The 68,223-nt window shown below is 40.7% G+C and overlaps 1 protein-coding gene and 2 long non-coding RNA genes across 7 annotated transcripts; 1 reads left to right on the forward strand and 2 right to left on the reverse strand.

Moving 5' to 3' along the window:
- Positions 1-15,061: 15,061 nt before the first annotated feature.
- Positions 15,062-17,268, reverse strand: LOC122086469. Its single transcript, XR_006142432.1, has 4 exons — positions 17,213-17,268; positions 15,916-16,067; positions 15,730-15,820; positions 15,062-15,130 (listed from the first exon to the last, which is right to left on the reverse strand). It is a non-coding gene; the product is annotated as an uncharacterized LOC122086469 (long non-coding RNA).
- A 16,307-nt stretch (positions 17,269-33,575) lies between these two features.
- Positions 33,576-36,942, reverse strand: LOC122087615. Its single transcript, XR_006142782.1, has 2 exons — positions 36,505-36,942; positions 33,576-33,904 (listed from the first exon to the last, which is right to left on the reverse strand). It is a non-coding gene; the product is annotated as an uncharacterized LOC122087615 (long non-coding RNA).
- Positions 36,943-41,070: 4,128 nt separating this feature from the next.
- LOC122087616 (transcription factor IIIB 60 kDa subunit-like) lies at positions 41,071-60,198 on the forward strand. Of its 5 annotated transcripts, none has more exons than XM_042656812.1 (7): positions 41,071-41,464; positions 43,036-43,128; positions 44,926-45,020; positions 45,248-45,329; positions 46,314-46,389; positions 59,500-59,585; positions 59,835-60,182. In XM_042656812.1, the coding sequence occupies exons 3-7, from the start codon at positions 44,953-44,955 to the stop codon at positions 59,925-59,927; spliced, it is 405 nt and encodes a 134-aa protein (XP_042512746.1). In that variant the 5' UTR covers positions 41,071-41,464; positions 43,036-43,128; positions 44,926-44,952; the 3' UTR covers positions 59,928-60,182. The 5 variants fall into 5 exon arrangements, with proteins under 5 accessions (XP_042512746.1, XP_042512745.1, XP_042512748.1 ...); XM_042656811.1 differs by having other exon boundaries at positions 43,078-43,128; XM_042656814.1 differs by lacking the exon at positions 43,036-43,128 and having other exon boundaries at positions 45,260-45,329; positions 59,835-60,198.
- The last annotated feature ends 8,025 nt before the right edge of the window (positions 60,199-68,223 follow it).

Genomic DNA, 68,223 nt, shown 5'->3' on the forward strand with positions numbered 1-68,223 from the left:
TAGCATAGCATGCTACATGTACATGGATATATAATAATATAATTTCAACAGAAGTCTTGTCATGTATAAATACTTGTAATCCCCATATACTCTTAATACCCAAATTGTTATACAAAGTATATTTAATGTGGGCCCGTAGGCATGATACTCACACAAGAAATAACAATTTAATTATCGAGAGCACAAAAGGGGAGTATACCAAAAGAATAAAAAAGGAGAACTATAAATAGAAAGTCTACTACTGTTGCCCCGCAACACAGTTCTCGCACGAGCATCCATCTCTGTGGTCCAATCCATATGAGACCCACCAATCCCCCACTGGAGGTTAATTGGTGGACCCTGGCATGGGTTCCTCTACGGAATATCCTGTAAAATCATCTAAAAAGAAGTGTGCACGAGGGGTGAGCTCACTAGCTTAATAAATAGAAAGACTCACACAAGCAATTGCTTTTCAAATGATACTACATGCATGTGATTCATTTTAATCCTATTCACTTAAGCAACATTACTAAGTCATAGATTATGTGCTACTCATAATCACAGTGTGAGTATGCCCTTGGTACGAGACACGTTCCCCATCTCGTGATACGCCCATAAGGTTATCGGAGAAGGCCAGTCGTGAGCACTCGAAAAAGTAATTTATGGTCGAACCACAACAAAAAATAAAAGCAGTATGATTGACCCTTTGAATATATCACCAAAGTTGCCGACTATCCTAATGATCAGTTGGGCGTACTTCTAACCACCACAACAGTCCATGATTGGTGCTACCCCTGATGATAACCCAACACCTAAACCCCTGTTGGGAAGGGTCGTAGCACGAGAGAATGTGAAATCCTAACCATATGCTCCTATATGAGATAATAAAACTGTATAGTACTTCCGCTTTCCATTCCATGGTGTACCAATGCATTCATTTTCAAGCCGACTACAGTAGCTATTCTAAGAATCCCACACATGTTTGGAAAATCATCATCATAATCCATCAATGAATAAATCCATGCTCAAGATTCATAGCAAGTAACAATTAATTAGAAATATAAAGATACAACATGTTCATTTCTAAATGCATCCAACAACAGTCAAGCGTATGCATGAGAATGACATTCAAACTATCGAGATAATGTATGAATGAATAAGATGCCATAAAGAGCCCCAAAATAAAATCAAAGTCCTCTCCCCACTTACCTATTCTTGTAGGAGAATATGCACTCGCGGTACGGGTAAGATCCAGAGTGAAGACGAATGTCTCGAAACCTAACACAGATAGGAATTTAGAATACGTCAATTTCGAAATTATAAAAAGAAGTGAGATATGGTCATGACGTGTATAATAGCATGAAGAAGGTCGTCGATGAGCTTGAATTTCAACAGAGCTCATTTGGGATACATATGGGTCATACAGGTGGGTAGGTGAACCCAACCGTGCAATCTGCCCAAGTAGACAGCACCCAGACATAGACTGGTGGGTCATACTAGTGGGTCTGGTGCCCACTGGTCCTACTAATTGGTAGGACTCGGGGCTAACCCAAAGTTGGTGGGTACTACCAACGGGTCTTGGTACCCGTCAGTAGGCCCAGAAGAGACCGGTGGGTTATACCGATGGGACAGGGTACCCATCAGTCTTACCCGCCTGTTGGTCCCAAAGCCCAGGTAAGACTGGGGTGTCACACTGGTGGGTCTGACTACCCACTGGTGCTACTGACCAGTGTTCTGCGGGTTTTGCTGAATTTCTTCTCTCCTTCATCCCAACTCATAGGAACCTAAAGGGGTTGTTCCAACTTCATTTTCCACACATTTTAGGCTTCATCTACTTGATTATTCCATGGAACTAAGTTAAATCAAAGTTTTTTTATACCTTGGTTCAAGAAACCCCAAAAACTTATGATTCCTCTTTTCAACTCAAAATATCACCCAATACTTTAAATCTTGGTTTTCCTTCCCCAAACTTTCAAAGAAATCACACAAGGTTCCTATTATTTCTTTGATTTGACCACACACAAAAGGGTTTCATCACATTCCAAGCGTTTATGGTGTTACTTACCTCAAAACGTAGATCTCAAGGCAGTAGACACTATTCCGGCGATGAAAAGGTAAGTTGCAGCTTCAGAAATCAAGGGGGAACGCTTCTTCCCACTTCCTTCCCTTTTCCTTCCTCTCTTCTCCCTCTTCTTTACTCCTCTCATCAAACCCTTGCTGAAATCATAAATGGGAGAGAGAGAGAGAGAGAGAGAGAGAGAGAGAGAGAGAGAGAGAGAGAGACATAAATGCTATTTATACTTGGGTTTGTAAATATCCACTTAGGCTTGTGTGGTTTTGCCCCTTTATGGGCCAAAACGTATTAACTTGTGATTCTGGCCGAAATAGTCGGTATTATCAAGTGCACTTGACTTCATTATGATGAGGAAACCGAAATACACGTGCTCACCCAAGTTGGGCTTGATGGGACCCATGTTTCCCTCACAAGTGGGTCACATCGGTGGGTCTCACACCTACCAGTGACTACCCATCAGTTGGCCGAAACAAGGCCAACCATGTTGTATTTTTGGTCGGAAATGGAATCTTAATGTGTATCTCACCCTCGGTACGTGTTGTGAACTAAATTCTCATCATCCAATAAGATATCATACTTTCTTATTCATACATGGCCTTGTGATACATGCAAGGGCACGACTTAGGCGTGCAAATCATATTGGGTACCGGCTCAACCTTGTTCGACCACCCCGCATTTGATGTCACCTTTGCTGCCATACACCATAGGGCACCCACATCAGCCCTTTTCGGTTCAAACCCTGCAAGACCAAACTGAACCAACCAGTCAATAAACCAAGTTTAGGGAGCAGGGCTCTATATCTCCCCCCCCCCCTCTTTAAAAATTTCATCCTCAAAATTGAAGTTACTTGGTAGTCCGAATAGATGAGGGTATTTAGCCTAGATTTCATCTTCTTTCTCCAAAGACGCTTCCTCAAGTGAGTGGTTGGCCCATCGTACCTTTACAAAAGCAATGGATTGGTTGTGAAAGGGTCTTTATCTTCTGATTTAGGATTTCAGCAGGCTATTCTTTATAAGTCATATTGGCCTCCAAGTACTCTGGTTCCACAGCTGGCATATGCGATGGATCATGAACATACCGCTTCAACATTGAAATGTGGAATACATTGTGAACATTGTTGAATGAAGGCAGAAGGGCCAGTGTATATGCTATTGAGCCAACCCGTTACAAGATCTCAAACAAGCCAACATATCTTGGAATCAACTTGTCCTTCCTATGGAACCTATGTAAACCCTCGGTAGGAGAGATTTTGAGAAATACCTTCTCCCCTACTTGGAACTCAACATCTTTTTTACGGTTTTCCGCATAGCTCTTTTGACGTGATTGGGCTGACTTAATTTTCTCACAGATGACATCAACATGGTTCGTTCTGATTGCCCATCAGTCTGTGGATGAAAAGCAGTGCTTATGTTCACTTGTGTCCCCATGACATGCTGGAGGCTCTTCCAAAATTTAGATGTGAACCTTGTGTCTCTGTTTGACACTATACTCATTGGTACTCCATGTAAAAGAACTACATTTTCTATGTAGAATTGTGCTAATTTGTCCATAGAGTAGGTAGTCTTGATTAGAATGAAATGGGCAGTTTTGGTAAGTCTGTCTACTATCACCCAAATGAAATCCATTCCCTTGGGTGTACGGGGTAGTCCGGTGACAAAATCCTTAGTAATCATGTCCCACTTCCACTCCTCTACTAGGAGTGGCTGAAGAGTGTCATACGGTTAGTGCCGCTCTGCTTTGACCTTCTGACACGTGAGACATTGTGCCACATATAGGGCCACAATAATCTTCATCCCTGACCACCAGTAGCTTTGCTTAAGATCTTTGTACATTTTGGTGCTTCTGGGGTAAAGCATGTATTCAGAGCTGTGTGCCTCCTTCACTATCTTGTCCTGTATCCCCATGTCATTGGGTACACACAACCTACCCCAAAACAATAGTGCTTCATCATTGCTATTGTGAAATCAGGATCTGCCATCCTTTGCTCTTGAATTCTAACTCTGATTTCCTGTAACTCAGAATCTAAGGATTGCTTCATAATCACCTCATGCCTGATAGATGGCTACATTTGCAGGGCCGCCAGAGATAAGGTCAGTTGCTTAATACTATATGGATGCTGATGAAGCTCTAAGGTAGCTCCATTTAAAATGACTTCATCCATTAACATGGCCTCTTGTTTAAACTGTGGGCTAGTGGCTAAAGAAGTAAGTGATACAGTCTGAGCTTTCAGGCTCAATGCATCCGCCACCACATTGGCCTTACTTGGATAGTACTGTATGTCATAGTCATAATCTTTCATGAGCACTAGCCATCTCCTCTGTCTCATGTTCAGATCCCTTTGGGTGAAGAAGTACTTGAGACTTTTGTGATCACTAAATATTTTGCACTACTCCCTATATAAGTAATGGCGCCATATCTTTAAGGCAAAGATAACTGCTACCAGCTCCAAATAATGAGTGGGGTAATTCTTCTCATACTCTTTCAATTGTCTAGATGCATACACCACTACCTTGCCATGTTGTATAATGACGCAACTTAGCCTAATTCTAGAAGCATCAATGTAGATTATCATACCACCTGTGTCTTCTAGAATTGTTAACACTGGGGCTGACACCAATCGGCTTTTCAACTCTTGGAAACTATCTTCGCAATCCTTAGACCATTCAAACTTCACCCCCTTTTTAGTCAAATTGGTCATTGGAACGACGATTCGAGAAAAATTCTTGATGAACCACCGATAATAGCCTATTAATCCCAAGAAACTTATAATCTCTGTAGCATTCTTGGGTGCTTCTCACTCCACTACTGCCTTTACTTTCCCTGGGTCAACCTCAATTCCATTTTCAGACACTGTGCCCTAGGAAGCCAATTTGCTTTAACCAAAATTCACACTTGTTGAATTTCACATATAACTGTTGTTCTCTCAACCTTAGAAGTACCATCCTCAAGTGCAATGCATGCTCCTCATCAGTCTTCGAGTATATCAAAATGTCATCAATGAAAACGATGACCCACTTGTCAAGGACATCATAAAATACTCAGTTTATCAGATCCATAAAAGTTGTCGATGCATTGATCATCGCAAAAGACAACATTAGGAATTTATAATGGCCATACCGAGTCCTAAAGGCTATCTTGGGTATATCGCTGCCTTTTATCTTAAGCTGATAGTAGCCAGATCTGAGGTCAATCTTTGAGAACACTTTGGCACCTTGCAGTTGATCAAAGAGGCCATCTATGTACAGCAACGGATACCGATTCTTGATGGTTAATTTGTTTAATTCCCGGTAATCAATGCACATATGCAAACTCCCATCCTTCTTTTTGACAAACAGAACTGAAGCACACCAAGGAGAAACACTCGGACGTATAAATATCTTCTCTAACAAATCTTGCAATTGAGTTCACAACTCCTTTAATTTAGGTGGTGCCATTCTGTATGGAGCTTTAGACACAGGGCTGCTCTGGGAACTAAATCAATAGAAAACTCTAACTCTCTGTTAGGAGGTGGCCGGGTTAGATCATCTGGAAAGATATTGGAAAACTCCCTAACTACCTTCAATTCTTCTAATGGTGTGACCTTTTGCTTCCACATCTTGTACTGAAGCTAGGTAGCCCTGACATCCGTCTTCTTGTAATTTTACCGCCTGTAAGGCAGAGATGAGAATATCTATGGGTCGTTTTGTCTTATTTGCTTGATACACCAACTCTTAACCTTCATCACTCACCAGTTTAATTTGTTTCTCGACACAAATCACATTTGCCTGGTGAGCGGATAACCAATCCATATCCAATATAACGTCAAAATTCTACATGTGGAATTTGATAAGCTGGGCATCTAGCTTCTTCCCACCTATTTCAAAGGGACATGGTTCATACACTTCATTTAATTGTGCTACTTTACCTGTAGGTGTGCTAACAATCAATTTACTCTCTAAAGTCCTAGGTATCATGTCAATATTTATAGCAAATGTTTTAGATATAAAAGTATGTGATGCACCAGAGTTAAATAACACATAAGCTACTACCCGAGATAGATAGGATACCTGCAACAACATCGGGGCGTGCTTCAACCTCTTCGGCTGACAATCTATACATTTTCCTTTGAGGCGGGCCACCTTGAGTCAATGCGGGCCTATAAATAAAAGGCTGACTTTGTACAACAGCTAGCTTATACGGGCAATGTTACACCCATGCCCTAATCCTGTCTAATTTGAAAATTTGTTGTGACAGGCCTTGGATCAAAGATCGAAAGTACTACAAGGTATTGGCTTGCGATTGAGCATTTTCAAAGCGGTAGGGATGACCCCACATGTTCTTGCATCATGTGCCTATCTAACTAGAGGGGATTCATTTCTTTCGATCCTAAACGGTAAGTGACCCAACTCCCCACACGTAAATTTTGGCACTCATCAAGAATTTTCGAATAGCCTTAAGCATGTCCGAGGGCAACCACCTATGTGAGACCAGCCATGGGGCAACAAGCTATCTTGACCACCGGAAACAAGCCACCGGAAGCAGCCTGGGCCTAGATCTGGTGCCTATTTTTGGTGGGTAGATAGGCTGCTATCGAGGTTTCGATGCTCATGGTTCTCGTCAGTTGCATTGTAAATAACTCCGGATGATCCCAAATCATCCTCCACACTTCCTCATGATGTGAGCAGTTTATGGACCTAAATGTGTAAGTCCTCGTGCCCCAAATTTCATTTTAACCCGATTGGTTCAAAAGAGGTCCAAACCAAATAGACCCTAAGGCCCACTTAAGTTATAAGTTGGGAAATGAGGATTCATTTCCTCATTTCCCTTGTGCCCAACGTAGGAGAGGAGAGAAAGAGAAGAGGAAGGAAGGAGAAGAGGAAGAAGAAGAAGGTTGAAGGCCTACCTTAGTACCGGCTGCCGCTTTGTTACTGGAACCGTTACCAGAGGCAAGTACAACCTCCTATACCACTACCACTCTCCCTCTTCATTTCAACCCAAATAGAGCTAGCGATGGATGGAATCTTGGTGTATATACCATGTTAAGGTTGTGGGATGCGTGTTCTACCCTTCTGGTGTTGTTGTCGAGCTCGAACCAAGCCCGTTGAGTTCCGCCAATATATAATGCCAAAAGACCAACTAGGGTTTCGATTATTCAATCGACGTATCTCCCAAATAGTGGAATTAGAATTTTCTTGGCTTAGAATGATGCTAGAAACATCCCCTACATCTCCACGGAACAAATCCTGGCAATCGGGCCCGAGCCAAAAAGCCCTAAAATAGTTGGACTGCCCTACACCACCACCGAAAACAGCCCACCGGATCCACTAGGTCTGTTTTTGATGGAATATTTTTGGTGGACATAGAGCCTTATGTGCTCTCTATCACCTCCACTGGAAACAGGGCTGATATTTTCGATGGAAATGCCCTATTTCCGATGGTTGTTTTCAGTGAGAGTACTGTCACTTAGGAACAGTGTCTGTACCCTTTGGGGGTGACTTGTGTGGCTCCCTCCTGATGTTTTCGATGCGTACTGTTGTATGATTCCCTTTGTGTCTAGGACAGTGACGCATATGTGTCGAAGCCAAAATTGAATTGATCAATCGGTGGCCATACTTGAACTCGAACACACCCAATCGTTAAACAAGTAAGGGATGGACTGTGTTTATTTTTGGAATGTTTATTATTATTAAATTGCTCCCATGTTTAGAATTACATGTTAAATTCTAATTGCTTAAATATGATGATGATATGTTACATTATCAGTTTACGATCATGATATGAATTGTAAAGAGATATATGGTGGGATCTGGTGTGGCCGAGGTGGTACCGATGTCATGATTGCTGTATGTATGTTGCATTCATGCATTGATTATGTGCATTAGAGTTAGTTGTAGTCAAAGGTCTCGCTAGTATCGTGTACCTCGAGACTGCATTAGAAAATGGATGCGTTTCGTGGCCGAGGATTGGTACCAGTGTCGCGTAGTCCATATTCAACTATAATATGTATGCTAGATTAGGTAAACAGTCTCAGGTTTCACTTTGTGGCCAAGGTCTCTCTAGTATCGTGTACTCGGGACTGTATTTGGAGATGGATTACACTTTATGGCCGAGGTCTTGCCGGTATCGTTTAATTCATACTAACTGTATCACTATGAAGGCATATAGCATATATGTGGATAGGTATCACTCCTTATGCTACTAACCCTTGCCAACAGAGGTTGAGATGTTGGATAACCCAATGTGATATGTTCGATGTGACTTTCCAGAATGTCACATCCACAGTACAATGTGATTGTATCCAGAGGCGAAAACCTGTCTGGCATGGCCGATGATGTACCAGTGCCATGTATACAAGGAGGGGGTTATCAAGGGCTTGCTGGGAAACCCATGGACACATCCGGGGACCAGTAGGCTTCTAATCACGGTCAGGGTTTGTATCCTTTCGTAGTCGATGGTGGTTCTGAGACGAAGGATACAACTTAATGCGTCGTAGTAGCATTTAGTAGACTTAGTTGTATTATTAGGAGAATAATAAATAAATGAAATGCATCACGAGCATCATAGACTATGTGTTTAATTTTCGCAATCATGCATCATAAATTATTACTGCTATTGTCTTGCTTGGTTGTGCTTAACCCCACCCCTCACTGAGCAAATTAGAAAGCTCACCCCACGTATACATCCCATTTTAGATGATGATGTAGGTACCGTGGTGCCAATGGCGGGTGACCCAGTATCTTCTGGGTCGGATTATGGTGTGAGTGACTGGTGGATGCCAGAAGCGGAGGAGCACGATCAAGACTGTGCTTGCGACCACTGTGCTTACACCGCATCATGAGATTGTACATCACATTTTGATACTTTTAGGTATAACTGTGGATTTTATATTATTTTTTAGATTATATCATACGTTATGGATGAATGTAACAGAATAACTCAATTATCACTATTATATTATCATTAGATGTTTTTTCCATTTTATTTATGATTCTGTTATTATACTCTGATTCCGCTGCCTATGTTGGTTTGTGATGTGAGATTGTGAAAATGTTAAGGTACTACTATCAGAGATCCTGGTAGATTGGTAAAATAGGCACGTGTCTTACTCACACCGTTAGTATTCCTAATGGTAAGTTGGGTCTATTGGGAGTGGGGTGTGACAGGCAATCCTTTGTAAAATGCTCAAGTGAATTACAAACATAGCACCTATTTTGGGAGGCTTGCACTGGTACTGGTGCTCTCTGTATCTGGCTTGGTGTAGTGGGAGGATGAGGCGATCTCGAAGCCGTAGGCACTATGCTAGTGTTCGGGCGAAAAGAGGTAGTACCCGATCTACTGACCAGTTGGGGCATATAACCCGATGATCTATATGGCTACTAATATGATGGACCATAGTTATATGGCCCACGAAAAACTCTTACTTGGGTTGCCCGAGTCGGCATAGGAGTTGGACCTCTTCCAAAGTCCTGGTGTGGTGGAAAACTCTCCCTTTTACTTATCTTCCATGGTTTTGGCCTTTTATATAATCTGGGAATAGTCAATCAAATCAATAGCTCCCAATATTATACCAATAGACACCTTCAACCCTTTTAAAAACTTCTTTGCCTTTTCCTATGTTGTTTTCATGTGTGGAGGATTGATATAGAATAGGTCCTCAAATTGCTACTGGTACTCAAGGACGAACTTGTTTCCCTGAGTCAAGGTTGAGAACTCTACTTCCTTCCTGTCTCTGAATCTGGTGGGGTAATAATTTGATAAGAACTATTCCTTGAATTGTTCCCATGTCGGTTCCGGGTGGGTTGTCATTAAAATAGGCTTGGAAGCCTTCCACCATGAATCAGCTTCATTCTTCAACTATAACTCAGCATAGATGAGTTTCTGAGCTTTTATACATTTTACCACCTCAAATATCTTTTCCATCTCTTGGATCCACCGATCTGGATCTAAAAGATCACTCTCCACCTTGGTGAAGATAGGTGGCAAGTGCCTCTTAAAGAATTCCACCACCTTTGCAGCAGTGGCTTCTGGTGGGTAGTATGGGGGATAAGCCAGATAGTACTGGTACAGCGGTGGCATCATGTATGGAGGAGTACCAAAAGGTAGGAATCTTGGAGTCGCCATAGGCGGTGTACCCCTTAGTTGGTCTTGTGGTGGTATTGCAGGTGGTGCACTCCCTTGGGTATCTATAGGTGGTGTTCGAGGAGATACACCCCCCGGTTGAACTCCAGCACCTGGAACAATAGGAGAATCTTGTGGGAAAGGTAACCCACGAGTGTGTTGACCTATTTGCATAGGGTTCAACTGTTGGTGCACAACATTCATAAAGTTTGCTGCTATTGAAGTAACTACTGCTAAAATGCCTGTTGTGACTATTGAATGAGAGCCGCAACATCATTTGGGGTAACAATGGAAGGAGAATCCAGGATTTCATTCATAGGTGAGTCCTCAACTATTTCTTCTCATCTAGGACTCACCCGAGGTCAAGGTCCTCGAGGATTTGGTGGTTGTCTAATAGGACAGAGACCACGTGGGGCTCCTCGTGCACTACTACCAGATCTAGTGCGTACCATGATGCTTTGTACTTAAATCGTATCAAAGTTCAGTATGATTAAGTGCCAAATTTATCTCATGTAAGTAAAAAATCAAATGCACATCATGCCTCTGATCATGTAGTTATATTGCATATGCATCCATAGCATTGATTTCCATTTGGTAACATAATCACCCCACATAAGCTTGCATGAAAATTTATTACACAACAGCTTATAATTTATGCAAAAATGGGGTCCACAAGGCTTGAGGGACAAATCCTCAAAATTTGGGACATTTTGGCCCAAAAACTCACACCGACGGGTTATAGCGACAGGTGGGCTAGATTCAGGACCCGTCGGTGGCGACCCATCGATCGCGCGCACAAATCTGTTATGAGGGCAAAAAGCCCTCATTTTCAAACACTCTTTTATCTCTTTTCTCCCTCTCTTCTCCAAATTGCTCAAGTCAATCCAAGAGAAGGTCTAGGAGCTTTTACAAGCATTCCTCTTGCCCACATTTGGATTCAAAGTTTCCCAACACTAACTTCGACCTCAAGTGAGTGGTTTTCTCTTCCTTCTCTCTCTTGAACTATGAGATTTCGAATATTCTTATTCATTATACTCTAAAATTTGTTTTTCTTTTGATTTCTTCCAACTAGAATTAATGTAGTATGTGGGTATCTCATCTATTTCATGAATCTCCTCTTTAATCATCACATATGTCATTTCTATGGATTGTTTAACCCTATTTTCCCAATTTTTTGTTGTTTTAGGGTTTTTCCCATTTTCTCTCCTCTTCCTTGCATAATGCATGTTCAATGAGTCTATCATCTCAAATTAGGTTGCATAATAGTAGTAAGAGTGTCACATTACACATATGTTTCACTTATCTCTCATTGGCATGAATCTTTATCATTCCTAGGTTAGGGTTCTTGAGAAATTTGGGGGTTTCCCCTTGTTTTGACCTAAAATATGTTTAGATATGTATACTTGTATGAAATTGAAGCCTCCTTTACATGTTATTTCCAAATTTACTCAAAGCTAAGACATTCATGGTTGATGCCCTTCTCTATGAAATTTTCCCTTTTTCTTCCTTTGGAAAAATCTGTCAAATGTCTCAGATTTATGCCAATTTGGCATTTGCATGGCTTTATGCCTTAAATAATTGTTTCCACTTCTTGGCTTTTATTTGCATTATGCATCAATGAATCATGACTCCATAATGTTCACTTGTCCATACCTTACATTTATCAACGCATTGCTCTATTGACCTATCATTCACACATGATCGCATAATGACTATGGCATTGCACCCTAGGGATGTTCTCCTTTTGTTTGTCACTCGATATATATTGCCCCTATAATGTGCTTAATATGAGAGGGTCATTCTCACTAATCTCCTACTTAAGGTCTTATTATTATTATTATTATTATTATTATTATTATTATTTTATTTTATTTTATTTTATTTTATTTTATTTTATTTTATTTTATTTTTTTATTTTTTTTACAATTTCCTACTTGAAATCTTATCAGTTTCTCATGTTTTTATTATGGATTTTGCAGAATGTCTTCTCGCAAGGGCAAGGAGGCTGCCTCATCCCCTAGGAGTGGAAATGCTCCTAGCCAAAAAAGGAGGGGTGCAGCTACAAGTTCTTCTACTCCTCGTGCCCGATCTAGGAGGAGTGTTCTTGTGGACCCAGAGGATTATGATGAGAGTCTATTTAGGAGCCTTGAGGATGCCCTCTCTTGGTCTACCTTCTCCAAGAGGCCAGTCCTTACGGAGAAGATTGTTGTGATAGTGGACTTCTCTCGGGTTCAAATGCTCGAGAAATTCACCGCCCTCGGCTGGTAGGCTATGCTTTCCATTAACTCACTCTGTTATCCGGACCTCATTAAGATGTTCTATTATAACTTAGAGGTTTCGTTCAATGACAGGATGTATACCATTACCTGTTAGGTGAAGGGATAAGACATTAGACTCCCCATTGAGCTATTGGCGGGATCTTAGGCATCTCTATGGAGGGCACTTGGTATTACTGAGACCCTCCAGAGACACGTCTACGAGACAATTTGTGGCCATGCAGTCCACCCCAAGTCTGAGACTGCCTCCATCCCAATGGTCTAAGTTTTCAGCCCCTAATTCAGTTTAACCTGCTGCCCCGAGCCGGTCATCGCAATCAGGTAAACTTCATGGGGGCTTACATGGCATACTGCACTTACATGGCTCTGGGGAATGCCTCACGCAAATGCCTCCCTTATATCATCATGAAAACCATAGAGTACCATAACGCACACCCGTCTGATGGCAACTACCCATAAGCCCGATCCCTTACCAAAATATTCGAGTATTTCCAAGTGGACCTACAGGGTGAGGAGGGAAGATCCCCATCGGATAGATTCTCTCGAGGTATTTTTCATAAGATGGAGTTGTATGATCTGATGGAGCCCGCAGTGGGGGATGTTGATCAGGAGGAGGTCAATGACGAGGAGGATGTTAACTATGTGCCCAAGGTAGAGGAGGAGGAGGAATTTGAGGAGGAGGTCCCTTTTGATGTAGCTCCACCATCTCCAAATGGGGCTTTTGATTTCCAGGGTATGTTAGACAGGTTGACGGCACTACAGTCCAGTTAGGAGAAGATTCTAAAGAGACATGAGGAGAGCGTGACTAGAGAGAAGACTCTTCAGGAGGCTCAGGCGAGTCTGTCTATGGAGATAGATGACCTAGGTGATGTAGTATACTCGGCTCCCAAGGACATAACGGTAAACCTAAAACACCTTCAGGGGGAGGTGGATTTGGTGAACCACCGGTTCGACTACTATGACCGCCACCTCAACATCAACTCCAGATCCCAGGTGGAAGAGGTGATCGATTTAGAAAATGATTGATGAGACAGCTAGCCTGGAGTGGTGTTCTTTTCTATGTGATTTTGGTTTTGAAAATTTCTTTTGCTCTACTTATTCTCGTCTCTACTGTTATATTGTGAATTCTCTCTCTTGTGTATAGAGACTCTCTTTTGTATGAAACTTTTTGGTTTATGAATGCATAATGCAAAAATTTTTAAATTTTATGTAAATTCAGCTTTTTATGAAATCTTTTAAGTTTTCTCCGACCCCTTGACCTATTATAGATTTCTACAAGGTTTAATCTTGTAAGCTATGTGTGATTAGAGCATCACGCTCTAATACCACCGTTGTCATTTTCCGTTCACATAGAACCGGATCGATGACCGGGTTCCCTCCGGATAACCCAAAACCCCAAGGATCATCTGATACAGTAACCACATCACAGCATGCCACATGTACATAGATATATAATAATGTAATTTTAGCAGAGGTCTTGTCATGTATAAATACTTGTAATCCCCATATACTCTAGATTTATTATACAAAGTATATTTACATGTGGGCTTGTAGGCATGATATTTACACAAGAAATAACAATTTAATTATCGAGAGCACAAAAAGGGAGTATACTGAAAGAATAAAAAAGGAGAAATGTAAATAAAAAGTCTGCTACTGTTGCCCATAACACAGTTCTCACACGAGCATCTGTCTCTATGGTCCAATCTATCTGGGACCCACCAATCCCCCATTGGAAGTTCATTGGTGGACCCCGGCCCGGGTTCCTCTATGGAAGATCCTGTAAAAGCATCTAAAAAGATGTGTGCACGAGGGGTGAGCTCACTAGTTCAATAAATGGAAAGAAAGACTCACACAAGCAATTACATTTCAAATGATACTATATGCATGCGATTTATTTTAATCCTATTCACCTAAGCAACATTACTAAGTCATAGGTTATGTGCTACTCACAACCACAGTGCGCATATGCCCTGGGGTATGAGACTCGTTTTCCATCCCGCGATACGCCCATAGGGTTGTTGAGAAAGCCAGCCATGAGCACTTAGAAAAGTAAATCGTGGCCAAACCACAACAGAAATGAAAATCATGGACGAACCACAGTAGAAAATAAAAGCAGTACGATTGGCCCTCTGAATATATCACCAAAGTTATCGACTGTCCTAATGATCAACTGGGCATACTTCCAACCACCATAGCAGTCCATGATCAATGCTTCCCCCTAATGATAACTTAACACATAAACCTTTTTTGGGAATGGTCGTAGCACGAGCGAATGTGAAATCCTAACCATATGCTCCTATATGAGATAGAACGACTACAAAGTACTTCTACATCCTATTCCACGGTGTACCAATGCATTCATTTCCAAGCTGACTATGACTTCTATTCTAGGAATCCCACACATGTTCAAAAAATCCTCATCATAATCCATCAATGAATAAATCTATGCTCAAGATTCACAGCAGGTAACAATTAATTAGAAATCTAAAGATACAATATTTTCATTTCTAAATGCATCCAATAGCAGTCAAGCATATGCATGAGAATGGCATTCAAAATGTCGAGATAATGTATGAATGAATAAGATGCCATTAAAACTCCCAAAATAAAATCAAAGCCATCTCCCCACTACCTATTCTTGTAGGAGAATATGCACTCATGGTACGAGTAAGATCCAGAGTGAAGACAAATGTCTCGAAACCTAACACAAATAAGAATCCAAATACGTCCATTTTAGAATTATAAAAAGACATAAGATATGGTCACGATGCTTATAATAGCGTGAAGAAGGTCGTCAGTGAGTTCGAGTTCCAACGGAGCTCATTTGGGCTGCAAAAGGGTCATATAGGTGGATAGGTGAACCCACCTATGCAATCTGCCTAGGTAGAAAACACCAAGACACAGACCAGTGGGTCATACTGGTGGGTCTGGTACTTACCAATAGGACCCAAGGCTAACCCAAAATCAGTGGTGCTACCAGTGGGTCTTGGTACCCGTCGGTCCCACCCACCGGTAGGCCCAGAAGGGACCGATGGGTTATACAGATGGGTCAGGGTACCAGCCGGTCTTACTTGCCTGTTGGTCCCGAAGCTCAGGTAAGACTGGGGGGTCACACTGGTGTGTCTGATTACCCACCGGTGCTACCCACTAGTGTTCTGTGGGTTTTGCTGAATTTCTTCTCTCCTTTATCCCACCTCTTGGGAACCCAAAGGGGTTGTTCCAACTTCATTTTCCACACATGTTAGGCTTCATCTACTTGATTATTCCATGGATCTATGTTAAATCAAATTTTTTTCATACCTTGGCCCAAGAAACCCCAAAAACTTATGATTCTTCTTTCCAACTCAAAATGTCACCAAATACTTTAAATCTTGATTTTCCTTCCTCAAACCTTCAAAGAAATCACACAAGGTTTCTATTATCTCTTTGATTTGACCACACACAAAACGGTTTCATCACATTCTAAGGGTTTATGGTGTTACTTACCTCAAAACGTAGATCTCACGGCACCGGATACTATTTCGGCAACGAAAAGGTAAGTTGCGGCCTTGAAAATCAAGGGGGAACGCTTCTTCCCACTTCCTTCCCTTTTCCTTCCTCTTTTATCCCTCTTCGTTACTCCTCTCACCAAACCCTTGCTGAAATCAAAGATGGGAGAGAAAGAGAGACATAAATGCTATCTATACTTGGGTTTATAAATATCTACTAAGGCTTGTTTGGTTTTTCCCCTTTATGGACCAAAACGCATTAAATTGTGATACCAGCCAAATAATCGGTATAATTGGGCACACTTGACTTCATTATGATGGGGGACCTGAAACACATGTGCTCACCCAAGTTGGGCTTACTGGGACCCATGTTTCCCTCACAAGTGGGTCACACTGGTCACCTACCAGTGACCACCCACCAGTTGGCCAAAACAAGGCCAACCATGCTATATTTTGGTGGGAAATAGAATCTTAACGCGTATCTCACCCTCGCCACGTGTTGTGAACTAAGTTCTCATCATCCAATAAGATATCATACCTTTTCTATTCGTGCATGGCCTTGTGATACATACAAAGGCATGGCTTAGGCATGCAAATCACATCGGGTATCGACTCAACCTTGTCCAACCACCCCGCATTTGACATCACCCTTGCTATCAACACCATAAGGCACCCGCATCAACCCTTTTCAGTTCCCCTACAAGACTAAACCGAACCAACCGACCAATAAACCAGGTTTAGGGAGCCGGGCTCTACATATGTGGTCACCCGAATCCATTATAAATGTATTTAATTTTATTTTCCCCTACCCAATTTTGGGTTTGAATGGTGGGGTATAAAGGGTTTGGGCAAAACCCACCATTTCTAGGGTTTGTTATCCAAATTTGGGGGTTTCACTAGGGAGGGATCATGGACTCAAATTGATCCATCAATCTTGTTAGGATAAGTCTCTTACACTAAACCCCTCTCCCAATTTATAGTTTTGGCAAGTGCAAAGGTAGGTTTTAGGAAAATTAGATAATTTCTCCATCTCTAGGTTTTGTCTTGCCCAAATTGGATCTTTTGATGGGGGTTTCCTAAAGGAATGTTCATAAACTTGAAATGAACCCACGATTTTTCTAGGTAAGTTTCCCACACCAAATCCCCATCCCTATTTGTAAGTTTAGAGAGTGGGGAGGTGAAATTTGGTTGGGGCGATCTCTCTTAGCTCAAAAGAGAGGAAATGGAAGAGAGAGAGAGAGAGAGAGAGAGAGAGAGAGAGCTTAGTACATGGAGTTAGAGTGTGTGAAGCTTACCTTAGTTGGTAGGAAACCCTTGCTCCTCCCTTCCTCTTGCTTCTTTGCTCTCCTTCTCCTTCTCCTTGCTTTTACTTTGGTATGTGGAGAATGAATGGTAATGGTCTATTTATAGTCACTTAAATCACTAAGGCCTGTTTGGGAGAAAAATGGGTTTTCACCCATTATCGGATAAACTCGTTATTTAACACTAATGGGCCCACCTTGGGGTGACCCGATAAATTAATCTATCAGTAGGTGGTGCCAACCAATAGAGGTGGGTTGAGGTGCACAAGTGTGAGAGCCCATGCCCCACGACCAAATAACCCTATTTTGGCCAGTATACCTCACTGGATGTTTTCACTGGTGAAAGCCAAATTTGTCCCTTTGTGTGGAAATGGATATTTAAGTTGAACGAGGCCCTTCTAATGTGTGGGCCCCACCTCATAGTATGTTGTATTATTTAAGCCTCGGGAATTTTTTCTTGAGGTGTGAGGCTAGACTAACCTTTTCTTCTGTGCCCGGAACCCCTTCCAATTTTTTAGGCATGAGTAGCAGGTACAAGTGGGGTCGTCCTTCCCTTCTTGGAAAAATATGGTTGCTACCTAGTATTCATTGGTACTGGTGTCCTCCGATGCCTCATTTTTACAATTAAAATAGGAATTTTAAGGTACGTGTATAACACTTAAATTCCCTTTCAAGATGAGGGGTCCTTACTATGATACCCTACTTTCTAAACCCGGTCTAATTACCCGGTTGGTTCGGTTTGGCCTTGCAGGACCTGAACCCGAGCAAACCGAGTCGTGTACCCTATGGAACATGATGGCAAGGGCGACTCTGAACTCAGGTTAGCCATATGAGTTGGATTCGGTGCCTAGTGAAGTCCGTGTGCCTAGGCTGTGCACTTGCACTTATACACATAATAAAGATACGTAGCCATATTTTGTGTCAAGTAGGTGTGTTAATAAAGTACCAAGAGTGAAATACATGTTGGGGGTTGAGCCCCATCGAAATCCCAAGAAGTTAGACCCACCAGTGTGACCTACCACTCTGAGCTTTAGATATTTTGACCCAACCATAAATAGCATTTATTACTCTTCTTCACCCTCATTTATTGTTTTACACAGTAGGTGAGAAAAGTAAAGAATAGAGAGAAAAGAAGAAAGAGAAGGGAAGAAGGAGGAAGAAAAAGGGGGAAGAAGATGCTCTTTGTGCGATGCCGAGGTGGAATCTTTTGATTTCAATGCCGGATTTGTGATCCTCATCTCGAGATCTACGATTTGAGGTGGTAAGGTCTATATTTCTTAAACCCTCATGAAACCCTATGATTTGGGGTAGGAATCCTTTAGATCTTGTTAATGCCTCTTGAGAATATGAATCTAAGGTTTAATGAATGACCTACATGTTGTTTATGAAGGTTTTAGAAGAAGAAATTACAAGATTTGAGAAGCATTTATTGATCTCTTGAGCTAGAGAGGAGATTTGAGGTTTTTGAAGTTGTTCTTGAGCAAAGAGGTAAGATCCATACTAGAAACTTTGAATCGGTCCTAGATCTAGGTTAAGATCATAATATGGGACCATAGATTTGTAGAAAATATAGTCGAATCGATCTGTGGTGGTTTCCCTAAGGTGGGGATGAAGATGGAAGTGAACAGAAAAATCTCGGTTCTGATTGGTGGGTGCCCTGAAAGTTGATGGACCCACCAATCTGAGCTCGTCGATCCAGGCAGAGCCCCTGGGTCGAGCGGTGAGTAAGGACTGATGGGCACCTAGCCCACCGATCTAGGCAGGGCTCTTGGGTCGATTGGTGGGCAGGGACTATTGGGCACCTGGCCTGTCGGTCCAGGTAGTGTCCCTGGATCGATAGGCGAGCAGGGATTGGTGGGTAATTGGCACTCCGGTTAAGCCACCAAGCCAATTTCTTGGATTCCAATTGGGCCCAAATTTGTTGAACAACCTACTTTCATGATTCTAAATACATTGGGATCATCGTACCCCATTGGTTATGAGTCCAAAGTGAAGATACTAAGCTCAACCTCTTTCATGATAGGTTGTACTAGGAATTCACGACATCTAACGCTAAATCTTCCTCATACCAAGGTTGATCATTGTACACAACTAGGTAAGTGGGAAGAGGACATTGACTTTATTTTTGGAGTGTTTTTTCATCGTTCCATAATTGATGTAGACTAGCCATGTCATTATTTCATTATTGTGTGTAGTTTAGTCATCCTCGATTGCCATTTGCAGGCATTGATGTGTGCATTATGAAATTCATTTATGACTTGATATGCTGATATCTTTAATTGTTAAATTCTTATTATTACTTTGACAAATGAGATGGAGGACTTTAAATTATTGAATATGATGCATTGTTAGACTAGATGTCGTAGTCGACTTGGAGATGAATGCATTGGTGGCTCGTGAAATTGGACGTGGTGGCGCAGTGCAGTGATACTGTCTCATATAGGACTATATGGCTAGGAATTACATATCCCTGTGCTACGACCCTTCCCACCAGGGGTTTAGGTTTTGAGTATATCACTGGGGGGAAGCCCGAGGTTGTGTACCAACGGTGGCTGTTAGAAGTATGCCCGGCTGATCACTAGGACGGTCGGCAACTTTGGTGATATAACAAAAGGACCAATCGCACTGCTTTTAAATTAATGTAGGGCAAAACCCCTTTTACCTTAATGTAGGGCAAGACCCCTTTTACTTTAATGCAGGGTAAGGCCCATTTACTTTTTCGGTACCCACGGCTGGCCTTCTCTGACAACCCTATAGGTGTATTACGGGATGGGGTTCGCAGCTCGTACACGGGGTATACACACACTGTGGTTATGAGTAGCACATGACCTATGACTTAGATGTGATGTTTAGGTGGTTTAAGATAAGAAAATTGGACTTGCATACATATCGGTGCATTTGTATTGCGAATGATTGCTTGGTCTTTCTTTTCACTTACTGGGCTAGTGAGCTCATCTCACGTGTGCACCACTTTTAGATGATTTTGCAGGTTACCTAACTGAAGAGCTAGAGCTAGGACCCACTGTGGAGTTTTTAGTCGAAGACTGGTGGGTCCCTGAAGATCTTGGGCACAGGGCCGAGTGCCCATGCGAGACTTGTGTTATGGGACAGCAATACTGATACCAACCTAGGTTTCTTCTTTATTATGTTATGACATTACCCCTTTTGTGCTCTGGATGTTTAAATTGTAATTAATGTGTATATATCACACCTACGGGCCCACATGTATATGTACTATGTAATACAATTTGGGTGTCAAGAGTATTGGGGTATTTACAGACATGTACAAGTAAGATTTTCACTGAAATACAAAATTTGTTTTACTTAGTGTGTGTGTGTGTGTATGTTGTGCTGTGGTTACTATATCAGATGATCCTAATAGGTCTTGGATTAATAGGAGTTAACTCGGTCACCGGTCCGATTCTGAGTGAACGGGGTGTGACAGCGGTGGTAAGAGCATGATGCTCTACCCACTCATAGCATACATGATAGATCCCCAAGAATCTTATAATAGGACCCCAGGGTTGGGTAAACATAAAAGTTTTAAAGGACTAAAACCTGTAATAAGATGAAAAGTCTAAATTCTTGCATTTCACTACATGCATGAGACTAGAACTTAAATAGATTAACAAAGGATCAACTGACCAATTCCATAGACCTTGACTAAAATTTTAACAAAATTTGGGCAGCATAATGGCGCTATATTGAATTTCTAAAATTTTTACAAAAGTCACCTGATAACCACATGCATAAAGATAATTACAAAAGCATAATTAAAATTTTAACAAAATTTGGGCAGCATAACGACACTATATTAAATTTCTAAAATTTTTACAAAAGTCACCTAATAACCACATACATAAAGATAATTACAAGAGAGGGGTGACATCCATTGTCACCACCAAACTACACAAAAGGATAAACATAATAAGTCAATTTGTCCAAGAGATCCCAAACCATAGAAAAGTATAAAAGTACTCAAACTACCACAGAATTACACCACCGAAAAGAGAGGACCAGAAAGTAGAGAGAGTGGAGGATGGCTTCAAGGAGGAGAGTAGAGGGAGGAATTATCGCTTCATCAATTATCGTCATCCATGATGAAAGTTTCCCCACCTCTAGGCTGTGAAGTGCACTTGAAGTGACGGTCGTAAAAGTCAAACCTGTCATTCATCAAGATGACCTCCTTCTTCACTCGGTAGAAGTTAGCAGCAATTCCGTTAGAAACCTTATCCAAGTCCTCGGCTAAGGACTAAAAATTGGCCTCTATCCTTCCTAGTCTGTGCTGTATCGCCAACTTCCAGGTGACACTCTCCTCCAATTGCCCCGAAATCCTGTCTTGCCCTTCTTTCAAGGCATCAATACTATCCATCAATTTCTGAAAATCAAAAGCCCCACCTAAAGTTGGTGGAGCTCTAAAATACGGATCAGCAGCTCGAGACTCTAAGGGCTCCTCCTCGAGGATCTCATCCTCATTAATCTCCTCCTCATCTAGATGAGGGAAATAATCTTCATCCTCCTCACTAACATACTCTCCCTCCATACCCTCTGGCCCTTGCTCTTTCTCCTCCCGTGGTGCCCCCATTGGCATTGGTAGCCCCATCCTCTTCAAGTTCTCCCTAGTGAACTTGTCTCCTAGATACTTCCCCTCCTCACCCAACAAATCCACTTGGAAGTACTTAAAGACATTGGTGAGTGATATTCCATAGGTGAAACCAAAATCATTGGGGTGAGATTCCATCATCTTCATCATGACGTAGGGGAGCCAAAGATGGGGTGCACCCTCTTCCAAGGCCACAAAAATGCAATAGGCTATGTAGGCGGATATGAAACCCACCTGGTTGCTATGACCCGCTCTGGGGAGTAGGTTAAACTGGACCAGGTGGGTGAACACACGAGCGTCTGCATTGTAGGTTGTCTCAGATAACAGACACTCCTTCTTACCACAGATGGTCCAGTAGATGTGTTCTTACATCTCAACACTCAAGTCCAGCCCCACAGCCTTGATCCTTGGGCGATTGTAAAAGTGTACACCCTCCTCCAATATCCCAAGGATTGCCGCCAATAAATCCACAGTCAAAACAATATTTACTCCCTTCACCAGACTAGTGAGGGAGTACTCCCCATCCACATAAGAGACCTCCAAGTTACAATAAAAATATCAGACCAAGTCTTCGTAGCACAGACTGTCGTGATAGAGCATGGGTTGCCAACCCAGGGCTGTGAATTTCTCCATCATCTGATAAGCTGCAAAGTCCTCAGTCACCACTGCCTTCTCCATCATAACTAATTTCTTGGAGAAGACCGACCATGCCACAGCTGCCTCGAGGCTATGGAACAACCCCTACTCAAAGTTTGTGGGGTCAACAAAAGCTTCCCTCTTGGGTTGGACCCATAATGAAGAGGAACCGGGGGTTGCATTCCTCCTCTAGGAGGTAGTGGTCTTCCTCCTCTTGGAGGAGGAGGCTACCTCCTTGCCCTTCCTAGACGACATCCTGAAAACATAAAGGAAATGTATATGTGTAAGTGTAAATGAACAAGGAGTATGAAGAGAATGCAATAAGTATTATTATAAAAAGGGGGGGTGAAAGGTACATTAATAGGAATAACATGGATAATAAAACCCCATAGTGCAATGAGCAATGCCAAAATGTAATGTTGTTAAGTGGTGAAATTCAGAGAAGTAAAGAAATATATGTAATAATAAATGAATCATTCATGCTTATCGAATACATGGAAATGAAGCATATGGATGCAAGGACCTACTAAATGCCCAAATACAGTTGAATGGATGGCAATAAGCAAAAATCATAGTAAGAAGTCTAAATAAATGAGAGAAGACGGATGAGAGCCCCAAAACATTAAATTGGGGAAAACTCATATATTTTGCAAGAAAATTCTTTTGAGACAATTATACTACTAATTGGTGGAGGTGGACATAGCCAAATCCATTATTCATAAGAAAAGGAAGGAAAATGAGGAAAACCCCAAATGTTCAAAGGATCTCAACCATAAAAAAGGAAAATTCATAGCTAATGAAGAGGAACCTAAGCACACATGAATAGAAATGATTTATCTACTAGTGGGTGTGTGCATTGAGAGTTAGTATTGTTATTTGAACCATACATTTACAAGAAATAAGTGAAATGAGAAGAAAACCCTAAAACAGAAAATTAGGGCAATAAATTGAATCTCCTCTCTATAATCGGTCAATCAAGGCCAACAAACCATGAAAAACATAAATGAAACATCATATTGTCAAGAAAATAAACATTTGATGGAGAAAATGAAGTATATGGAGAGATTTAAAGTTCTATAGCAAGAGAACACCGAAAAACATGATTCTCAAAGAGAAAAGAGAACCTACTTGAGGATTTGAGAAGGTGGAGAAAAGTTGAAAATCGATTCCTTGAGTGAGATTGTGAGTTGAAGCGGGGGATAAGTCCCTCAAATCACCCTAGCCTAAGTTTGGAAAGAAGAAAGAGAGAAAGTGGGGAAAAGGGTTTTAAAACCCCTTTTTAAAAGGTCTCATACGAGACCGGTGGACCGCTGACTGGCGGGCCCCTGCCTGACCTTTCCCGCTAGTTTATGTATCAAGGCCCAGAGTGATCCAAGTTTGAAAATTTTCGTATTCCATGCATCGTGGGCCCCAATTAGACACCAATAGGGGGTGTTTGCCGTGTATTTAAGCATCATTGTGAGGCCGAACTATGTATTGAGTAAATAATTGCAGGTGCATTTGATCATGTGGTGTGGTGCATTAATGTAACCTGTGAGATAAACTGCAATTGATTGTGAATGCATATGTAAATGTTGTGGCACTCAATCAATGCTTACATCATGGAATAATCTAGGTACAAAACACCATGGTGTGCACCAGATCCAGTGGTCGTGCCTGAGGTACCTCTCGTGGTTGGCCACCCATTTCCCGTGGTCCTCGACCCATTGGGTAATCCTCTCATCCACCACCACAAGTGGAGCATGATCCAGAGGAAGTTCAGGGTAACCCACCCGTGAACGAAATTCTAGGTCCCCCACATGTCATCACTCCCGGTGATGTGGCGACCCTTATACAACAGTCGCAAGGGACCTTTCAGCAGCAGTTGCTTCAGTAGGAATAAACTTTCATGGCTGCTATGCAACAATACTTAAACCCAACCTCCTAGAGGGTTACTCCACAGGACCCTCCCGTGGGGTCAGGTATTGGAGTGCAATCTGGAGGAACACCGCTTGGGGTTGTACCTCAAGATCAACCGGGAAGTACCCCTCTAGTTCCACCATATGGCACTCCTCCATTCATGGTGCCTCCCCCTATTTGTATTAACTGGCTTATCCACCTTACCAACCACCATCCACCACAACGGCAAAGGTGGTGGAAGCTTTTAAGAACTACATACCTCCTATCTTCACCAAGGTGGGTAATGACCCATTGGAGCCGGATCGATGGATCCAAGAGTTGGAGAAAGTATTTAATATTATAGAGTGCACAGAGGCACAGAAGAGTATATGTGCTAGGTTGCAGCTTAGAAATGAAGCTGATTCTTGGTGGAAAGCTTTTAAGCCTATATTGATGGCAACTCACCTAGAGCTACTTGGGAACAATTCAAGAAATTGTTCTTATCAAATTACTATCCAAAAAGCTTTAGAGATTGCAAAGAGGTAGAATTTATTGCATTGACTCAAGGAAGCAAAACTATGTTAGAGTATCAGCAACAATTTGAAAGTTTATTTTATTTGGCTCCTTGCCATATGAAAGCTAAGGAAAAAACCCAAAAAATTTTGAAGGGCTGAAGACATCTATTGGTACAGTGCTGGAAGTGTTGGACTTAATTGATTATGCACAAATTGTGCAAAAATCCAAGACAATGGAAGATAAGCAAAGGGGAGAGCCACCCCTTACACCGGGACTGTGGAAGAGGGCAAACCTATAAGCTGATTCATGTAGCCCGAGCAAGAGCTTTCGTGGGTCATACTTTTATGGTCCCTCTTATCGACAGCCTTACAGGCCATCGAGTTATCCTTCCCAACAGGCTAGTGGACCGGGCACTACATCTTTCCGCTCTAACGCTAGTGTGGTGCCTACGGTCCCGAGACCCCCTCGTCCTCCAGCTGCACCAGGATCAGTACAAAGAGCTCCCTCTCCGGTTCAAGCATCACATAACCAATGCTATAATTGTCATTCGTATGAACACTTCGCCAAGGATTGCCGGTACCCAGCCGCGGCACCACCAAATCGGCCCCCTGTCTATAGACCTGCATTGACTTAGGGAAACTAGCCTTAGGGAATGATGCATGCCCTAACAGCTAAGGAGGTTAAAGCCAGTACTGAAGTAGTAGCAGGTACACTCTAAATTAAAAGACTTTGTGACTAAAATTTTGAGCAACATGTTATACTTATACGCAATGCAATGCTAGGTGTCTTATCTGTATCAGGTATACCTACATATGTCTTATTGATTCTGAGGCTTCACATTCATTTGTGTCTAAGAGATTTGCTAGGAAGCTTGATGTGCCATCTAAGACCTTAGAATGCAAGTTAGTGGTTAGCACACATACAACCATAGTTAAACAGTTGAAAGAAGTGTGTGGGCCGTGCTCAGTTGAGATTAATGGAAAGAAACTGGATGCCCAGCTTATCAAATTTAATATGCAGAATTTTGAAGTCATTTTGTGCATGGATTGGTTGTCGGCTCATCGAGAAAATGTGATGTTTGCCGAGAAACAAGTTAAAATGAAGGATAATGAAGGAGTAGAGCTTGTGTATCAAGTTAGAAGGTCAAAGTGACCTAGAAAGACTATCATCTCTGCATTGCAAGCAGTGAAATTATTAGAAGATGGATGTCAGGGCTTCCTTGCATCAGTATTAGATGTAGATGCAAAGGTCCTCTGGAGGAATTAAAGGTAGTCAAGGAATTCCTTGATGTCTTCCCAAATGATTTGACCCAGCTACCGCCTAACAGAGAGCTGGAGTTTGCCATTGATCTAATTATTGGAGCTGCCCCAGTGTCTAAAGCTCTGTATAGAATGACACCAGAAAAATTAAAAGAGCTATAGACACAGTTGCAAGAACTGTTGAAAAAGGGGTTTATACGCCCAAGTGTCTCACCTTAGGGTGCACTAGTCTTATTTGTCAAGAAGAAGGATAGTAGTCTGCGTATGTGCATCGATTACCGAAAACTGAACAAGTAGACCATTAAGAACCAGTATCCATTGCCACGCATCAACGACCTATTTGATCAACTATAAGGTGTTAAAGTATTTTCAAAGATTGATCTTAGATCGGGTTACTACCAACTCAAAATAAAGAGCAGTGATATACCAGTCATTATGAATTTTTAGTTCTGTCTTTTGGGCTAACTAATGCACCGACTGCTTTTATAGATTTAATGAATCAAGTATTTCACGATGTCCTCAATAAATGGGTCATCGTTTTCATTGATGACATCTTGATTTACGTAAAGTCAGAAGAAGAACATGTAAAATACCTAAGAATGGTACTACAAAGACTAAGAGAGCAGCGGTTATATGCCAAATTCAGCAAATGTGAATTTTGGCTCAAGCAAGTAGGATTCCTAGGACACATGTTGTCTGAAAATGGGATTGAAGTGGACCCAGATAAAGTGAAATTTGTAGTAGATTGGGGGGCACCCAAGAATGTAACGGAGATCAGAAGCTTCTTGGGCTTAGCAGGCTACTAACGGCACTTCATTGAAATTTTTTCTCGAATTTCAACGACAATGACTAAGTTGACTAGGAAAGGTGTGAAGTATGAGTGGTCAGAAGAGTGTGAAAATATCTTCCAAGAGTTGAAGAAGAGGTTAGTGTCAACTCCTGTATTGACCATTCCAAATGGTACAGGTGGGATGACAACCTATACCGATGCATCCAAGATAAGGTTGGGCTATATTCTCATGCAACACGACAAGGTGGTAGCTTATGCATCCAGGCAACTCAACGAGTATCAAAAGAACTACCCCACTCATAATTTATAATAGCAACAGTCATATTTGCTTTGAAGATCTGGCACCATTATCTGTATGGGGAAAAATGCAAAATATACAATGATCACAAAAGCCTTCAGTACTTTTTCACCCAACGAGATTTAATATAAGACAGAGAAGATGGCTTGAGCTTATGAAGTACTATGATTGTGACATTCAGTATCACCTAGGAAAAGCTAATGTGGTGGCTGATGCTCTAAGTTGGAAGGCTCAGACAATTTCACTTTCGTACTTAGCTGTCAGTCCACAATTAATACAAGAGGCAATACTGATAGATGAAATTCTTCTATATGAGGGAGCAACGTTGGAGCTTGAACATCAGCCAGATGATGTTAAGCAGTTGACTATATCCTTGTCAGCATTAGAGGTACACCCATCCATTAGACAAGAGGTGATAGTGAAACAATCTTTGGATCCGGAGCTGCAAAGGACCAAGCTAAAAATTCAAGAGCAGACAATGAATGACCTTGACTTTACAATAACCAAAGATGGGGCATTACTATTTTGGGATAGGTTGTGTGTGCCCGATGACATAGAGATACAGAATAAGATTGTGAAGGAGGCACATAGTTCAGAATATTCACTTCATCCCGGAAAGTATGAAGATGTACAAAGACCTTAAACAAAACTATTGGTGGCCAGCAATGAAGACCACTATTGCCTTGTATGTAGCAAAATGTCTCGTGTGTCAGAAGGTTAAGGCAGAAATGCATCGGCCATATGATACCCTATAGCCACTCCCAGTATCAGAGTGAAAATGGAAAAAGATCATCATGGACTTTGTCACAGGGCTACCCCGTACACCCAAACGAATGGATGCAATTTGGGTGGTAGTTGACAAGCTTACCAAGTTGCTCATTTTATCTCGATCAAGACCAATTACTCCATGGACAAGTTAGCCCAACTCTATATGGATAACATAGTCCATTTACATAGAGTATCGATAAGCGTTATGTCAAATAGAGACCCGAGATTCACATCTAGGTTCTGGAAGAGTCTCTAGCAAGCATTGGGGACACAAGTGAATCTAAGTACTACTTTTCTTCCATAGACCGATGGGCAATCATAACGAACCATACAAATACTGAAAGACATGCTCAGGGCCTGTGCAATGGAAATGAGTGGCAATTGGGAAGAATACATACCTCTCATGGAGTTTTCCTATAATAATATTTATCAAACCATAATTAAGATGGCTCCATATAAGGCATTGTATGGCAGGAAGTGCATGATGCCCCTATATTGGGATGAAGTAGTCGAATGACGAATGCTTGGGCCGAAATTGATACAAATGATGTGTGACAAAGTAAACGTCATTCGAGAAAGGATTAAAGCAGCACAATCACGTCAAAAGAGCTATGTAGACAACCGCAGGAAGGACATTGAATTCTAAGAAGGGGAGAAAGTATTCCTCAAAATCTCTCCTACCAAGGGGTTGTGTAGATTCCACAAAAAGGGCAAGTTAAGTCCGAGATATATTAGCCCATTTGAAATCTTGGCTCAAGTAGGCTCCGTAGCATACATGTTGGCGCTTCCACCTTCCCTCAGCAATATTCATAATATGTTGCACGTGTCTATGCTGAAGTGGTACATCCATGATCCATCATATGTGCTGCCCAAGGAACCAGAATATTTAGAGGCTGATATGACCTACGAAGAACAGCCTGCTGAAATCCTAGACCAAAAAAATAAAGGCTCTTCGCAATTGGTCCATCGCTTTTGTGAAAGTTTGATGGGCTAATCATACACTTGAAGAAGCATCTTGGGAAAAAGAAGATGACATCCAAGCCAAGTATCCTCATCTTTTCGGACAACAAGGTACAACAATTTCATGGATGAAATTTTCAAATAGGGGGATAAATGTGATACCCTACTTTCTAATCGGTTTGGCCTTGCAAGAACTGAACCTGAGTGAGCTGAGTCGGGTACCCTATAAAACATGATGGCAAGGGTGACTCTGAACTCAGGTTAGCCAGATGAGTTAGAGTCGGTGCCTAGTGAAATCCGTGTGCCCAACCCGTGCACTTACACTTATCACCGGGCCACGTACATAGAATAAAGGTGCGTAGCTATATTTTGTGTCAAGTATATATGTTAATCAAGTACCAAGAGTGAAATACGTGTTGGGGGCTGAGCCCCATTGAAATCCCAATGATTCGGTACAGTTTTAGCCGATTGGTGGGTGGTCATAGGTGGGTCAGACCCACCGTTGTGACCTACCACTCTAAGCTTTAGATATTTTAACCCAACTATAAATAAGATTTATTACTCTTCTTCACCCTCATTTATTGTTTTACAAGGTGGGTGAGAAAAGTAAAGAATAGAGAGAAAAGAAGAAAGAGAAGGGAAGAAGAAGGAAGAAAAGGGGGAAGAAGATGCTCGTTGTGCGATGCCAGGGTTAAATCTTTCGATTTCAACGTCGGATTTGTGATCCTCATCTCGAGATCTACGATTTGAGGTGAGTAAGGTCTATATTTCTTAAACCCTCACAAAACCCTTAGTGAAATCCTATGATTTGAGGTAGGAATCCTTTAGATCTTGTCAATCCCTCTTGAAAATATGAATCTAAGGTTTAATGAAGGACCTACGTGTTGTTTATGAAGGTTTTAGAGGAAGAAATTACAAGATTTGAGAAGCATTTGTTGATCTCTTGAGCTATAGAGGACATTTGAGGTTTTTGAAGTTGTTCTTAAGTAAAGAGGTAAGATCCATGCTTGAAACTTTGAATCAGCCCTAGATTTAGGTTAAGATCACAATATGGGACCTTGGATTTGTGAAAACTATGGTCGAATCGACCCGTGGTGGTTTCCCAAGGTGGGATGAAGAATGGAAGGGAACTATAAAATCCCAGTTATGATTGGTGGGCGCCCTGAAAGTGGATGGACCCACCAATTCGAGCCTGCCGGTCCAGGCAGAGCCCCTTGGTTGAGCGGTGACCAAGGACCGGTGGGCACCTAGCCCGTTGATCCAAGCAAAGCCCCTAGGACGATTGATGAGTAGGGACCAATAGGCATCTGGCCTACCGGTCCAAGCAGTGTCCTTGGATCGGCAGGTGAGCAAGGACTGGTGGGTACCTGGCCAATCAGTTGACCCACTAATCTGACTTCTTGGGTTCCGGTTGGACCCAAATTTGTTGGCCAACCTACTTTCATGATTCTAAATACATTGGGATGATCATACGCTATTGGTTATAAGCCTAAAGTGATGATACTAAGCTCAACCTCTTTTATGATATGTTGTACTACGAATTCACAACATTGAACACCGAATCTTCCTCGTACCAAAGGTGATCATTGTACACTACTAGGTAAGTGGGAAGAGGACATTGACTTTATTTTTGGAGTGTTTTTGCATCATTCCATAATTGATGTAGACTAGCCATGTCATCGTTTCATTATTGTGTGTAGCTTAGTCATCCTCGAATGCCATTCGTAGGCATTGATGTGTGCATTGTAAAATTCATTTATGACTTGATATGCTGATATCTTTAATTGTTAAATGCTTATTCTTGCTTTGAAATATGAGATGGAGGACTTTAAATTATTGAATATGATGCATTACTAGACTATATGTCATCGTCAGCTTGGACGTCAATGCATTGGTGGTTCGTGGAATTGGATGCGGTGGCACTATACAGTTGTACTATCTCATATAGGAGTATGCAATTAGAAATGACATATCCCTGTGCTATGAACCTTCCCAGCAAGGGTTTAGGTGTTGGGTATATCATTGGGGGAAAGCCTGAGGTCATGTTGTGTACCAACGGGGATGGTTAGAAGTACGCTCGACCGATCACTAGGACGATCGGCAACTTTGGTGATATAACAAGAGGGCCAATTGTCCTGCTTTTAAATTAATACAGGGCAAGTCCCATTTTGCTTTAATGTAGGGCAATGCCCATTTTACTTTAATACAGGGCAAGGCCCATTTACTTTTTCGGTACCCACGGCTGGCCTTCTCCAGCAACCCTATGGGCGTATCTCGGGATGGGGTTCATGGCTCGTACCTGAAGCATACGCGCACTGGGGTTGCAAGTAGCACATGACCGATGACTTAGATGTGATGTTTAGGTGGTTTAAGATAATAAATTAGACTTGCATACATATAGATGCATTTGTATTGCGAATGATTGCTTGGTCTTTCTTTTCACTTACTAGACTAGTGAGCTCATCCCATATGTACACCACTTTTTAGATGATCTTGCAGGTTACTCGGCTAAGGAGCTAGATCTGGGACCCACTGTGGAGTTTCCAGTCGAAGACTAGTGATCCCTGAAGATCTTGGGCATGGGGCCGAGTGCCCGTGCGAGAGTTGTGCTATGGGAGAGCAATACTGATACTAGCCCAGGTTTCTTTTTGATTATTTTATGATGTTACCCCTTTTAAGCTCTGGATGTTTAAATTGTAATTCTTGTGTAGATATCATGCCTACGGGCCCACATGTATATGTATTATGTAATACAATTTGGGCATTAAGTGTATTAGGGTATTTACAGGTATGTACAAGTAAGACTTCCACTGAAATACAGAATTTGCTTGACTTAGTGTGTGTGTATGCTGTGTTGTGGTTACTGTATCAGATGATCCTGGCAGGTCTTGGGTTAACAGGAGTTAACTTGGTCACTGGTCTGGTTCTGTGTGAACGTGTGTGTCACTTACAATCTCTTAAGGATGATAGGATCCTAAATACTCGTCTAAGTATGGTCTAGAACAATGTGTAAATGAAAATACTCACTCCCAAAGTTAAATAAACTCTTGGGCAAAACAAACTTTCAATGAAATAGAAAGATTGGATGTTACCTCGTGTGTTGCGTGTATGATATGCAATGAATGTATCTTGATATCTTCTCATTGCTTGCGATAGAATGCCAGATAATGGAGAAGACTTTTATGGAGAGAGTTGAGTTCCTTCTTAATGATATGCTCAAATAGCAAGACTAGATCTCAAGTATATAACTTGTTTCTCTTCACCCTACGAGCCAATTAATGAACTTGAATGAATAGTATTGAGTGTTTTTATGTTAAACCTTAATGTGAACTATTTATAGAGTGAGTGAGTTGAGAGAGGTGCCAAAGTTTGTGTCTAATGGACACTTTTTGTCTCTACCAGTAACTACTGGTAGGATCTAGTAGTTATCGAATGAGGTATCCATATGAGGAATGTAGTCATTGGAGATTCAAATACAGGCATTGGATACTTGAATATAAGCGTCAGAAAATATTCACAAACCATCTGGTAGTCATCTGACAAACTGGAAAACTTATCGAAAGGCATCCGATAGCTTACTCGCAAAGTCGATAGTTATCAGTTGGCTTCTGTTAGTTAAAAGCCTAGAAATTTCTGTGTAAATAGAATTAATATGGTAGTTACTGGTACCAGTAGGCCTCTGGATTTTAGCCTAATGGACTGTCTTTACAAAAACAATCATAACTTCCTCATACATGTTCGATTAACCAGATTCAAGTTGTGTTAGATTCACAACTCAAAGCTCTATAACTTTATAGAAGTAATCATTTTTTTTTTATGCTGTCATTTAAAATGACTAAAATTCCCTTGAGTATGGACCTTGTTAACTCAGCAAATGTTGTGACTTGGCATAGCCAACATGCTTTGGGTCTTAAAGCATAGTCAATGTGCATCACCTAGAGTCATACTAAGTTAATAATGATGTTCTAATACTAATGCAAATGCATGAGAATGTTGTGTTGTACGTGCAACGTGTGTGCTTGTTACAAATGATTCGACACTAGGGGTCTTCATTTAAACTTCATGTAGAAGGTCTTTAGCATCTTCATGTCGCCTTGCATACTTGATGTTTGGAATAACTTCAAGTATTCAATTCTTGAATTCTTCATTGCCTAACACCCACAAGTATCATTAAAGAACCCTTGTGGAGGTAATCTCGCAATAGGAGATGCTTTCACAAATGGACAAAATTCGGTATCATGATAAATGTGGCCACAAGCTTTACATATGGAAAAAATCTCAAATTTCAGAGCAACCGAGCTAACAATACCAACAACATTTCTAATTCTGGTAGTCAAATAAGCAGGGCACCATCTTTTAAAAGAAATTTGAACTCTAGCTATGAAGGGAGGGAGACCAATAATCTCCATAGAGTTGAGAAAGACTTCAATTGGTGTTCCATCACAACAAACAACATGTTTGATAGATTCTTCCAAGAAGAAACTATCAAGGATACCAAGTGTCACACCCCACTCCTGCTAGGATACCAACGGTGTAAATAAGACGCTTACCATTCCTATATCTCTAGCCGGATCTCTGATAGCAATACCTTAACAATCACAAATACAATATAACTGAACCATCTAAAATCATAGCAGCGGAAATCAGTGTACAATATAAGTGAAATCATGTAAATCCATAAGGGAAGAACTAGTGTTAAGTATATATTACATAACAAGTTTATTCCTTACCACAATTTACCAAAACATAAGTATATTAATCCATAAAATAACACCAATCCACAAAATAACATCCAAAAATACGACACCAAAGAAGATGGCATCTCTACTCTCGGCTCAAGATGCAACATACGCACATGTATCGCAAGCACAACCAAGATCATGCTCTTCAGGCTCTGGTGTCCACTAGTTGCCACCATACTCAGCCATCAACGAGTATGTGTCACTGCACTACAGCATGATGGCACCTGCATCATCATCTAAAAAGAAACACGCATGTGGTGTGAGCTCCAACTATCTCAGTAAGGGATGGGGTTCATGTAAACACATACACACATAAGCCGTGATGCGAGAATGATGCAATTCATTTTACTTTAACCATCTAACATGCAACTAATTCAGGTTCATGCTACTATGACGTGCTATGTTGTATCCATGGTCCCATAAATTGTACATTCGTCACCCAATGATACAAACCCTGGTCGTGAGCCTGTCGGTTTTGGAATACGACCATCGATCCCAGCAAACCCCTAACAACCCTTCCTAGCAGTCAAGACACCAAAATTTCTATTGGCCATGCTGGACTAGTTTTTGCCTCTAATAGAAATCACATTGTACCATAGAAGTGGCATATGTAAGGGTTCATGGAACATACCACAGTTGAGTTATCCAACACCTTACCCCCTGTTGGCAAGGGATCGTAGCATAGGGAATAAAACCTCACCATAATATGCTACATGTCTTCCATAAAGATACAAGTAGTATGGAATAAGATATTGAAATCTCCATTGGCCATATCACATTCATGTCCAAGCCTATCTAGTATACATATAGTTTAGTATGGGATAACGTATCACCCGAATTACCATCAGCCACACCGTGCATCCATAGCCATAGCTAACTCTAATGTTCACCCAATGCATGATGCAATCATCTACACAATGATCACGGTATTGAAATCGACCTCGGCCTTACTAATCCCATCACACAATTAAAATCATATATACATTTCAATTTCAATAAAACACATTATACAGTTAAAAAATATCATATATGTAATTGAACTGACTAACACGATTGCTATGGCATGCATACAATTTCTATAAGGTTAAAACACTCCAAAAGAAAGTCATAACATCACTCACCTTGTCTGTCGGGCAAGTAATATTTCCCAAGTTGGATACCTAATTCTAACCCCACTAGGCCTCACTAAATTGTGATTGTCTTTGCCGTACTTATGAAGGTAAACGATATTAATACGTGTTAAGAGTACCAATGCGGTCCCAAAGGGTTTCTCCTTAAAAGTGTCAAAACTGTCAAATTCGACAGACAGTTCAACAACTTCACTGGCAACATGTCACCAATTGGAAACTTTTTTCTAGCCAGTGGCCTGAATAGAGGCCAATTTGGACTTCAGGATATCACCGGTTGCAGAATGTCCAGCCGGTGACCTACTCAAAAGTTCAGTAACTTCAATGGACTTTGTCAGCTCGGGCCTAATTTCTTGGGATTGTTCCACGAGGATTGTGTGGGGTCTTCCCATCTTTCTTTTTACCCTAATTAATTCCATTTCCACTGAGCCATTTGGGAGATACGCCTAAAAAACAGTCAAAACCCTAACTTCCCTATTTGGTCAAAATGGCTCAGGAGCTTGGGTAACTCACTTTGAACTTGGGGAACATGCGGGGGAGTGAAATGTACACCACCCCAACTATCATAAGTCACCGGGGTCGAGGTGTACCCCTTCAACCTGGCGAATCCTTAGTTCAATAACTATCCAAAGCTAAAATGGAAAGGAAATGGAGTTAGGGAAGGCATACACTTACCTTTGGTGGCAACCGGCAACACTCGTAGTAGACTGGAGCTCCTCCCCTTCCTTCCTTCTTCTTCTCCTTCCCTTTTTCCTCTTTTCTTTCCCTCTCCTATGTTTTGTCCAAGTGAGAAATGAGCAAAAATATCCTTAATAGTGAGAGGTCTTAGGGTCGGTTTGCCTACGCATTAGTTCAGGACCAAACCGGTTTAAGCTGATGGCTCAGTCACGCGGACCCTCCACCTTGGACTCACAAGGTGTGCAATTCATAGGTAAAGGTTTCATGTAGTGTGGGAGGTTGGTTTGAGTTGGCCGTGATGCACGTAGGGGTCCCATGAGTATTTGAGCCATTTCAACATAACAAGGGCCATCAGAAGGATGTCATCGGCTAGAGGTTGTCCTATCGGTGGAGTGTTGCCAGTGGCATTCCCAGTTGCTATATTTTCTAGCCTCCAACCCTCTTTTTCCAATCATTAGGGTGTTCCTTAAGGATGTGTGTAAGGTCTTCTTGTCCCATTTTACTATGTAAGGGGGTTCAAGTGGGGAGGTATTAGGTCACTTACTGCTTAGGCTTAGAAGGTTCAAATCCTTTGCAGTGGTTTAGGCAAGAACTACATTTGCAAGTAGTGTCATCCCTCCCTTTCAAACAATAGGTTGACGCAATCCAAAAACCACTAATACTTTCCACATCAGGCATGAGACCAATTATAAAAGTTTAAAATTGACTGAATTAGTGCACGAGTGTAACACGAAGCACTTCGATCCAAAGAGGAAAGAACTCGTGTTCCATATCATAAGTTTTATCATCTAAAGAGTGGGAAATAAGATGTATCAGAGATCGGTGAAACCACCAAGGTGCAACATTAAAAACCAAATCACGTGTCCTGCTATTCCAGAATTCTACAAAGAAACTTCCTTTCTCGAAACAACAAATATATGAGGCCCATCCAGGTTCCCATAGGGAGACAAGATAGTTTCGAAGTTCATCTCTATTAGGTTTATGGAATCCAACAATGTAACCAGAAAAGGAGCAAGGTGAAGAATGATAACCTTTGACCTACGAGCTTCCCAAATTAGCCATTCTTATCTTTGAAGGACTTGCACGCCGACCTTCAACAGATAGCTCATTGATTTGTGCAGCTTTCCAAATTGAATAGAGAAGTGAGGGAACGAGCTACTGCACGTCAAGAGCGACCAAGGGATTTTCCACCAGCAGGGAGCAAAGCAGCAGTCTCACTGGGCACAAAAGATGGAGAGGACCCAAGGATACCAAGATTCTCTGGAATAGACTCCATTCAGGGGGGGTAGAAAGGGTGAATTGACCAAAATGGCTTCCACTAGCGAATAAAAATAAGAAGGATAAAGAGAAAACCGCTGGAAGGTTTAAGACCAGAGAGTTATAGAGAAAGAATATATCTTCGGAAACCAGGAAGATATGAAAGTCAAAGGGAGGGGAGTGGCTCAATTTTAGAGTGAAAGATTGATGTGACCAAGAGAGACAGAGAGTCCATTAAGAAACTTTAAACAAAGGGGGGTGGGTATTAACATGTGGAAAAAAACTAATAAAATAGTTTAAACAAGAGAGACAGAAGAAATAGTATAGGCTAACTAGTATGGAGGCACTTGGAAAGTCAATTTTCTGTCTTATGCTGGAAAACGGTTCTTGTTTAGTTAGCTCTTTCTTCGATCCCTTCATATCTAATGTCGTGCTTTGCTTTTTCAAAAGTAATTTGCAAGGAATTAGATTTCATATACATTCACTTCTGGAATAATGATAATGACAGATAAAAAAAACTTCACCTCATTGGTTGCCGTAAAGTATGCTCCTCAAAAGTCAAGGGAGGCCTTGGGATAGGGATTCAGAAACTCAAAACTAAGATTTACTTCTCAAACTAGGGTGGTGACTCCTTATTAATGAACAAAAAGCCCTATAGGCCTATATTCTCAAGGCTAAATCCTTCCACAATAGGTCAGTTTCTTATTAGAAAAAAAAAAAAATCCTTGAAGAAACAAGGATCCCTATGCTCCCATGCTGGAAGAACATTGTAAGCATTCTCCCAACTTTGAAAAAAATTCTAATTTTGAAAATTGGCAATGGCAAAAAACGCTCCTATTTTGAATGCCCTTGGTTATATACTTCTTATACAACTTGTTTGAATAGTAGTTCATTTGCTACTAATCCTCCCCTATTGTTAGCTAAAGTTAGTGATTTCATTATATGGAATCAATGGAACATTGGTCTTTTGAATTCATTACTGCCATTGTCATTGACTAAATCTATTCTCTAAATCCCCATATCCCTCGAACCTGATCGATGGTGGTGCCATCTTTTAAAGGAGGAGTCTCTCACAACTAAACTCACTGCCAAATATCTTAAAACTAATTCACTAACTAACTTTAATGGATGCTCAACTAGGCGTTCTTGTTCATCTCCTTATTTACAGTTGTGGTGCTATTTTTCGAAACTCAATATCCACCCCAAATTTAAGCTCTTCTTTTAGAGAATTGCCTATGAAAGAATCCCCAATAAAGACACTCGGCTACTCGGGGATTGTGTGGATAGGCGCACAATCCCAAGTACGACTACTCATATATGCATTTGCGATTTAAGTGGAGACCATGGCGGTGAGTTGCTGTGCTAGTCTCCTCGAGGATTAGTCGAGGTGTGAGTAAGCTGGCCCGAACACCTTGGTTAACCAAAAAAAAAAAAAAAAAAAAAAACACTCGACAAAAGTGGGTGGATATTGACCCTATGTGTGGGTTTTGCCACAATCATCAAGAGACCACCTGTCACATCTTCCTTTATTGCGAATTTTCAAGAAGAATTTCGGCTGCTAGCCCATTGGGACTCAAACCTGATTTACTTATTTTCCCCTATTTTACTAATTTAATTAAGTAATTCTTTAACTCTAATGATATACGTTGAAATAAACTGAATTTTTTGTTCTTCGCCTTCATACACACTTGCTACTTAATCCATAATCGTAAACCAAGTTATTTTTGGACTTGAAATCTATACACAATTCTAAAACAGGTTGAATACTGGATTACTAACGGATTATCTGATATTTTTGTAGCATCACTGGTAACTGTCCCTACTCTCATAATTGTCATTTTTCCCACAATTTGCCTCTTTTGGTAAGAAAGTCCTTATTATAAAAAGGATTTCAAACCTAACTAAAAACATCTCTGGGTGGGCATATGCTCTAACTAAAGGAAGATGTATCTTACTTCGAGCTAATTATTTGATGATAGGAAAAGGTGGTGAGGCAGTAGCAGTGAGGGGTCTTCTACATTGGATGATAAAGGCACGGGAGAACGGATGGGAGGTGAATGATATTTGGAGCGATGATGAAAAACTCCAATGGTTATGGAAGGCAATCACAAATTTTTTTGGCCCTGGTTTACTATACCTCTCTATATGGAAACAAAGCATTTTTTGCTTACCTTAACATTTTGCTTGATGACTAACAACGACTTAGTTTTTGTGGTAAAAAAATATTGCCCATGAGGCAATGACTAGGAAATGCCTTTTCGATAATGTTAATATGCTGTTTAAATGCTGCTACTCTCTGTAAAACCCTTGTTTCTTATTTTCTTATTAGGAAAAAAGAAAAACTAGCACTGAGGCAGATGAGATAGATTGTTATTTTGTTCAAAATGAAGAATCATATGGAAGTAGTACCTAAAACGAAACTGACATGGTTATGGGACGCATCAAACCAAGACCAGGTAAAAAGGGGAAGGAAAAAAGTGGGAGGAGAATAGGAAGATCAAAACATAGTTTAAAGGGAAGAAGGGGTTTTCAGAATAGAGAGAAGGACTAGCACAAGACCCTCGACATAACAAGTTTTTAGGTGTGAAAATCGTCTGCAGCCATTGCGCTGATGCAGTGAACATTGGGTGGCTGAGAACCCCTTAGGGCGCATGCCTAGATGTTCTTAGCCATCCGATGCTCACTGCACCTCACCCTTGTTGAAGAGGATGTGGACTTGGTTTTTAGAGAGATGTGAAGAACAATTCGTTGTGGATCTAGTGCATAGCGCACTGGTTGCAGCTCCTACTTGTAGAGTAGGCGGTAGGAGTGTGAAAGGTCTAAGGATCGACTCTTGTCATATGTATTCCCCCCCCCCTTTCCTATCATCCCCCCTCCCCTCTAGTGTGTGTGAGTAAAGTGGATCGAGATCCTCTATGGCGTCTGACTTTGGCGGAGGGTCGGTTCGATGGCGACATGTGGCACTCAAAACTATGAAAACACCCAAAACCTATCTCTTCTTCTGCTTGAGAGTGCAGTGGCAGAGGGTGTAAAGGATCTTGATCCTCCTAGGTTTTAGGCGAAGGGTTGGTTCGATAGCAACACGTGGCACTCAAAACTCTAAAAACCCCCAAAACCTACCTCTTCTTCTTCTATTTGAGGGTGCAGTGGTGGAGGGAGTAGAGGATCTCGATCCTCCTAGGTTTTAGTTCTCTCCATTAAAGAGTATTACAATCAGAGGCTTAGAGCCCCCCTCCCCCCCTCTCTCTCTCTCTCTCTCTCTCTCTCTCTCTCTCTCTCTCTCTCTCTCTCTCTGCCCATATTCTATGTTTTCTAGTTTGGATTGAAGAACGATATCTTCCTTTTAACTCTCGTAACCTCCATTAATTTTTTTTAATGGGTTTTTCTCCAAAACCCCAAGTTTACGAATCACAAATTTTCTATCTTGTTGTGTTGGTGTGGTGAGAATTGGGATGCGCAATGCCTTAAAGGACAAGAAACAAAGACTCATGGTAGTAAGTGCCCCTGTCAAAACCCATATCCAAATCCAACTCACCAAAGCGAAACAACTAAAGCGTCGGGAAATTACCATTTCCTCCTCCGCCAATGCCCCCAATTCCTCGGAACACTCTTCCTCTGCCGGAGATCTCACCCTTCACCTTCACCTCCGTAAACGAGACCCACCCACCATTGTCGCCCCTGACAACTCTTGATGTTGCACTTCTTCCAAGTATAACCTCCTCCTCCCCCTCCATTATCAAATCAATTAGTTTTCCCCATATTGTTAGCACCTAGAGATTAAAAAAAAAAAAGGACTCTTGAGGTATTAATTTTGCATTATGTAGCCAAAAATAAGTTAGAAGATGAAATTAGATAGCATAAAAGCAGAAAAAACAATATGGGGAAAACTCATATTGCAAATCCTCCAGCAGATTTTGGGGGTTTTCATAGCTTATAATGGTTTTGGTCGACGAAAGAATCGGTTAAATGGAAGGAAATCAGATTTCAGACTGGCTTCTCTTCAATCCACGATACACGTGAATGAAGCCACATGTTGCCATCGAACTAACTTTCCACACCAATCTCCCCTAAAGTCAGACACCGTAGAGGATCTCGATCCAAGTAAAGTCCCGTTGGGCAGTTTCTTAGGATGTTTAACTTAAAAAAAAAAAAAAAAAAAAAAAAAAAATGGAGAACAGTTCGTTGTGTTGTGGCTTATGCTAAATTGAATGGAGCGACGTCACGAACTCCGATATCTTGATCTATTTAAAAAAAAAAAAAAAAAGATAAAAAAAAAGCGGAACCCGAACCGCCCAAATCCCCTAGTCCTTCTTCTCTTCTACCAAAAAAAAAAAAAAAAAAAAAAAAGCTCTCCTTCTCCGTCTCAGGATACCAAAACAGGGACTTGCCCACCTTATCCAAGTTGGTCCGTCTCAGGATACCAAAACGGGGACTTGGCCCGCTTGTCCAAGTTGGCAGTTGGAAACGTAGCCCCCTTCTTCTCCGTCTCTTTCCCGGTGCCGGCGACTGAGGGCAATAGTCCTAACAATCAGTACCCCTGCTCCCTTCCTCTTCTACGTTTTTCTTCCCATCGGTTGCTGAAAACTCCATCGAAGGAGATTGCAGCGGCGGGAGGGTGACCTACCGCTCCTCTTCTCCGGCAAGTCACCATATGAAGCTATTGAGTTGAGCCCCTGCCCCGGTGCCCCTTCTTCTTCTCCGTCTCCGTTCGGCCAGCGAGTCTATATCTTCTCTGTAAGTTTTTCTCAGAGTGAAGTGGATTCATCTCTCTCTCTTCTCTGTAAAAATTTTCCCTCATTATTGTTAAACAAAGGAATGAAGTTGTATTGGACTAAGCCATGAATAATGCATACCAAGTCGGCCCCTAACTATTTGTAAGGTTTTTGGTCTACTGGAGTGAACACTTGCCTGAGTTTGAGAAACCAAACTCAAAAGTGTTATTGGACCCAACCTCTCAAATCTTCTGTATCATAAGGTGATCCCAAACCCAAAATCCGACATGAAAGAACTAAACTTGGTTGGGTTCTAAATGAGAACATCTGCTTGATTAGGCGGTAAATTATCTTCACATTAAGGGCTTGTTGGATATGATGATGGAGAAGGAAGCTAGCATGATTAGGGGAGGACTCCTGGCCAGATTTGGGAGCTTTTTAATATTAAGGACGATTTGCTCCAGAAGAAGAGGAGATCCGGAAAGAGAATGCCTGGGCTTTCCAGTGAGTTTTTATCAAAGAGGAAAGAGGAGGTTGAAACGAAAAAGTAATTAATTAAACAGTTCTTAGAAGGGAAATATATCTTGAAACAGGTTACTACAATTGGGATGGTGGGTTTTAGGCAATCCGATTTTTGAGTGGGCAGTGTTATAGTTGTAGCTGTAGATTTGAAGCTGTTCTGATTTCAGTAGCTTGTTTATTGCTTTAGTCTGTGTTATGTGTTCACATTCCACTCTAGTACTTTGCTTTACAACTGAGAGAAAGGTCCTTATGCAAGTCTAGTATTTTAGTTCAGAATGTCTTAACTTATATTGGGTTTCTTCTATTTATTCTTTTATTTGTGTTTTTCTGATCCAAGATGAAGCTGCAATGCTTGCGTTCTTTCTCATTCTGCTTCCTTCCAACTTCCTCTTACTCTTTTCAGGGGTTAAGCTTAATTAATATTAGATGTAGAAATACAGAAAAATAAGAAATGATTTCAAATTGGAAAGCTAGATTGGATTTAAATGTTCATGAAAGCATGGGAGATTAGATTTAGTTGCAAACAATCCAGCTTTAGTTCATTCTTTATACTAGAATACATCCGTAATTTTGCTCCTGGATTTTTACAGACTAACCGTACTAAACACGTACCGTGTCACTGCCGTACGCGGTTCATTGCGCCGATTTTTGAAAAGTAATATTTTTGTATAGTCTGTTTAGTTGCCGTACATATCCGTTCCCGTATTATTGCCATTCCCGAACTTACTATGGCTCAGCCCTTAGTAAATACGTGTATAATATGTGTATTACACACATTTGAATGATAACAAAGTATTTTTTTTGGTAGAGAAAATAAAAAATGTATTATACATGTGCTATACATCTTCAAATACCTTTCTTAAAAAAAAAAATGAAATCAAAAGTTAAACCCAGAAATACCATTTTGCCTTCATTCACACCCTTCTTTCCCAGGTTTCTAGTATGGAACCCTAAAACCTCCAAATCCTTCATGTTCCCCTCTTCTTCTATGTTTCATTCTTCCCTTCCAGCAATGGTTTGCAGCAGCGATCTCCATCTAGGATGCAATCTTCATTTTGTTTTTTGTTCCAGTCTCCAGTTTCTAATTGCAGTGGTGAGTACCTGTGATTGCAGCTGCATTTCTCGTTCCCTCTCCAACTTTCCAGTGGATTGCAGCGTTCCCCTGTAAGTATCTCTCTCTCCCATTACCTCTCCTTTCTCTTTATACCAAACTGTTCACTAGAATATCTCAATCAGTGGTGACTGCTGATTATGATATCTTGCTTACTATTTGATTCACTCGTGTCGTATGAACAAAGGTTTTCATTTCAGGATTGCTACCATTAATTGCTTGTTAACATTGTTTTGAAGGATTACCATTTATTTTTCTGGTTTTGGTTTCCTCTCCCCTCCTAAGTTTTTATTTTTCTAATGAGAAGACACACAAACTCTTCATTGACCTGGAGACTTATTTATAATGACGATAATGGACCACTCCTCTTAGATAAATTGGCTTATACATTGAGTGGAATCCCAAATAACATCAATAAGAGGTTGGTTGATGTAATGTAACCTTACATTCTGAAGCTGGGATATTAGGTATCTGCAATCCATGGTCGTCGTTTAATTCTCTAGGAGAGAGAGAGAGAGTGCCATTAATGTTAAGAACAACCACTTTAGAATTTCCTTTGATATTTATTTGAAAGAGAATTAATTTGTAAGCTATATTCAATATTTAATTTGAGGAATACTGTCCATTGGGTCAATATGTTTTCGACCAAAGAAACCCTAAGGCCACAACACCCAGTTAGGCAGATACTGATAAGCAGAAACCCTCAGGAACTAGCCTTTTATTATATGATATCATATCCTTGTGCACCAAACTGTTGTTTTAGTCCAATAACATTTGGTCTCGGAACTAATCTCTGTTGGATTAATAATCTGTTCTCATTTCTAAGGATTAATTTTAGAATTTACTTATATACCTTATGGGATGTAATGGTGGAATAAGTATTTTCAACTATTATATTGTGTTTATTTTAGTTGTGAGTCTTCGTTTTGAAAAATCATTTTCTACATGCTATTATTTTGTCTATTAACTTAAGTGATGTATGTGTCTATTGCATAGTGAATATATGCCCGTATTTTTACCAAGAAACCATATTAAACACGTGACATATGATTGCTGTACACACTTTTTTGTGCTGGATTTTTAAAAGGTATTATTGCCGTCTAGTCCATTTAATACCCGTACGTCTCTGTACCCTTTTCTTTTGCCGTACCCGAACTTACTATGGTTCTGCCAATCTTGGTCCCTTGCACTCTCTTTTTCACTGTTTCCTGCTGCTGCTCTAATCTCTTCTATAGTTGTTTTGAGTTTCCATGGAAAGGAGATGAGACTCTTGATTCCATTATAAATGGTATCTTTGAGATCCCTTGCTGCACACAAATTCCTCTTCAGTTTTGAGTCTCTCAAATCCACAATGCATAGTGCATTCAGTGAGGTCAAAAGATCAAGCATAAGGGATTTTTTCCTTTCCACCTACAGCTCATCGATTGTGCTCAAGTAGTTCCGTATTACTTCCTTATTTAATGCTCTCCCATTGTTTTATGCCATGCACCATGGAGGTTGTTGCATTGGAGAGGCTTTCCCTATGCTTAGTGTCCCATTCGATTATACAATTTTCAGCATTCAAGTTTTTTTTCCCCCATTTTTCTGTTTTAGCTTTTAGAGATTTTCAGCATTAATGGCAATTTCAAATGTAGAACTGAATCGTTTGCCTGTACATTTATGATCCCAAATAACTTGGAGTAACTTGATATATATACCTCAAAGCCCAAATTTATTTTTAGATTATTTTTATGATTATCAATTTCTAAAGCTGCTGGTTTGATAAGATCTTGTTCGTGCAGCATTCCCAAATAGGTTTAGCTGCCATTAATGCAAGTATCTATGTTTTATTTATTTTAAACTTATTTCAGGTGAGCTGAGGAAAGGTAGCATCTGCAATGATGGGGTGGTGTAAGCACTGTGCACAAAATAGACAAATGGAGCGTGATCCTATTAATGGGTTCTTGTAAGTGGCTGAATGGGCCAATATCACTGATTCATATTTTTTTATTTATGTACTTACTGTTTTAATGGGTCATTCAAGTCATTAGAGGAGCACCTTGGTGTGACAACTTTCAATTATTTCTTTTTATCATCGACTGAAATGACCAATGCGAGTTGACGTTTTGTATTTCTATAGCCTGGTAAAGAGGTGGTTCCTCTCAACTGCCTTTGTTTTGTTTGTTGCCTCAGATGTTGTTGTAGTTGCGGAAGGGTTATTGATCAGGATGTATTCTCCACTGAAGTCACCTTTGTAAAAGGTGCTGGAGGGCAGGTCTGTCATTACTCTTCTTTTCCTAGTTATTGTTATTCTTTGTTTTTAATAGGTCGATTTTCTTCCATCCACTGAATCCCCTGGCCTACCTTAATCTTCGGAAGGGAGAGGATGGGCATTGACAAATCTGTCTTGATTGGCTGGTCATCCGGCTGATGAGAGGAAGAGTTTTGGTTCTTATTGGTGACTCTCTTGCCCAAAAGAGGGTCACTGTGACAACCCAAGAATATGGCAAGTACCAGACCCGCTTGGGAGATCGGTGAGGTGTCCCCACCAAGAATACAGCTAGTACCAGGGGGTTTGGGAGATCGGTGAGGGTGCGCAAACTTTAGTTCCACATCGCCTAGGGAGAGATTCTTAGATTAGTTAATAATCTCTAACCTCCTTAACATGGCACAACGTGTTTTAAAGCTTTGAGGCCCATGGGCCAAAGAGGACAATATTGTGCAAGATTAATGGGGCTGGGGCATTACAGTCACCTTCACAAACCCCGTTACGTGGAGAAGGGTTTTTCCGAAGCAAGCCAAGCGCGTATATAGTTCTTTTTTCTTTCTTTCTTTTCTTTTCTTTTCTTTTCTTTTCTTTTCTTTTCTTTCTTCTTCTTCTTCTTCTTCTTCTTCTTCTTCTTCTTCTTCTTCTTCTTTTTGGTGTAACTGATGAAGGCACTTGCTACTATTCACATTAATTAATTGCTAGCCCTGAAATAGCATTAGTAGTATATGCAGACAATTATCCTAACATGGATACCATCTTCTAGTGTTGTAAATCCATCTTGAGATGTATAACTCAATGTCAACAATTTGATATTATTTGAGAATTTTGTAAAGCCTTTTTGTAACCTCAGATGCATCACAAACTGACAACTTATGCAATAGTCTTTGGTCTTTCTATACGGTCCATAAAGGCAATTGGCAGTTCCGTATAACATCAGATGCATGTATTTTCCTTCTTTTTTTACATATATGCTATAACTTTTATTTGCAGAGCCAAATGTCGGGTAATTATGTGAGGACTGTGCAAGGCGAGCACTATGAGTCACATGAAAGGACTTTAAATAAAGGTATTTTTTTTTTCTGGAACATTTTTGTTACCTATAATATTTTTTTAAATAATGAATTTGTTATTTTTATTTTATATAATTGCAATGTAAATAATTAACTCAATTTTTGTATTATGGGCCTTATGGCCCATTTATGGAATTGGGAGCTTAGCTTTGTTTTTCGAAATGTTACATATTTTACAAATAATCGTCAAATTGAATTAGCGTGGAAAAGCTTTCAGTGTTGGCTTGTTATAGTTAGGAGCATGGGGAGACTTCCACTCTTTTTGTGTGTAATCATAGTTCATTGTCTCGGAAATCTCGACCAAAATTTTGGACATTTCGATGGAACCCGAGACGACCAGGTTTTGGGAATTTTGGAAAATTTTGGAAATTTCGACCAATTTTCTAGCAATAGCCTAGAAAAAAAAAATGTCTGGTTTTGATCAGGTTTAGAAAATTTCTACCTAATTTATGGCGGAACTTGGTCGAAACTTGAGATTTAGAACCTTAGGTATAATAAGCATGTCTTTTAGGATGAAACATGTTGGCCGTTGAGAGGAATGGGGTTGGAAGCAGTCACAAACCTGGTTTAAAGTATCGGTCCATATCATATTGTATCGGGCATATCGTATCGGTGGGTATCGATTAGATACGATACGATACGATACGCTACTCGATACCGATTCTTTAAACCTTGGTAAAAAAGTTATATCCATTGAAAGGAAATCAATAGGACTATAGACCACAACACTTTTGTAGCTGTTTGAGACAAGGTTGGAATTTCCTCTTGGGGACTCCTTGCACTTTGTTTGAGACAAGGTTGGAAGTATTTATGAACTTCAAATATGCCTGTCTCTCCATATGCTTGCTGGCGTTTATGAACTCTCTTGCCTTGTTATTGTTCCAATATTTGGCTTATTTTACCTATTTCCATTGATATTCTGGCTATATGTTGATCTTCCAAAGCCACTTCCCAAATAGTAAACTTTTCTATTGTGTAGGTTCCTTTGGTTGACTAAATTATATTTCTTCTGTACTGGGCTTTTCTTTAAGTTTCTAGGCTGTTGAGATCAAATTCGCGAATTATTCGACCAAACCAAATAATGCGAATAATTCCTCAAATCTGACTTTTTCCCAACGATTTGGAAGAAGTTATGCTTTATAAACACACATCTATATGAAAATTATTAATAATTTGGCTTTAATTAACAAACACTTTTACAGTTGTAGGCTCTTAGGGCTTTCATTTTGGCTTTATGCCATTGCCTTTTAATTTTAGATTTATGCATGTTAGACTCGAGACTCTCTAGCGGTCCAAGCGGACATCTCTAGTCTCCATGGCACTCCATAAGTGGCGGCTCAGGTAAGGTTTTGTGACCCCACCCTCTCTCTTGGTCTCTACCTTGTTCCTCTCTCCTTTGGTCTCTCTCCTCGGTCTCTCCTTTGTTCTTTGACTCTCTCTTGTTCTTTCTCTCATCCTGTAGGCACCATTCTGCAACTTGCCTCCTCTCTGCTAGATTAAATGAGAAGGGGCTCTTCTTTGACATTTCTGCTCATGTTAAATGCAAAGTAGGGTCTCCACTGCTCTGCCGTCCACTTGAGAATTAGGTCCAGGTAGGACTCCAATAGATGGAGACGAGAGGATGGAGAAATGGATAACCACATAATATATAGAAAAACCAATTGGCCATTTGGAGGGTTTCTGTATGAAACTCTATGAACCAGTCTACTTCTGCAAATTGACCATTATTATGAGTAGTTGGTATCAATTATCAAATGTAAAGGTTGAGAATTTTCTTTTCCTATGCAATGATAATGAAGAGCTTGAGAATTTTCTCCTTAGTATTCATCATTATTAATTAATAGTTGACCAACATCCAATATTGCTATGGCTAAAATTGGGCTTTTACACATTGCAATTGCCTCACACGGTAAGTCTACTACAAAGGACTAAAAACTAGATATCAGAATCGTGTCCAAACAAAGGCAGATAAAAGAAGAGGGTATAGTTGAATCCCTATTGATTGCAAAGCATTCTCAATGACCACTCCATCCAACTTTTCCATCAAATTCCATTGCATGTAGGCTTCTCTACCCAACTGCTCAACATGAGCCCGCAAAGCTCAAAACAATAGCATGAGAAATATATGAATGAAGGGGAAAAGATCCCCACGATGCCAGCACAAAACCGAAACTGCACGCCCCTACCCAGATCACTGTAGCTCCCCCTAGGAAATGTCCTAAATACCCCCTATTTGATGAGTTTTCTGTAATACCCCCTCCAACGCCTGAAAGTACACACCGGCTTCAGAGGAAACCTACTCCCATTGAATAAAAACACAAAATGAAGTGAATTATAAAAATTCAGTGAACTGACTGTAATGTATGTGCGTGTATGATGATTGATGATGAGTGTGAAAGTAAACTGAAGCCATACCTTATGAAATTCGGTTAGTTTATGGGTGGTCTAGAATTAGCGTGGTCCCTACGACTTGACTTATAGGTTCAAGATAAGGAAGTAATGTGGTCCATGGAAAAGTTCAACTTTGCAGCCCATTGCACATTTTGCATGCTTTATTTTTGCTTCCGATGTCTTCTCTGACATCCTTTCACCCAATATATACTGAAATCAGATTTTGACCAAGGAGGGAAGAAAAAAAAAAAACCTTTTCGAAAATATTCATCAACAATAAATAAAAGCCAACAATACTTGTATATTACCCAAAAGGAGAGAACATGTTGTTCATTAGAGGGAGAGGGAGAGTGTGTGTGAGAGGAAGAGCGAGAGATGTACCAAATTGTGAAAGTTGTAGAAAGATGTTTCCTCATTTTTATTCTTCTTCCATCCAACAAACAATGGAAAGAGATATTTCAAGAATAAGAGATATGAAAGTGATTTCTTATTCTTGTTCCACGTTTCCAACCATTAAACAATGGAGAGATTTTTAGCAATAAGGGATTATGACATTTCAACTCTTTAACTGCATTACATTAAGATAATGATGAAGACTCCATTAGAGTATTGTAAATTTGTAAATTTGTAAATTAGTTGATGAAACAGGAAGACTCCTTCCCTAAAACTTGCTTGAGTTTGGTTATAGGACATTTGAACTCCACACGCACACGGGGTGGGGGAGATTCATTGAGAGCTATGACACTAGATTCGAAGGGAGAGAGGATGAAGATGTTGTTGACTATTGGTGGGAGAGAGAAAGAGATGAGAGATGGAGAGACAGAGGAAGGGGGATGGATTTGTAGAAATGGAGAAATAAAAGAGGGCAGATTTGCAAGGCACCGGGAGTTGCAAATTTTTTTCAAAGAGAGAGAGAGAGAAGCCTTGCCCCTTGGTATTGTGAATTCCAAGAAGTTGAAGCTTTTTTAGTGGACAAAGATGTGCGGGGAACTACAACAACAGATAAAATCTGCATCACCCTGTTGGAGTTTATGTAATTGGGGTACTTTAAGAATTGTCTTTATATTAAGTTGTCCTAAGTTGTATTTTCCTTTTTTCTCTCTTACCTCCCTAGGGAGGCCGATCTAATTTCCTAGAAATTGTCGCCTTTATCCTCGACCTCGTCCATGCAGGTGATCCCTCTTGAACCTTACCTTTGAGAGGCCTGTGTCTATGTTCGACGCTCTCCTCCAGCCTCTCTGAGCAACAGTAGCCTTGTCTCTCCCCTTCTGACCTCGATGCGATCCCCAGCTGCCACCTCTCTGTTGGTATCTTGGATTGTTTGCCCCTTGCTACTACATTCGTTCCTGCCACCCCCCTTTGTATGACGGTTCCCATAAGAATCGTAGCCGCAAGGAGCTCTGTGAGAATCTAAAAAATTTCTCTTACTAGGAAGGTATTTTGCTCAACCCTCTGAGCATTGGTTGCCCCCCATCTCCTTCCAAATGACTAAGTGGTAAATCTGGAATGTGAGTGGCCTCAACTCCATTACAAAACAAGGAGAGGTTCACTCCCGAATTGAATCCCAGCATGTGGATCTTTGTTGCCTTCTCGAAACTTGGGTTTCTAACGTCAATGCCTCCCGCATTGCTGCATCCATTGCCCCCTTCCTGGTCCCTTATCTCTAACTGCACTCACTTTCCCCTTGGTCGTATTTGGGTGCTTTGGAACCCCTTTAAGCTTATCGCTTCCTCTTCCTTCTCCTAATGCATCCACCTTGCGATTTTTGACCCTTTCACCTCCTTCTCCCTCTCCTTCTCCGTGATCTAAGCCCTCAATCGGGCAATTGATCGCACCCTCCTCTGGGATGACCTTTGATCCCTCTCCCCTCCGGTTGGCTCCTCTCCTGGGGGCTTGGTGGGGATTTCAATGTGGTCAGGTACGCTCTTGAGAAAGTTGGAGGGTCCCCCATTGATCCCTCATCTGTCACTACCTTCAATGAAGTCTTGAGGATATTGAGGTAAATGATCTTTGATGGTTTGGTGCCAAATTTTCTTGGCACAATAATCAGGCTGGTCAGCATCGGATTGCATGCAAACTTGACTGTATCCTTGTTAATGATGCTTGGCTCACTTCCTTCCCTTCCTCTCATGCTATTGTTAAACTCCTTGGAATCTCGGATCACATCCCTTTGGATCTCCTTGTCCAGCCCTTCCTTTTCTTTGGCCCCAAGCCATTCAAGTTCTTTGATATGTGGTCCTCCCACCCAGATTTCCTTCCTCTTGTAGTTGAAGCTTGGGCCACCCTTGTCCAGGCCTTCACTTGCCCTTTGATTGCTTTCTGTAGGAAACTAAAAAATGTCAAGACTGCTCTAAAGCTGTGGAACTCCTCCATTGTTGGCAACATCTCTTCCTGGGTTTCTGATTGTCATGCCATCCTTGCCGATATTCAGGGAAGGCTTCAAGTGGATATCCACAACCCATCTCTCGTCTTTGAAGAGCATGACATCTCCCTCCAGCTCTCTTCCCTCGTCTCTCAGGAAGAGAGTTTTCTCAAGCAGAAATCCAGGATCAAGTGGTTGGAACTGGGTGACTCCAATTCTAATTATTTCCATCGCTCTCTCAAAGCCCGAGTCAACTTTAACTCCATTCTCAATCTTTCTGCTCGTGATGGCTCCTTTATTCTCACCCTTGATGCCATCAACCTGGAAGCTTCTTCCTATTTCTCTGATCTATTAAACCCTCCCCTGGCCACCCCCTCCTCTCCCCCCAACCTCAATAAATTCATCCATCCCCACTTTTTCCCCCTCGTCCATTCCATCTCTTCTGATGACGAGATCTCCAAAGCTGTCCTCTCTTATTCTTCCAGCAAGGTTCTTCTCCCTGATGGATTTAGCATGGGCTTCTTTTCCTCCTGTTGTGACATTATCAACTCCGATCTCTTTCAAGTCATTCGTAGCTTCTTCTTCAACCCCTCCCAGATTTCAGGGATCAATCGAACTTTCATTTGCCTTATTCCCAAATCTGATGGCGCCAACTCTATGGGGGACTTCAGACCCATTTCCCTTTGCAATATGCTCTGCACATACATTGCTAAAATCCTAGCTAATAGGATTCAGCTTATTGTTGACGCTCTGGTGAGCCTGAACCAATCCTTCTTCATGGCTAGTAGAAGTATCTCTGACAACATCATCCTCTGTCAAGAGATAGTTCGTGGGTTTGATAGAAAATCCCACTCGCCTGCAACTCTCCCCCTTCCTCTTTGCCCTCTCCCTTGACGTACTTTTCAGATCCCTCCAATCTTCCACTGACCTCCTTCTCATCTTCCCCCCTCTTCCTAAATGCAAACCCCTCAACGTCACCCATCTTGTCTTTGCTGATGACCTTATGATTTTTTCCAAGGCTGATCATTCCTCGATCAGATCCATTCTCTCCTCCCTTCAGCTCTTTAAAAATCTATCTGGCCTTCGCACTAACCTTCATAAATCCCATATCTTCCTTGCTGGGGTCTCGAATGAGGTTAAATCTTCTCTCCTGGGAATCTCGTGATTCTCCCTTGGCTCTCTTCCTGTCAAATACCTGGGTCTCCCCCTTATCACTACCAAGCCAACTGCCCACCATTTCACCCCTATGCTTAATCTCACCAGGAAAAGGCTCTAGCTTTGGAAGGGCAAGTTTCTCTCCTATGCTGGTAGACTAGAACTCATCTGCTCTGTCCTGCAATCCCTTCACATCTAATTGTCTGGCTCTTTTTGGTTCCCACAGTCCACCATCAAAGTGGCTGAGACCCTTCTGCTCCTTCCTTTGGAAAGGCATTGATAATGCTAAATTCCTCCACACGACCAAATGGTCCTCTGTTTGCCATCCTTTTTTGGAGGGTGGCTTGGGCCTTTGCAGGATCCGTGATGTCAACTCTGTAGGGATTCTCAAGCTTATCTGGAAGCTTGTGTCCAAGTACAATAGCATCTGGGTTTCATGGGTCTATTCCTACCTCCTCCGTTCCGATTCCCTTTGGACTGCTTCCCCTTGCCTTGATGCCTCTTGGGTTTGGTGGCATATCCTCTCCCTTTGTCCCTCTGCCTTGAATGCCATTCGCTCCATTGTTGTGGATGGGCATTCCACTTCTCTTTGGCTGGATAACTAGCACCCCCCTGGAGTTCTCCCCCTCGTGAGCTCCAGGTCCATTTACTCCTCTGGATTGGATAGGCTTTCCCATGTCTCATCCATCATATTTAATTAAGTTGTTATTTAATTTAATAAGGCCCATGGGGCCCATTGATGTACTCAGCCCATGAGAGGCTTTTAATTAGTGAATGATAGTTACTCACTCCATGTTGGAGTTCTAGTTCTAGTCCTATTTGGAGTCCAACTCCTATCAAGTAATGTCTAGTCCTAGTTGGAGACTAGCTCCTAGAGGAGCTAATGTAATCTAATTTCTCAGATTTGAATAAAGAAAAATTGCAATCAATTGCTTAGAGCAGTCGGGATAGTTGTGGGTGAGAAGCCCGGGCTGAGATAGCCACTCCTCCCTCACTTTCCCTTTGTTATGTCTCCTTAATTTCTACAATCGATTGTCAATTTCTGTTCACTGTTGCTGCCATTAGTAATAGTATAGAAATCAGATCTGTTACCTGAGATTGACCAGCCAGAAGGCTCCACTCTTGAATCCAATTGATCCCCCATATTGCCTACATCTGGGATTTTTTCTGCCAGACCTTTGGAGGACCTGTTCTACTCCGCCAGTGGACCACTCGATCCACCTGGGAAGACTGCTCGAGGCTGCCAGCTGCTGTTTCTGCAGAACTCTGTCAAATTCTCTCTCCTAGGTCTGTTTTCAAGAAAGTGCATACTTCAGCAACCAACCGTTAGAAGTCTTTCAAATTTTTGGGTTTTTGTACCCTCCCTAGGGACTACCTGCGACCAAGAGTGCAACTTATTCTGAGCTCCATAGCTGCAGCCGCACCACTCCCTCTCTAGGACTATCGCAGGTGACTTTCTCTCTCTTGGCCGATTGGATCTTTTTGGGTTATTCTTGGTTGAACCGTTAGAAGTCTTTCAAATTTTTGGGTTTTTGTACCCTCCCTAGGGATACCTGCGACCAAGAGTGCAACTTATTCTGAGCTCCACAGTTGCAGCCGCACCACCCCTTCTCTGAGACTATCGCAGGTGATTTTCTCTCTCCTGGCTGATTGGATCTTTTTGAGTTATTCTTGGTTGAATTGTCTTTATCTTGTGTGGGGTATTTTTGGTTGTTATTTCCTTTGCTTTCCAAGTATTCCTAAGTGTAACCAGGGTTTAAAGTATCGGTCCGTATCGTACCATATCGGCCGATACGTATCCCTTACCGATACGATACGGATCGATACGATACATGGAATTTTTAAAACCCTTTTGTATTGATACGTATCTTACGATACATACCGATACATACCAATACGCACCAATACACCACCGATACACACTGATACGTACCGATACTTTATGAAAAATTCAAAATTAAAGTGAAATGTACGTTTCGGTATGTATCTGTACGTATCAGTGTGTATCAGTCGATACACACCGATACAGTCATAACATGGTCAAGATGGGTAATTTTTCATAAAAATACAAAATTTTGAGGTGTTTTTTTTCCAGAGTTGCTGCCAATCATTTTTCTCTCTAACTAAAGTGGAAATCAAGGTTGGAAACAAGGATTTTACATTTATGGGACAACTATAAACCTTGGATTCTTAGTGCGATACTCTTAATTTACTGTTTATTCATAATACATGTTATATATAGTTTTTTTTAACTATTGTTTTATGCAAAAGTGTATAAAAAGGTGTTTCCTATCCATTTATGTGCGTATCTTTAGTGCATCTTAGCGTATCTCCAATACGATGCGATATCCTCCGATACATAACTTAATTTTGGCCGACCAATATGGCGACCAACACCAATACTTTAATCCTTGAGTGTAACCAGCTAGTATTGGGTCATAAGCTATATTGTTTGGGGGGTGTAACCTGAAGGGTAGTTATTTGTAACCTACTCCTACATTAAATGACCCCTACCCTCTTGAGCTGCAATTATCTTTTTTAACAATACCACAATCCTATGCCCTTGGCCGTTATGATAGTAGGATTCTGTGATGCTTTGGCATCAGCATTTGGGACATTCCTCTTTTATTGTTGGAGGAAACTATTACTTCATATATTTACATATTTTCTTTCTTTTTATGTATTTTATTGTGAACCATGTACTTTTGCTAAAACTGTTGTTCATCTTATCCCTATCCTGGTAGTAGACCTGCAGTTCCCTTTCACATGCACATATTGATGTTTGGGGACCTTGTCTTACTATCTCCTTGTTTGGCCATTGTTATTTTGTTTCATTTGTTGATGATTTTTCTCGTTGTACTTGGACTATTCTTATAAAACAGAAGACTGATGTTTACGATGCCTTCAAAAACTTTTGTAAAATGGTCTATACCCAATTTGAAACCGAGATCAAAATAGTTCGGTTTGATAAAAGGGGGGGGGGGGAGGGAGTACATGTATGGTGGTATCCAAGACTTTTTTTTTTTTTTACTGACAATGGTATTATCTATCAGCTTGCTTGTGTTGATACATCTCGACAGAATGGGATAGCTGAAAGGAAAAATCGTCATTTGTTAGAAGTCGGTAGGAGCCTTCTCTTAGGCATGTATGTTCCTAAAACTTTTTGGTCTAAGGCAATTCTTACTGTTGCTTTTCTTTTCAACCGCATACCTGCAAAAGTCCTTGGGACCTAAAATCATTGTCCACTCTTGTCTTCTTAGTCTTCAACTTTTTCTCTTCCTCCTAGGGTCTTTTGTTATGTTTGTTTTGTGTATGTTAACAAATCTTCCCGCCCTAAACTTGATCCCAATGCTCTCAAATACCTCTTCCTTAGGTATTCTTCCACTACCAAGGGCTACAATAGTTACCACCCTTCTTCTCGCATGCATCTTTTTTTCAAAGATGTCACATTTCTTGAGTCTGTTCATTTTTTTGCTTCTCCTTAGCATCCTCTTCAGTGGGAGAATGGAAGTGAAAGTGAAAATGGCTGTTGATGCCCTTCCGTTTTTTACTCCCTAGCCTCTTACTCCTTTTTCTCTTGATATTGGGAAACATAAAGAGGTGGATGATGTTGACATTGTGGATATTATTGATCCTAGTGGTCCTTGTAAAGAGAAGGAACCTTATGTACACAAGAAGGACAAAGAAAACCTGCCAAGAGTCCTCTTTGGATCCACATCCTGAGCTTCCCTTTCATCAGTTTGGTAACATTTCACTTCTCATTCTGAGTTAGACCTTCCTATTGTTGTTCGTAAGGGTAAGAGAGCTTATATTAATCCTATAGTCCAGCTTGTTTCCTATGATGCTCTCTCTCTTACAAGTGTTGCTTTTAAAATTTCTCTTTCTTCTGCTTCCATCCCCAAAACTGTTGCTGAGGCTATGTCAGACCCCAAGTGGAAACAAGCCATGTCTGAAGAAATGATGAGACTTTGAAGAACTATACTTGAAAATTGGTTGACCTTCCTAGGGGGAATTCCAGTTGGATGCAGGTGGGTTTTCACAATCAAGTACCGATCGGATGATGCTATTGAGAGGTACACGGCAAGATTGGTGGCCAAATGGTACAGTCAAGTGTATGGAACTAATTATCAAGATACCCTTTCTTTTGTGGCCAAACATAACTCAATACGAGTTCTTTTATCTGTGGCAACAAGCAGAGATTGGCCCTTATATCAGTTAGATGTGAAGAATGCCTTCCTCCATGGAGAATTAGAGTAGGAAGTGTATATGCAGCCCCCTCCTGGATTCAAGTTTCCGGCAGCTGATGGCAAGGTGTCTCCTGAAGTAGGCACTTTAGGATCTCAAGCAATCACCAAAGGCTTGGTTTGAGAGGTTTAGGCATGCCATTTTGAAGAATGAATATTCTTAGAGTCAAGCAGGCCACACATTATTTACGCGGTGAGTTAATGATACCATTGCAACACTGATTGTTTATGTTGATGGTATTGTGGTGACTAGAGATGACAATGATGAAATAGCTACTAGGCTGAAAGCCTATTTGGCCAAACATTTTGAGATGAAGGATCTAGGACACTTGAAATATTTTCTGGGAATTGAATTGCCAAAGTTTAAGAAGGGAATCAATATATGCCAAAGAAAATTTGTGCTAGACCTGTTGATAGATGCAAGGATGATGATGTAGGGAGAAGACTGTGAGCATAATCATAAGCTTGGAGAAGATTGTGGTACTTCCCTTGTTGATGTAGGGAAATACCAAGGGCTAGTGGGGAAGTTGATCTATGTCTATGGCTTGCCTAGACATTACTTATGCAGTGGGAGTTCAGTTTATGCATGCACACAAGAGTGGCACTTGATGCTATGTACCGCATCCTCAGAATACTTGAAGTCCTCTCCAGGAAAAAGATTTTTGTATGCAAGGAACAATCACTTGAGGATAGAAGGTTACTCCAATTCTGATTGGGTTGGATCCATCTCTAACAGGTGATCTACATCTGGTTGTTACACATTTATGGGTAATAACTTGGTTACATGGAGGAGCAAAAAACAACCTGTTGTAGTTAGATCTAGTGTATTGGTTGAATACAGGGCAATGGCTCAGGAGTTTGTGAACTCATTTGATTGCATCTGTTTGTTTTTAAGTTAGGGTATGACACTGAAGGACCTATACGACCTACTGTGACAACAAAACAGTTATAAGCATTACCCATAACCTAGTGCAACATGATAGAACAAAACACATTGAAGTGGACTGGCAATTCATTAAAGAGAAGGTTGACTCTGCCAACATTTGCACACCTTTTGTGAAGACAGGTGATCAATTGGCAGACATCTTCACCAAAGGATTCATTCCTCACTAGTTCAATACCCTTTTATGCAAGCGGAGAATGTATGACATTTATTCTCCATCTTGAGGGGGTGTTGGAGTTTATGTAACAGGGGTACTTTAGGAATTGTCTTTATATTTTTTTTGGATGATTAAATAATTCATTACCAACAGGAGAAGAATATACAAGGGAAAAAGAGGGGGTGGGAAGGGGAAGGCTTAAGCCAACAAGGAGAAGCCAACATAGGGCAAAATACAAGAACAAAAGCTAAACATCACTAGTAGTGGACAACAAAAAGGGGGGGGGGGAGCCAAAATCCAAAATGCCATCATGTGGGATGGATAAGGTCAACCTGGAGGTTCCAAGAAGCAATGATGTGGGAATTTCTGGAGGTGTTGTGGATAGGGCGGGTCTGGAGGGTTTTAGCTTTGGAAGTGACATTAAAGTAGATAGCTTTCCAAATCTTATCTGGAGATCGGGATTTGGAAGTTCATCTATGGATGTTACATTCCATCCCGAGGTGGTTTACTATAGCACAAAAAGCCAATTTGCCAATAGAGTCACAGATAAAAGAACCAGAGAAGGTCATGTCAATTTAGCTCCATTCCCTATCAAAAGGGAGAATGGTTCTTCTGGTCGGCCAACATTTGGAAATGATGGATTTCCAGATGAGGGGCGAGAAGGGGCATGAGAAGAAGGGATGGGGGATGTCCTCTATACCCAGGGGATAGAGGTAGCAAGAAGGGTTGGCTGGGATATGATGGTGAATGAGAAAATATAGGGTGGGGAGGCAATTGACAGGCATCGCCATAGAGTGAAGCTATGGCGGGGAATGTGGCCTTTGAACCAAATCACCTTATTCCACGGAAATGTCTTTATATTAAGTTGTCCTAAGTTGTATTTTCCTTTTTTCTCTTTTACTCCCTAGGGAGCCTATGTAATTTTCCTTACTTATAGGTTTAAACATAATATAGGTGGGAAGAACAAAGTGCTCTCCCATGATTTTCCCTCTTCTATCTCTTTCTTTTCTCAACTTCTCTCCCTCTTCTTCCTTCCTCTCTTATCTTCATCTTCCTCATCTCTAACCCTAATATGTCTTAACTTCCAACTCGTCCAAGCTGGGAACAGCAACAACAGTTAAAAGCTGCAGCATCTGCCGTTGCTTCTTTTGTCGTAGATCAGCTAGTGCCTGAGGATGCTGTGCGGAAGGCAGGCTTGCCCTTTGGCATTGCAGCTGGTGAATTCCAAACAGGTGAAGCTTTTTTAGTGGATGAAGATGTGCGGGAACAATGACAACACCAGATAAAAGCTGCAGCATCCCAGCAACAACTGATAAAAGCAGCAGCTTCTGAAACTTAGCTCTTCAGTATAGATCAGAAGTTTGGTTGGATGTGTGTGATGGTGAAGAATATGCAATGGTTCTTGCTGGAGTGTCCCAACGTGACCAGCTTGACCAGGTTTGACTCGCCAAGCTATCAGGTTTTGAGAGTGAGTAGTGTTGGCAGACCACCTGGTTTTCCAACAATGATTCAAATCCAAATTTTTCGTCCGCTTTTTTGACTGAATTCTTAAATTAATAAAAACAAATTATTCCAAATTTGTGTACTTTGGGAATAATTCTTGAATCTGAATTTGCCTACTATGGCTGAGATTAGGGAGGGGAAATGGGATGGAAGTGGGAAGGCTACAAAGTCTGGTTCATCATTGGGTTCTCAATTTTAATCCTTTGGATCTCTGATTTTTTAGTCGGTACATTTTTAATTTATAGTTTAGATGTTTTCTCTTAGATAAAGCATTTGTCAAGGATGTGCTATGATTGGTTATACGACTTTCTACTTTCTCAATTATCAGTGCTTTCTCTTTTTGTATTGCAGGAAGAGATGAAATCAGTGACATGGTTGTAAGTCTAGGTGTTGGTGGTGGAAATTCAATAATTGATCCGGCTTTTGCTTTCTATAAAGTATGTTCCATTACGCTTTTGCTTTTTGTTGATTATATCATCTGCTAATATTATAGTAAATTTCTATAGTAATACTTAGTCACTTACTCTTCTTCTTCTCATAGTTTGCTTTCTATAAAGTGTGTTTTTTACGCTTAGGCTCTGTTGATTATATCATCTGCTTATATCATAGTAAATCTCTATAGTAACACTTACTCTTCTTCTTCTTTTCACATATGAATCTGAATATACTTCATTTTCTGAAGATAGCGGTTGAGAGGAATTTTACTAGGGGGAGGAGAACATCACAGGTTGCAGCTGCTTGCCTTGACATTGCTTGCAGGTAAGGTTCTATATGTATAGTGGGAGTGTTAAGTGGTTACTGCCCAGCGTTGAGTAATTCTTAGATGTGTCATGTGCAGATCCATGGTTGTAAAAGTTGACAAATTTCTGTGACAATTTGTAATATATCTTGATTAAATATTCTCTGTTCTATGAAAATAGTGAAGGGGTTTTAGATTGGCTTGCTGATAATACATTTATAAATATGGGAGGAAACTGTGAGCTCATAATCTTACAATGCAGCAATGCAGAAGTGATCTGGAAATATTATGTTGATCTGTTTAGAGTCGAATTGATGGAGCCACCAGATCTGAAGATGGTCTTTTACCTCTTGGCTGAAGAAAAAACTACCAAAGAATAATGACCTACGGTAGCTTGTGCCTTATGTTCTCTCATGAGGTTCATGGAAGAAATGGACTTCGCAGGTTTTTGATAATTAAAGCAGGAGAATATTCTTAACTTTGCATGATTGATCTGTCATATATTGTTGATGAGGCTTGTGCCTCAAAAATAATTTACGACTGTTGAAGAGATTCCTTGGGTAAAAACTGGTGGTCAATATTAAATGCATGAATCTTTTGGATATAACTCTAGTAAAATTGAATACATTAGCCATATTGATGTAAGTATTGGTAAGAAGAGACAAGTGATAACATTGGCAAATGTTTTCTTCATGGCCCAAGTGGTTGCCACATAGCAGTTGTGTTGAGATTGAAATTTTGTGGAGACATCCATTTGTGCATCTATTATTCTGCAAAGTTTCAGCCAAATCTGAAATTCCTGCATGGAGATATGAGGTTTGGAAATTGGAAAGGGGTTCAAATTTGGAAGCTTTGGGGCAATTTTGATGCAAATAAGTTATTTAATAGGCTTATTTTATTGCAAATAAGCCTTGGATTGAGTTATGTATATGTTGGGCCTTTGATCCCATGGGTTTTATTTGTAATGGACCACTTTAATGGGCCTAAAATATGGGTAGAAAGTAGGAAAACGAGATTAAATTCATTACTTTACTTAGAGTCCTGTTTTGAGTCTTATCCTTTGTTATTTTGTTTCCTAATTAGAAGATAGAGGTAGTTTCTATTTTGCATTAGTTGCTATTTTGAATTAGCTTCTATTTTCATTAGTTGCTAATTTGAATTAAATTCTATTTTCATTAGTTTCTATTTTGTAACTTAGGTTAGTATCCTTTTTGAAATTAGTTGGTAGGTTCTAATTTTGTTAAGCTTGGTTAGCAAGTTAGACACAAGTTAGAAAGTCCTATTTCAGTCCATTAGTTTCATTTTTTATTATGTCTTTGTGTCCAAGCAATGTAAGGCTATTTAAAGCCCATCAATTATAATGAGAAGACAGATTTGAGTTATTAAGAAAAGATGGCTGATGTTGTTGTGCTGTGGGATGCAGTTGGGTGAGATGCCCTAGGTGAGATGCCTAAACTTGAGGGGTGAGATACCCAAAACCTAACCTTCTTCTTCCCCCTTCTCAACCCTCTATCGAATTCTTTCTTTTCTTATTTTCCTTTTATTTGTTTACTGTGAGAGAGTGTTTGAGAGCTGGAACCAATCCTATTTGAGGACATCATCTCTATTCAGTTAGAATTTCAGATCCTGCCTGAGATTAGGATCACTTGTTGATGGGGACATCAAGATGTACAGCCGAAGGAAGAAGAAGACCCAACCTTCTTTGTGGTTGGAGGATTAGAAGAAAGAAAAAGGAAGGAGGAAAGAAGAAGGAGAAACTGTAGTTGTCGATCTACACCTGTGCTGGCGTGAGAAAGGAGAGAGAAGAGATTGCCGTTAGTCTCTTCCCTCTCTCTCCTGTCGTCCTGATTGGCCAACCAGCGTGGGTCCCACTGATTTAGTAGTTAGTTATTTTATTTTCTAAGTCTTTGAGATGAATTAGGAAACTAAATAATATCCTCTTATTTGCCCCAAGTTGTTGGGTTAAATTAGGAGATTTCTTTCTTTTTTTTATGTTGGATTAATACCTAGTTGACACTTACGACTTTGAGTATTTCTTTTCCTATATATGTAAGGCCAAGGGCCACGATTAGAAATCAATGAATGAGAATTGAAAAATAGCCAATGAGCAGACCCCCCCATCCCTCTCACGATTCTCTCTCTCTCAATCTCGTCTTTCTCACTCTCTTTCTTCTCTCTTTCACGGCTCTCTCTCCCATTCTCTTTCTCCCTTTCTCGACCTTATCCCTCTCTTTTCTGTTTTCCGTCTTCCTTGTTGCTGCTGTCCTGTTGCAGAGATTGTTCACCATCATTAGAGATTATCTCCATCAAGAAAACCCCCAACTGGGTTGCTGGGTTGTTGCTGGAACTTCACCACCAATCTGGACTGCTTTCCACCTCGAGTTCTTCTCTTCTCCTCAGATTTCGGACAGCAAGAAGGTAAGTGGAGAACCCCCCCTGTTCTACATTCACTGGCCGCCCATTACCTCCATTAGTCCCAACTGAAATCTGAACATGTACCTTTTCTTTTAAGCCAATATTTACTGTTTTCCTAAAGAAGCTCCTGCTGTTTTTTTTTTACCTTTCATTAGTTGGTTGATCTTAGACATTGTTTGGTTTACTTAGCTTGCTTAATGTCTTGACTGACTCGTGCTATACTTAACACATAGTTGCTGCCATGTTCCCTACCCCATATTCCCATCTGAAGCTTGAGTGAGTTTATGTGCTTTTATGCTTAGACTATTATTGCTCATTGCTACATTATTTATTAATCTCACTTTACTTGCATATCAATCTTGTTTGCTGAGCTTCCCTTACCCTATCCAAACCAAGCCCCTTGAGTTTACCCTATCTGGTTAGTTAATCTTGTAGGAAAGCTAGTCACCTAGGAACCCCCTACATCACTTGTGATTCTAGTTCTACATTAAATTTTGATTTGACGGTTGAAAAACGAGGTTGAACATCTTTGTGGTGGGTGATATGGTAGAGCTGGGATGCGAAACTTGACGCATGGCTAGGCCGAGGTGGACCTTCCCATCCAGTGGCATAGTTTTTAAGGCGGTAAGGCGACGGAGGCGTTTGAGGGTCTTTCAGAGCGCCTTAGCCATAAGGCGGGTATAAAGCGTCGCCTTATCGACTAAAGCATTCCTGTGTAATTTTTTTTTAAAACCAATTTATTTAGCTCAAATCCAGTTGAATCCTATTACTCATATGTTAAATAAATATTAAAAGTTCATATTCATACCAATATAAGACATTCATCAAGAAAACAAATCAATAAAGTGAATAAACTAAGTTCATCTTCATCAATCATAACAACATATTAACATATAATATAAATACATAATTATGAAACTAAATTATAAATATAAAGAAAAGAAGACATAAAAAATACAAGTATTTATTATTCTTACCTCTATGATGCCAAAATGAGTGCCTAAGCCTAAGGTCATCCACTATATTTCTACTCCTGTCAAAGAAGAATGAAACTCACCGCTGCCGGAGTAAGCTCACTGTTGCCAGAGCAAAATGGTCGCCTGGATCAGTGGTTCTTTTTTATTCCTTGATTTCTTCTCAAAGCCCTTTCTTAAAACCCTTGACAAAATCTAAACCCTGTTTGTGAATCGTGTTTTTGATTTGTTTGTTTTGGTTATTTTTGGTGGAGTAAAGTTGATCCCATACATCTCAAGTGTTAACAAAACCATACACCTATCAATAAAAAATCTTGTTAAGTTTGTCTCGGATTCTTGACCAGTTTTGAAGATTGACCCGATTCGACATATTTTGGTGGCGACCCGAATGAGAATTTTTCTGAGATCTGTGATGGGAGCAGAGGGGTTAGGCCGATCGGCCCAAGCCCGGAGCCCATTACTGATCTCGTATGGGGGTGCAGGGGTGTATGGTTCGACTGGATCAACCGCGACCCGATGGGTCGACCCACGATTTTGGAGTATATATAATGTACTGTTGCTTGTTGAGAAAGTCATTGTATTCTAGGGTTTCACGCAGCTAGGGTTTTAGGGCGAGTTTTTCCTCGCCGCTGCTAGGGTGTAATCTCTCTTCTGCATAGTGAATCATCTTCTTCTTTGCCCAAGGATATAGCACACCACCCTGGTGTGTGAACCTCGTTAAATCTCTGTGTCATACGGATTTATTGTCTCTTTATTATTCGTGTTTCTTGGTGTTTGATCTAACAAATCTATATTTGGAATCTTCATCAAGTAATTTTAAAATGTGTTTAAAAAAAAAAAAAAAAACCCATAAGGCGCCACTTCACATAAGGCGGAGCACTGCCTTACCATCTCTAGACCGCATAAGCGCCAAGGCGCTAGTAAGGCGACGCCTTAACAGCGCCTTAAAAACTATGGCCAAATGGCCTTACATGTATTTATAGCTTCTCTAAAAGCTTGTGATTGGCTAAAGAGAGAGCTTACTTTGTTCAACCAATAGGAAATAAGAGCTTCTTTCACTTACAATACGGAAGTTCCAAACTAATCTATTCAAGATTTGAGGTTTTGGTCAGGCCAGAAACTGAAATTTCAGCCAAAACTTGGTATTTTTTCTGAGAATTTTGATGTTTGGTATTGGGGGCCAAATGGTCAAATTAGGTCGTGAAACTTGTAGGGCACTCTATTTTAGGCCCTTTAAACAGGGTAAAATCCTTAGGTTGTAAAAACAAACACACCCAAAATGGTAGTTTGGACCATAGGAAACCCTATGTTGTACGATTTAATACTAGAATACACATGATTCTTTTAAAACAACTAAAATATTCTTTAGGAATGAATATACATAAGATTTAAAACCATTTCATAATTATCAAATGTTACACATGGTTCATTACAAAGATATGTGAGTGATTTGGCCAAAATTCACAATGAGGTTCTCGGGGAATATTCCCTCTTTGGAGTTGAAACTAGCGAAACAATATCGAAAATTGAAATATGGTTGAAATTTCTATTGTAACTTTGCATTCTATAAGGGTTTGACCAAAATTACTGAAATTCGAAACATGGTCGAAACTTTGACAAAAATGTATATCGCAATAGGTTTCATTTCGAGGCCCTATGAAACTGAAACAGAACACGGGATTTTGGCGCGAAACATGTGCCTTAAACCTCATCATCCATCCAATTAGAAAATAAGAGGCGACTTAGCTTGAAATAAAGTAATCCCAAACCAAGATAAGTTTTCCAATAAAAAATTGGGAAAAGGTTTTTCAAGCTGCCAGGGGAGGGTACACTAGCACCCTCTTTCTATCTCCTTCCTCCTCAAATCAAATGTCCTCGCTACACCCTTATGTAAGAATCCATTCTGCCACACCTCATTGGTGTGCTCCTCTATGCTACTTGCTTAGAGAACCCTCTCCCCAAAAATTACAGAATCTAATCTTCTAAAAACAAGGGTAACATCTGGAATATTTTTTATAGGTCTTCGAGGTACCAATACTTGATCCTTGCCATGGCTTAAGAACTCAATGAGATCTCGTTATTATCTCGCTATTTGAAAAAGGCGAGATGAGATGAGAGGCGATATATAAAATGTACAATATCTGGGTCGAGATCTTGGTGAATATCTTGGGTTCGACTCGACTCGAGACCAAATCACATGGGGTATATTAGGGGTGTCAACCGGTTGGGCCGGTCCGGTTTCGGTCGGGCTTAATCGGTCTTGAAGACTTTCAAAGGCTACACTGTGTCCGTCCATTTAACTAATCGGGCTTAGTTATTAAGGGCATAGTACACTTTATATTCGGTCAGTCGGCCTCGGGTTATAATCGGGCTACCTTAATCGGGTTTTAGTCAGGCCTTAACCGGGCTACGGACATGTTTAATGTTAAACGGGCTTTAATCGGTTTTTAAACGGGCCCTCTTTAAAATGTGCTCTTATATTCCGGCCCACTCATGCAAGCCCAAAAAAATGAAAATAAATCAATAAATGATACCAAATATAACCATTATTTAAAATGTGAACATGTCTTTACTTTTTAGTTTTTATTCTTTAATTTGGGGGGGGGGTAAAATAGGTATTTTACAATCATTAAAGGGTCGGGCCAAATCGGTGCACAATAGGCCGGTCTCGGTCGGGCGTTGTTCGATCGGTCTCGGTCGGGCGCCCGACGGTCCAATTAGCAAAACCGAGACCGACCATTTATAAATGGGCCGGGCTCAAGCCCAACACGTTTAATAAATGGTTCGGGCCGGGCCGGTCTATAAACGGTCGGTCCCGGTCGGTTTGGTCGGGTCGGGCCACGACTTGACACCCCTAGGGTATATACATTATTTCGACCTTCAACTCGACCCAACTCTACATAACTCGACATTTCTCACCTGTCTTTCCAAATTTCTCCTTTGCGGTGTAGATTAATAACTTCAACTTCAACACTTGGAGATTGGAGGTTATCAGTTCATCATCAACCTTTGGAGATCCTTTTTTTCTCAAGAACAGGTTTAGGTAAAAAAAAAACTTTTCAAAATCATTTTTTTCATAGAAATATGATCAATAGTTGTTTGTTTTTATTGTGGAATAGTCTAGAGTGAAGGGTCCGAAGACTACTTACATAGGGTAATCATTTTAGGTTTGATTTAAAAAAAAACTGATATTTTCACTGTGTTTATAAGGCCTAAAATAGGATAAATTACAAGTTTTATGGGCTACAAAGACCATATGGCCACAGAGACCAATCACTGAGTTGACTGGGAAAAAATACAAGATCGCCAAGATCTCGCCATATCTCTCGTTTTTGGTTTAGCAAGACTAGGGACGAGATCGAGTCTTAAACCTTGATCTATGGTTCCCAAGGTACAACATATGAAGATTTTGAACATCTGGAATCTTATCCTAAACAAATCTGGATTAAACTAATAAATCCCGTATTTCATTCCTTATAACCATATTTTTGGCCCATTAAAATAGTCTTAAACTCCTTAGACCAAAGGCCCAACACATATGTAACCCAGTCCAAGGCTTATTTCCACTAAATAAACCCCTTTATCGGATTTTTCTGCATCACTCTTCAGCCAACTGATTTGCAGATTGCAACCTTTTACTGGAATAAGATTCTAAAGAAGGAAGTCAAAGAATGAGTAATGCAGGAGTTGATTACAAGTAACTTATCACCCCAAACAATGCAAATAGGAGCAAGAAACAAAGAAATAATACCATCAAATAAACCCCCAATGATACAATACCCATATAGGAGCAAAACCAGCCCAAAACCCAACCTGATAGGAGAGAAAAAGGCCTTCTATAGAGCTGGAGAGAGAAAGGTGCGGCCAGGTCTGTGGGAGTCCGATTGAGCTGTACTTTTAGGTGTAGATAGTCCCTAGGGAGGGCACAAAAACCCCCAAATATAAGGGCTTCTAACGGCTGGTTATGGAGTTACGCACTTTCTTGATTTTCATACCTAAGAGAGAGAATGTGAAGAATTCTGCAGGAACATCAACTTGTCTTCTTCAGATAACCTTCAAGAGAGGATCGATTGATCTTCTTAGAGTATAGAACCAGTCCTCCAAAGGATCTGTAGATTAGATCTCAAACTTGGGCAGCAATGAGGGTCAATTGGCTTCAAGAGCAAGAACTCTTTGGCTGGCTGATTCTAATTTTGTATGCTTTAACAGGTCTGAACTTCTAATAACAATAAACAGAAAATAAAAATAGAAAAAGAAGAATCGATGGAGGGTTGAGAAGGGTGAAAGAGAATAAAGGAACGGGTATCTCACCCCTTAGGTTTTGGGTATCACACCCCTCAAAGGTTTAGGCATCTCACCTCTCAATAACAGTTTTTTTAGCTAAAGAGTAATCACTCAATAATTCATTCATTCAAATCTCTCATTATGAGTACATAGGCTCCTCTATTTATAGAGGGCAAAATAGCAATCAAACTACTTAGGAGCTAGTTTCCCAATTGGACTAGACACTCCTACTACAACTAGGAGCTAGTTTCCCAATAGGACTAGACACTCCTACTACAACCAGGAATTCAAAATAGGACTAGGACTTGACTTTATGACTCCAACATGGAGTAGAACTAACTAACTAATAGTCCATATAGGACTTTACAACCGACCAATGGCCTAATGGGCCTTTATTGAATTAAATAGCAACTAACTAAACTAATGAATTAAATCCCGTTTTTCTACCTTCTACCCATATTTTAGGCCCATTAAAGTGGTCAATTTCAAAGAAAACCCATGAGATCAAAGGCCCAACACATATATAACACAACCCAAGGCTTATTTGCAATAAAATAAGCCCAAGTGACTTATCTATATCAACTCGCCCTCTCTTAGAAAAAATTCGTCCTCGAATTTTGTAGAGTGTGAGGGTGATTATATCATGGTGCACGTCCCTCTTCA

This window comes from Macadamia integrifolia, chromosome 8, assembly GCF_013358625.1.
Source record: "Macadamia integrifolia cultivar HAES 741 chromosome 8, SCU_Mint_v3, whole genome shotgun sequence".
NCBI classification, from domain to species: Eukaryota; Viridiplantae; Streptophyta; class Magnoliopsida; order Proteales; family Proteaceae; genus Macadamia; species Macadamia integrifolia.

Coding starts and splice junctions, on each gene's coding strand:
- LOC122087616 (XM_042656812.1), top strand. CDS start 44,953: ATGATGGGGTGGTGTAAGCACTGTGCACAAAATAGACAAATGGAGCGT. Junction 46,390..59,499: donor TGAAAGGACTTTAAATAAAG/GTATTTTTTTTT, acceptor TTTGTATTGCAG/GAAGAGATGAAATCAGTGAC. Junction 59,586..59,834: donor CGGCTTTTGCTTTCTATAAA/GTATGTTCCATT, acceptor TTCTGAAGATAG/CGGTTGAGAGGAATTTTACT.